Source organism: Vitis vinifera, chromosome 5, assembly GCF_030704535.1.
Source record: "Vitis vinifera cultivar Pinot Noir 40024 chromosome 5, ASM3070453v1".
Classification (NCBI taxonomy): Eukaryota; Viridiplantae; Streptophyta; class Magnoliopsida; order Vitales; family Vitaceae; genus Vitis; species Vitis vinifera.
The window spans coordinates 8,389,604-8,461,692 of record NC_081809.1 but is presented as its reverse complement, the minus strand read 5'-3'; the positions used below and the strand labels follow the sequence as shown (position 1 = coordinate 8,461,692).

Below are 72,089 nucleotides of genomic sequence, written 5' to 3'. Positions count from 1 at the left end.
AACATAGCTAAGGGTTCAGGGAAGTATAAATTAATAATTGATGAAGTATATATATTATTTTAATATTTTTTAAAGGAAGGAAATGGATATCACTAAAAAGATAAGGTCATTTTGGGGAAAAAGTATATAAACATTTCAAAATTATATTTAGTATAGATTTAAAACATAATTTAATACTATTAAAAATTAGTAATAATTTTTTAATGCTTCATCATTTTTTATTAAAATACAAAATAAAAATAAAACATAAGGAAAATAAAATATTTGTTTTCATTTTTTTTTTTAATTTACATATAATTTAATTTTAAAATAATGTGATAATTTTCAAATTTAGGAAATCGTTTAAATGATTTTTCCAAAAATATGATTTATAAAATATCAAAATGAAAAAGATAAAAACAAAAATAAAAGATTATTCTATTTATGAATTTATATGATATGTTTTTTAAAATGGTATTACTTGTAAATTATTATTTTGCCCAAAAAACTTGTAAAAATACAGATAGGGGATTATTATATTTATTTCAATTTATTTTATCTTATATATATTTTTTCTAAATTATTTCTAAATTTATCTTTTATATATATATATATACATTACCTTAAATACCCTTTATATATTAAAAGTTCCTCCAATGTTCCATTCTCTTAACTCTCTTTTATATTTCTTTAATCTTTAATATATATGACAAATAATATCTATACTAATAAATGTGTAAAGAATCCTAGGTGTTTGTAAACTCTGTCTCTTAACTGTCATTTCATATGTTGAATTCGTGATATGTCTCATTCTCTCAACCTTTTTTTTTTCCATGTCTTTATCCTTTATAATAATAATAATAAATTATTTAATATAGAAATAATTTATTATTTAAATAATTTTTTTTATAAAAATGAATAATCTATGTTAAATAAATTTAAAAAAGAGAGAGAGAGAGAGAGAGAAGGTTTAGAGAAAGATATAAATAGAAAGAAAGTAAATAAACAATTGACTTTTTCTTCCCTAAAATATACTTATTTTTTTAACCTTATTTTTCTATATTTCTTTAATCTTTAATATATTTTATAAATAATAAATTATTTAATAGAATAATAATTAAATAATTTCAAAGCTTATTTACAGCCAATTGAATAATATATTTACTAAATATTCCTATGTTCATATTTCTTTATTCTTTTTTATAATAAAAAATTAAATAATTTATCTACAAAAAAATTCCCAATATGTTCCTTACATTCTCTCAATCTTAAATTTTTCTTATATTATAAAAATATTTTCAATCAAATATTTTCTTATATTTTCATCTTCATGATATCTATGCTTTCTAACATTTTTCTATATATTATTTTCCCTTAATCAATATATCATATATAAAAAACACTGCTAGTCTTCCCTTCCTTCTACTGTATATTAAATTAAATTTTCATTATGAGATATCAAATAAGATGATTACTATTTTTTTTCACTTTATAAATTTTATTTTTAATAATAATATGTTTATATATTTTTATAATATGTTTAAAAATACTCTCAATCAATGTGACAAAAATATGATAAATTAATTTCTTATTCTTATTCCACTTTGGGGAGTTGTTTACCCAGATGGGATGGTTGTCTCCTGGGACATGCTAGGAGGATGAATACTTATGTGATATGAGTTGGGAGGACCAATTACTTCGATGGTGCGGGGTGTGACGATCAAGCTTCATGGGTACTACATTTGTCATATTCTGGATGTCCCTTCGGTTGGCTTGTCTCTTCGAGACAAAAGAATGATTTGAGTATCAACGACTTTGACATGGGGAGAATTGTCCAGAGGCTTTGTGGTTTATCTACCGACACCTCGATAGCCAAGCCATCTGCCCATGCGTTCACGGTTCAGTTAGGGCCTTCCTCCACATGATCAACTATATACTCATTCAGGACACCCGGATGATGTTTCATATTATGAGAAATTTCTGATTGATTCCATCCTGATCGGAAGGAGGATCAACTTGGTTTCATCATCCTATAACATATCATGGCTTGTTGTGAGAGCAAGCCCAAGGTTTTGCTATATGAACGTTTTCTGATGACGACGTTCAAGGAGTCTGGGATTGTATTGATAGGAGAGCGAGATATGCAACTACCTACCATCTATAATACATATAATGCCAAATCTATGGATCGGATACATTTCGAGAAGCTCTCATACAGATCATAGGTCCGGAAGAGAGCTGGACAGGCACCTCCACCCGAGTTTGAGGATGAGGATGAGGATGAGATTAGAGTTATGAAGGTTGGAGAGATTTCTCAGACTCATGAAACTGAGACTACACAAACCCTCGAGTATTGAGCATCCTAATATGCCCTTCAAGCCATCACAGATTGAGCCGACCATTCCTATTGAGGAGACTTTCTTCATCAAGTCTGCAATCTTCGAGATCCCTCCTCCTCCAATTCCTCATGAGCCCCCTAGAGCAGAGTATCCACCATGGATAGACTTTTCTACTCAATTAGCTCTCTTAGGACTTTCATTGAAGAGTTGGCTATCGTCATTTATCATTATCTCTATTCAATAAACGGTCACATAGATTAGTATCTATTACAACTTGCCCCCAACTATATAAATATTATTCATTCTATGCCTAAAGGCCCTCATGATTTTAAAACACGTCTATAAAGTTAAAAGGAACCTACACTTGTATAGTCCTAAGAACTTTTTACCCTATTCGATGTGAGACATCACAATCACCTCCTCATACAAACACAACGTTCTAATTTTGGTCCACGAAGCTAAATAAATAGACACCTTTCAAGAAGCCAAACAAACTCCTACACCAAGGTCGGAGATCGACTTTGATACTATTTATAACAATCATGTAAATATTGAATGTTTTAGGCTCAAAATGCCCTTATGACTTTAAAATGCATCTCCAAGGTTAAGAAAAATTCTTACATATATAGTTTTAAGAAATTTTTCCTCTATCTGATGTAAGATATCACAATCACCCCCCATGCAAATATAATATCCTTATTGGGTCACAAAAGATTACGGGGCCAAATAAACAAACACATATGAAATATAATGAGGACGTTGTGTTTGCATGGGGGAATGATTGTGATATCCAACATAAGAGAAAATTTTCTTGGAGCTATATGTGTATATATATTCCCCTTAACCTTGTATATGCGTTTTAAAGTCGTGAAGATCCCTTAGACTCAAAACAGATAATATCTATACGATTGAAAGTGAGTTGTTACAATACTAGACTGGTTTTACCACCTAGTATGAGAGCCTTGCAACCAAACTTAACCAATATTAGGTCACGTACGACTATTGTACAACTCAAAGAGATGATAACATACCTACACTTCGTGTTTTCACCTCCACCTTCCCTGCCTTGAGACTTTCTATTTTTCCTTTTTCTTTTGATGTTGCCAAGGGGGAAGACATACTCATATAAGTGTACGTAGAAGCTAGGAGAGATTTCATTTTGGACATATTGATGCGATGCATAGATATTATTTTGTTTTGTTGATGATTGATTTTACACTTATTTTAGAAATACTCTTATGCTTTTGATTATGACTTTTGGATATTGTGACATGATATTTTTGGATATTATGGCATGATTTTGTTTTGGATACTTAGATATGAGCTTATTACTATTGTTGGATATTTTGATTATTGGATTATCCTAACTATATTTTAATTTATTGGCTATGACAGTTTATCTTGTATGGATATAATGATCTATTTATAAGTGTTGATATTTAATGAGATCTTAATAGATGATATTGTCTACCTTGTTTTGATTATATATTCCATTTATCCACATTTGTTAAGCTTTACTCATTTAATTCCATTTATGCACATTTTAAGGGGAATATCATATTTTTCTCCTTTCTAGATAGCCTTGTTAGGAAAAGTAGGCTAATCCAACCTATGGTAATCACCCTAGGAGGAGGAGGAGGAGGAGGAGGAGGAGGGGGGAGGGGGGGGGGGTGAATAGGGTGATGGTCTCTTTTTGCAAATTTAAACTAAGTGAATGTAAGAGACAAATATATGCAAGTATATAATAAAACAATATAAAGACAATTTGCATATAAAGTAAAAGAGTAAGGAAGAGAGAATACAAATACAAGATTTTATAGTGGTTCGACGCAACCCAACCTACATCCACTCTCCTCTAGCTTCAATCCCAAACTTGAGGTTCCACTAATTCAAGGCTTCTAAACCAAACCTTTAAGCAATACAATTGGATTATGGTTCCAATCCACCATCTTGAACTTTTGGCTCCAAGCACCCTTTACAATCCTCAAGAAATACCTCACTTTTGAACAACCTTTCAAGTGATACCCCACACTTGAGAATCTTCCTCTTAAAGATATATAAATGATCTCACAAGATCCTAGTACAAAAACTTTAAACTCAAATGATACAAGAAAACTATAATTGAATGATGCACTAAAGATATGCAAGTTTTAGAATAATGGTGCACTCAAAATACTCTTCCAAGGCTCAAATATATTCAAGAAAGGTTTGGGAAGGTTGAGCTCTTCAACAATGAAAATTTAGAGCCTTTTTATAGAGGAAAAAAGTCAAACTAGCCATTGGGAGTTCGACCGAACCTTGACCAGACCTCAACCGGTGGAGGTGTGGATCGATCGGTTCCTCATCTGGTTGAACAACCATTTTGGAAGAGAGATAAGGAGCTAGCGGTCAATCGGTTACTGTTCACACCATTGACCGATTGAACTGGGGGTCGACCTACTCCTAGACCGATTGAGTTGGGGGTCGACCGATTCCTCATCCGGTTCAACTGGTTGAGCCGTTTTTGGTTCAACAACCAACTTTTTCAACTTAAAACCTTTTAAACAAGTTTGAAAAACATTTGACACAAGGTTTTGGTTGAAAACATGAAATCATCCAATTTTAAAATATTTAAAACAAAATAACTCTTGCATGATTTTGGTGCATAAGCAAAGAATGTAATGCATGAAAATCCTAGTGCACCAACAACCTTATAAAGAGATCTTATGAAGCTTGGGTCTTGAAAAACACTTTTTTTTTAGGTGGTCTTCTTCTTCATGATTTCTCCTTAGCTTGATTTGTCTTTGTGATTACCACATTGGAAATCGTATTGCCTAACCACACTTGAAATATAATTATTAGTTCTAAATCTTGTTTTGTTGTCATCAAAATCGAGATTAACCAAACCCTGGTTTCACAAGCCTAGTTTTGTCATCATTAAAAATTGAAAAGATTGTTAACCCAAATGTTCTCTTAATTATGTTTTGATGATTACAAAACAAGTTATACTTAACAATTTTAAATCAAGTGAAATTGTCAAGTTTCAATGATGATTTGTAAACAAAGCTTAAGTATTCTTGTGAGAGATTCAAAAGTCATGAAGAAATTGATCACTTGAAGACTCAAGTTACTTAGGAATCTTTGTAAGATAAATTTCATTGGTGTACTTAGGTCCAAATATTTTTATGCACTTCTAAACCATTTTTCATTCATTCTAACCTTACTTAAAAGTGACCATTTATCATTAAAGTGGATGAATATGTGGTTTATCTCCAAACTTTAGGTTCAATTCTTTCAAAAAAAAAAAACTTATAAAGGTTTTAAAAGATATATTTAAGTTACTAGAAATTTAAAACCCTAAACAGAAGCATTTTTGGCTCTTTTTAGTGCAATCAGTTAAGGGTACCTTGAATCAGTCAAATTGGTTAAGGAATTGGCTAAACTGATTGAGAACAAGTTGAACTTGCAAAAAAAATTTCTCTTCTAATAGATAGTATCTAGCCAACTAGGTTCATTTTAGGTCCAATTGAGCCTTAAAAACATCAATGGACACCTGTAAAGCGTTAAATATGTCAATGGTTAGTCAACTAGTCAAACAAAAACTTTTTATGTTGTTTCAAGTGCCTAAGGTGGTTTTCTATAAATTGAAGAGCTCATTTGCATTTATTATGTAGAGAACAATAGCTTTGATTAGTTTTACACCTACATTTTCTCTTTCAAAGCTCTTTATTTAAGTGCATTGATTCCAAACTTGCAAGTTATTTAGTACACCCCTTAAAATCCATCCTAGTCTTCTTATGTATTAAGCTATATTTATACTAGGATTGAGAGCCTTAAAAATTCCATCTACCTATTCTTTCTTGAGTGATATAAACTTCAAGTTAGTGGAAAACTTGAAGGAGTTATAATACCAATTGGAGCTTGTGAATCCAATTGTAAATATTGAAGAATTGGGTTGAAGTTTTGAATAGTAGAATTCTCACTCAGGTAGGAAATTAAGGGGAGTGGACATAGGTGGGTAGTCTGACCACTGTAAAAAAAAATTGTATTTCTTTTCTTTATTACACTTTTATAAGTGTTTTGTGGTTTTCATTAACTATTTTTTGAAAAAAAGTTAATCGCCCAATTCCCTCTCATTTTTTGGGTGATTCTCTTAAGCAAATTAGGCTTGTTTCACAATATCTTATTTTATTTTTTTATAAAATTATTGTAATAGGTAAATAAAATTCTACTAATTATAGGACATATTCATCAAATCAAACCTAGTTTTTTTTTTTAAATTCCTCATGCTCTCTAATGAAGAACTAGATTTTGAATTCACAATCACTCTTCTCATTTTTCTCTTCCACTTCCTTCACTTAATTTTTTTTTGTTTTTATTTTTTGTAATCTCCCTTTTTTAATATGTAACAACTCTTATTGCAATTTCCCTCGCATTTCCTCTTGGTAAGTGGTTTTTTATGAGACCACCTTCTCACCAATCTCTTTTTATTCCCATTTTCTTTCTATAGCATTCCTCCATCCACACCAATTTTTCACTTTATATCATTTACTTCCCTTTTGATACTGATTTATTCCCTTATTTTATGATGACTATTATATATAGATATAAAATAGAAATATTTGGTTAAAAATGATTAAATAATCCTCAAATTGTGAATCTAACTTTTCTCATATTTTTTCTTGAAAAGCAATTCAATTTTTTACACAAATGTCTTTTATCATTTCAAGTATTTACATGTACGTTTTAAATGATGATTATTTTTATAAGAAAATAATAAGGGTATTTTTTGTCCAAATGAAATAAAAAAAAGTATGGGAGGTCAAATTTTAAAAATTAGGTTTTCAAAAACCCTTTTAATCAAATAACCCTATAAAATATTTTATTCATATCAATATATATATTTATAATATTCATATTCCTCATATATTATCGGTCTTATAGGCTCTTTTATGCAAATTTATTTATTTATTTTCAATTTTTTAGAAAATAGTTTTCACTTTTCTTAAGAAAAATTTTAAAACACTAAATTTGTATTTTCATTTTTAAATTTTTTTTTCTAAACTCAGGTTTTCAAAAAATGAAATAAAAAATGCCATCCAAATAAGTTTTTAGACCTTATTTCTGTTCTCTTTGAAAATAAAAACAAAAAAATATTCTAAATAAATACACCTTAAATTTTAAATACAATAAACAACACTTCCTATTTAACATCCTCTTTTAAAGAAAAATCTTCAGAGTTTCATATTCAAATATTAAGAAATGATCTTACAAGAGATAAAACATGAGATATTGTGGAAGAAAGTTGATGAGAAATGGATTTTTTTTTTTTTGGAATAAACATACTAATGTATTTTGAATTTAGAGAAAAAAAATTGTTTAGACTATATTTGACTTAATACGAATTTATATTTTAAATTATATTAAGCTATTAAATTACTTTATCAAACCCTCCTTATTTAGTTTAGTTTTATTTTTTATTTTTTTTATGACTAATATAAATTCAATAATTAATATTGTTTTTTTTCCTTGATGTAACAGCTGAAAAGAGAAGATGTCTTTACCTTGAACTTTTGCAATCTTCAAAATGTTTTGAAGTATGAAAGATTTAAATTTTGATGAAAAGTATATTTATTTGAATATTTATTCTATTAGATTAGGACAAAGGCTTTCACAATGATGACTTAGAATTTGGCAATTTTCCATAAATCAAAGTTCACATGATGACTTTGCTGTTCAAAAAGAATGATGATAGAAATGGGGTTCCCACTCAGCAAGTTGTTGCTCAATTGTTTTTTTTCTAAGGCTGGTGAAGGGGATGACAGGTTGACTTGGTTGTAGTCTTATAGAAACACTTCTAAAAATTAATGTTATAAAAAGTTGTCTTGTGAGGCTCCAATCAAATCCAGTATAGGGCATATTTCATGTTCATCTTATTTGGGCTTGGGCTAGGATTGGGGTTTGGGCTTGGCCTAGTCAGCACTTCATATACTTTTGAATTTGTTAATGGCTCATTTTGTGATAAGGGATACATTTTTAATTTTCTATTTTTATTAAAAATAAAAAAAAATAATAGTAAGAACTCTTACTTTATGTTTAGTTTTAAAAAGTGATAATTAAGGAATGGGAAAAATAGGGAGGAAAAATTTCTTATGTTTGATTTTAGAAACAGAAAATATAATTAAAGTTTAGTTAGGAAGATGTATATGTTAAAATTATTTAATTTTTATATAGAATAATTAAAATAAATAAAATGAATTTGAAGTAATGTATACAATTAATTTATTAATTTTATATCTATTTTTTTCTGTTTTTTCTTTCTATTATTCTTCTTTGTTTGCTTTTCTTGTTTTTTTTTTTCCCTCAAAATTTTATAATTTTTCTCAAGAAATTAATTCCAACTCAAGCAAGGCTCTATATGAAATTTATTAATGAATTTAATAATTTTTAAAAATGATTTAGAACACAAAAAATAGATTTAATTACTACAAAAAAAAATAATAGACCAAAAACTAGAATATTATGAGCCATGAATGACTTAGCTTATATACACAATTATATTTTTTAAATTTTCTCCCTCAAAATATAATTCTAATTTAAATGAGACATAATTAACATTTTAGATTCATCCAATTAAATACAAACTATATCAAAAAGTATTTCAAAATGTTCTATGCGTAATTGAGTAATAAATATGTACATGTAATGCAAAATTTGACTAATTTATATGTAAAAAAGTTCAATTTTATTTATTTTAAATAAAATATATATAAAAAAAATTATTATTAAATTTATTATTTATTTTTAACAAAAAAAAAATCAATTATCTTTTTATGAAGATGTTACTATCCATATTTTTATAACATATACTAAAGTAGTATATTTGTTATAAACAACATAATTTATGATTTTTTTTACAATATTACTATTCATATTTATGAAAACTATTTATTTTTTATTTTATTTTTAATTACAAATTATTTTTATTTTTAATTAGAATTGAATTCAATTTAATTAATATTATATAAATTAAATTTATAATTTTTTTATAAAATCAAAATGCAAAAATTATTTTTCAAAAACAACTTATCCAAGCAAGCTTTTTATTTTTTATTTTTTGAAAAGTATTTTTAAAAATAACTTAGTAAACACCATTGTTTTATATATATATATATATATATATATATATATAAAATACTATAACTTTTTTTCTTTAACCTAAAAAAAATAAAAATAAAACAAGTATCATAAAACATGTCTAAGTAGACCCTAAGTCATTAAAAAAAAGTTAGTACCTCATATTTCAAAAAATTTAAAAGTAATTTTAGAAAAAACATAAGGTAAATTAATATATTTTTGTATTAGTACTCTTAAATTTTATATAGGAACTAGAATTATTTTCTATTTTTAAAAATAAAAATAAAAAGTGTATCCAAATAACATCAATAAATCACGTATTTAAAATTATTTCAATCTCAGATAGATTTCATATTATTAAACCTTATCATTGTAAAATAAAAATATTTTGCACAATTTTTTGGCTCATGTAAATCAATTTCAACTGCACTAAAAACCACTTATAGACATGATAGAAATGAATATAAGTTCAATGTGCAATACTAAATCTAAAGAAAAGAAAAGAAATGGTATCATACTTCAATCAAATGCATATTTTTTGTAATGATGTCACATACTTAGATTATATTCCTTCTTCTCTTATTATATAATCAATGGTGGTGCCAACAAATGACTTGAAGGGGCAACAACTAATTCTTTATTTCAGGAAGGGCAGAAAATGAACAAAAAAACAATTATAGTCTAATGATAACAAAGAGATTTTCCTTCTATCTATGAGAAGAGGGGTTCAAATCCCCTGGGCATGCACCAAATCCGCTTAAGACACACAACCAGGGGTTCAAATCCTCTAGGCATACACTAGATCCACTTAAGACACGCAACCACATTCATTACATTTTCTATGTTATTTAATATTTAATTAATTTTGACCGAATAATTTTCTTTCTTTGCTTATCATATAGTAACATATAATTAATAATAAATGCACCACCACATTTGTAAACAATGATAAAGTAATCTCACATAAAAAAACATGAAAAAAAATCATCTACAAAATCCCCTCGAACGGTAAACAATTATAGGTCAATTGCAAATAAATCTATTAAATATATATATAGTTTTATCAAATCCAAACACAACACCTACTCCTAAAGGTTTAATACCTCTTAGCACCTTTACATCTTTGGCACAATACCTTGTGCTTCTTGGTAGATCACCTCAATCTCATGTTGAGGTTAACGGAGCAATGCACCTACATTTTCATCGAAAAGACTTCCAACATAGTCTTCAAAGGTCTTAGAATTGGAATGTTAGGGAAAAGAGAAGTCTATCATTTTTAGTGCATAGTTTTCAATCTTAGAATGTTAGGTTTTTATAACAAAACCTTATAAGGATATTCAAAGTAGGATTCTGAAATTAAATTTACCAAAAACTCCTTAAAATATGAAAAAAAAAAAAAAGTTTTAAGAACAAAATGAACAAACTAGTGTTTAAACGCCTACTTTTGAATTATGCATGGAAATTTGAATGTCCTTATGGAGGATGTTTTAACATTACTCATTTTCACTGCGACTTCATTTTTTTATATTTTCTTCTGAATTCTAACTTTCTTACATTTAAAAACCATTTCTCATATTCTAATACATGCAATATATATGTATCTCAAATTTAAATTGACTATAGTTGGTAAGACTCTTAGAATATATGGTACATTGAATTCAATGCAATGATGGAACAAAGTTGTGAACCTAATTTACAATAAGGCCGCTTGATCAACTCTCAAGTAAAATCCCATAAAGTCCCATTGAATTTGAAACTAAAGTCATCTTAACCATCATGCACTTGATTGCATTATTCTCATCAAAAACCTATCATTTGCATGCACTCATACATCACACTCATAAAAGGTCACGTGTAGCAAAAAGAAATAAATAACAAGGAAATTACATCACCACTCCTTTTATTACAAAATTACTAAGTAGGAAGAGTGAACAAACAAGAACCATAGGATCAAGACAACGAATATAATATACATATATATATATATTAAAAAAGAATACATATGGAATTGTCAATAAAAGATAATCCATAAGAAAAATCCATAACAATTCAAAATATGCATCAACTACTTACAAAAAAAAAATGTCACCCTTTCCCAAAATCTAATATATCAAAGCCTAGTATCTTAGATTAGAAACATTCATAATGATGAAATAAAACTTCTAAACCCATTCAAACAAAAACAGAAAAATTCACAGAATGAACCCTAGTGCTACCTTAAGATATAGATGAATTATTATTTTCAATAATTCAAGTAACAACAGTCCACAAATTGATAACACCATGACTTGAAAACTCATTCATGAAGTGAATAAAGGTAATTTGATTTCTAGAAATCAATCACTTTTCAAGTTCATTAGAGAGCAACATATGTATTAGTTGTAAAGTTATATCCCAAGGTTAGAGATATTATTTGATACTTCACTATTTCAACAAATTAATTTATAGTTCTGGAATGTGAATGTAGACATAAAATATTTGGTGGAATAAATTACCACTAAATATATTAAAATTGTGACTCCTTAGTTCAACAAAATTTGGGTTTAACAAGTGATGAGTCCTATGTATTGAATACATGGCATGCAATTCAAAAGGTGACATGTGGTGAAATTTGGAAAACTATAGAATTGAGTTTTGCAAAATAAAATAAAATAAAATAATTTAAGTGAAGAGAAAATTAGAAAAAGATATTCTCATGTTGGCAATTTTACTAAACAAGGGAAACATATATTTTAATTGAAATCAAAAGAGAATTATTTTCTTATTAGGAAATTCCCAAAATGAATGAGACATATTACTAAAATCAAGGAATCAAATTCTTTAAATTAAGCAATCAAGTCTTGAGAATTCCAAATTTAATTCACTAACTTCACTTATAAATAATGGTGAATTCATTTAATAGAGAGGATTGGAAAAACAACTTCACATGGGAAAAGAGGCTTCATAAAGAGAAAAAGGCTTTTTCACAAGATATCCTTGCAAATTCGATAAATTGTAGAAATACTAAACATGTTTTCTTCACCAATTGACAAAGTTATTTAGGAACAAGCCACTTTAGGCCCTCAATTAATCTTCAAATCCAAAAAAAACATTCTCATTGTTGTCTTTCTTATTGTGATCAAAGTGACTAAATTAGAGGAAACTATTCTTTTGTAAAGAATATTATTACCAAGATTATACCGCATTAATATTTCAATATAAAGTATTTTTATATGCATATTTTTCCTATAGTTTTGCTTATTTTTGTAGGATTCTCAAAATTTGAGCATATAAATTTTTGGCACACCTAATGGGGCATCTTTGCCTCTCATTTCTTTTGCTAAAAAAATTGATCACTGTTTTGCCAATGATACCCAAAAAGAATCAATTTGTCATGTCAACAAAGGCAATGACAAGGTTGTCATTACTCAATTGACGCATAGCAGCTTTATGAGCCTTATGACTCATAACAAAACAAAAACAACCATTACAACTTTGGCAAAGCAACCAAGCAAGCATACTCATTTGCTAAAACCAATATAGACATGAGACAATTACTAGTTACTCATTACCTTGGCCTTTTTGGGGAGGAAGGGCAAAAGTCCTCATAGTAGGAAAAATGGAATTTAGCATTAAAGAACTCTAGGAATAAGTCTATTAGGATAGAGCCTTTAAAAGTATAACATGTTGTAATAGATTTGGAATTCATCATTTATTTAATGATATTCTAGTTTCACATTTATCTATCTATGTTCCATGCATTACATTTTATAAGCATTCTTGCTTAACATTTTTTTCATTATATGTAATTTGAGTGCATTAGGAGTTGTATAGAAGATCCAAGTCATGGGTTCCTAGTAAATTGATGACTTATTTACAGTCAGTTTGTGGGTTTAGGAAACCTATTAAAGTTTTAAGTTCACTACCTCCTAATTAGATAAATGACTGGTCTTGGCTATCAAGATGAGTTTCTCATGGTGAGTGTACTAGTGTGTATGGTTACACATTGGACATGACCTATGATGATTCATGACTTAAGGCTATCAATTAGTCATGAGCTCACAAAGTTGTTTCATTGTGTTGTCTTTCAATCTTGAAAGAATATTGAATTTGTGCTAAAGTTAACAGTGGCTTTAACCTACGAGTGAGATTATAAATTGATCATATATTCCCTATGGATTGGATCACTATTGATGGAAGTTAGTAGCAATAAGTATTCTCAATAGAGGCACCATAATATCTCATGGGATTAAGACGAAGTGTCCTCGTGGGTGATCCTAAAGAAGGTATTCATGTAAAGTGTGACCATAGTAGTTCCTTAAGTAAAACTTAATATAAGCTCTTTGTGAGTCAAGGTATGTCAGTTGAACACACAATAGGAGGATTTATAACTCAACAATAGTAGAGATAGTCTTGAAAGGCTTATAGTTTTCACTTTGTTAAACTATAAACACCAATTCATAGGGAGACTAAATGTAATGGATAACAGGTCACAAATCTAAGCACTTGTTATCTCATTGTTATTTACATAGGGTATTGGAGTGTAGTTGATTTTTTGTAGTGAGATATTGAATCAACTTCAAAATTAGATTCTAAGGGAGTCAATACTATCTTATGGGTCCCAGTGGTTCCTATTTGAGCTCATGTGCTTTGTTGGCATTGTTTATAAGGGTTAGGTTGGATATGTAGATAGGAAATCCGATGCCTTGTATAAATTTATTGAATTTAAGGAAGAATTGGATAGCCTATTGGGTAAACATATCAAGACGCTTCAACTAGATCAATGTGGTGTGTCTAATAGGTTTGATGTTTTCAATATAGAGCATGTGATGATATTCCAATTCTGTGCACCAAGGACTCTATTGTAAAATGAAGTAATAGACAAAAAATATTAAACTTTGATAGATATAGTGAGATCGGTAATTGGTTTCTCATTGCTTCCCATATTCTTAAGGGATATATTTTAGAGACTGTGTAATACCTTTTTTTTCTAAAGAAGTGTATCAATTTATAGGATATCTAAGAGGATTTTAGAATTATCACTTTATAATTAGGATAATCAGAAGGTATTTGTTGCTACAAATACTAGATTTCTGATAAAGACTATATGATATGTAATAAAGCAAACAATGATATAGATTGGAGAATACTAGAAAATAGTCTCACTATACACAAGATACTATGGATCTAGTACCAACCATTCCCATTTCTAGTACATTGATGCCTCATCATAGTGGGAGTGTTGTTAAACAACTAAACTGATTCATGTATTTGGGAGAGTCTTTCAAGGCCATTTTAAAGGAACATGAGATTGATCCCATACATTATGATGAAGCAATGAGAGAAGTGGATACACATCTTTAGTAAAGGCTATGGAGGCAAAGTTAGAATCTTTATTATTCTAATGTAGTCTAGGTTCCTATAGAAGCACCTAAAGGGATAAAACTCATGGGTGTAGGTTGGTCTACAAAAGGAATAAAGGAGTAGATGGAAGAGTTGAGATTTATGTGGCTAGGTTGTAGCTAAAGGTTATAGTTTGAAACATTATTTCAACTATAGGAAACCTTTTCACCAATAGCCATAATCAAATCCATTAGAGTACTCTTATCCATTGCAGAGTATCTTATTTATGACATATTGCAATAGGACATCAAGATAGTGTTCTTAAACGATTATCTTGATATTAGCATCTATATGATGTAACCCGATATTTTCATAGCAAATGGCCTTGTGTGTACAAGAAGCTATAGGAAAGCATGGTGGTGTTCTAGGATCTTGTAGGTAGATGACAATCTACTCATTGAGAATGATGTAAGGATATTTTTATAAGTCAAGATCTAGTTGTCTATTTGGTTCTAAATGGAAATCTAGAAGGGACACAATATATTATTGGGTTTAAAGTCAAATTGTGTTATGTCAAGCATATACTCAAGTATCTTTTGAGAACAAGGGATTATGTGTTTTTACTCCAAATTTTTTAGATAGTTTAGAAGGTGGCATGATGATTGACAAGATACCATGTATGGAGAACCTGGTGGATCCATTCACTAAGACATTGACAAAAAGAGTGTGTGTTGGTGATAAGGATAGCATAGGTTTAAGATGAGTATCCGACATGCTTTATAGGCATGATGCTTTGAGGACTAGTGGGAGAATGTTAGGATAGAGCCTTTAAAAGCATAACATGATGTAATAAATTTGGAATTCGTTATTTATTTAATGATGTTTCAGTTTCACTTTTATCTATCTTTATTCCATGCATTATACTTTATGAGCATTCTTGTCTACATCTTTTGCATTGTACGTCACTTAGGTGCATTAGGAGTTGCATTGAAGATCTAAGTCATAGGTTCCTTGCAAATAGATGACTTGTTCACAACTGGTTCATGGGTCTAAACAACCCATTAGAGGTTGTAGTGCACCACCTCCTAATTGGAAGGATGGTTGGTCTTGGCTATCGGGATGAGTTTCTCATGGTGAGTGCACTAGTGTGTATGGTTACACATTGGACATGACCTACAATGAGTCATGACTTAAGATTGTCAAGTAGTCATGACCTCAGCAAACTGCTTCATTATGTTGTCTCTCAACCTTGAAAGAATATTAAGTTTTTGTTAAAGTTAGCAGTGACTTTGACCTATAGGTAAGATCGTAACCTAATCATATATTCTCTATGGATTTGGTCATTATTGATGGAAGTCGGTAGAAATAGGTATTTTCAATAGAAGCACCATGATATCTCATGGGATTGAGACAGTGTGTCCTCTTGGGTGATCCCAATGAGGCATGTTCACGAAAACTATGGTCATAGTAGTTCTTTAATTGAAACTTAACATAGACTCTTTAAGAGCTAAGACATGTCAATTGAATACACAATAGGAGGACTATAACTCAATGATAGTAAAGATAGTTTTGAAAGACTGATAGATTTCACCTTGTTAGACTATGGGACACCAATTCATGGAGAGACTAAACACAATGGATAGCATGTCACAGACCCAAGCACATAGTGTCTCGTTGTTATTTACATAGGATATTGAAATTCAATTGATTCTCTATAGTGGGATATTGAATCAACTTTAGAATTGGATTCTGAGAGAGCTAATACTTCTATGGCTCTCAATGGTCCTCATTCTGAGCTCATATACCTTTCCGGCATGGATTATGAGGATCAGATCAGCTCTAGGTTCACTCTTGTGCATTAGGGCGTTTTGGTAATTATGTAATGTTGCATAGGGATAAGTGAATAAGGTCTCTGGATTGGGCTAATTGATTAATTAGTAGACCCTATTGGGTTAAATAATCAATTAGGACCCATTTTGGGCTAGATTAAGTGACCCAAGCCCATGTGGGCTCAAGTCACTTAAGCCTTATTAGGAACCCTATAAATACCCCATAGAGGTTAGCGTTTCCATAACTTTTGTCTTCCACCATCCAGAGAAAAAAAAGTCATAGTCTTCACTTTTCTTTCATCTTTATCGAAAGTGTGGCAAGAATAAGGTTGAGTTATCGGGCGAAAGATCATGGGTTTACGAGACTTCTAACAACTTGAAAGTCATCTTCAACACTTGGAATTTAAGGTTGGGGAACATCCAAGCCTAAAGGTTAGATCTTTAACCCTAAAAGATCAATTTTAAAAAATATTATTATTACTTCCATTGCTTAGATCTAAGCTGCCAAGAAAATCCTATTTGAATATCCAGGTTATCTCTATATTGTTTGGGATAAGAAAAGTGATTATAATTCACAAATATTTATTTAAATTTTTTAAATCACCCATCCTTCCTCTCCTCTCCTTCCCCCATTTCTAAGTGTTCCCTATTGGACTTTCTATTATTCAAGTGATATTTAGAGCAATACCCAAAAATTTTCAATTGGTATTAAGTGGGATAAAAATACCGATTTGTTATTTTGTTGATTAAAAATCCAATTTTTATTGTTATATTATTTAAAAATCAAATTTTTATTGATCCTGTATGTTCGATATTGAACAATCTAAAAGTGGTTCTCCTTTGAATAATTCATCTTATTTTGATGGAAATAACTATTCCCATTGGAAAGTACTAATGATGTTTTTCCTCAAAATGCAAGGCGAAAGGGTATGGAACTCAGTTGAATATGGTTTAGGACCACCATTAATCCTTTATACTCAAGAAAGATTAATAGGAAAACTTAAACCTAAACATAAATGGGATAAAGTCGATAATGAAAGTAGTGAAGCAAATGTTAAGGCTTTATTTAGTATTTTTAATGGAGTTTGTTCATATGAGTTTCGCAGAATAACAAATTGCAAACATGCAAAGGAAGCATGGGATATTCTTCAAGTCACTCATGAAGGTACGTCTACTGTAAAGATTTCTAAATTGCAAATGCTTTTTACTAAGTTTGAGATTAAGTTTGCTAGCTTATATAGAACATAGCAAGACTTGTTGTCTTGCTATTTAATTTTCCAAAAAGGAATCATAGCTTTTATCCTCACAAAGAGGATTCCACTGTCTTTATGTGCCAAGGTTCAAGAGAAAGAAACCAAATGCAAGAAAAAAAAACTAACTTTTGTAGAAAAAAAACCCTTATTTACAAAAACAATGAGAACAATTTTTGAGATTAATTGTTTCTAGAGAAACACTCTTGCATGGTTTTGTTGCTACTCATGGTTAGAGCATACTATCATAGGCAATAGGCTATTGTACTCTAGTGGTAGACTGTCATGGTTAACATTATGGTACTATATTGTTCTAAGGGCATCCCATCAAATGAGTTGTTTGATATTTACTACTCTAAAAAACATGAAAGATGGGAAAATCGAACAAAAAAATATGTACTAAAGGATGTAGAAATCCAAAAATATAATATAGGAAATTTTAGAAGTTTCCAAATGACTAAAGATACAGATATATCATCTCAAATCCATACATGTTATGCCTTGATTAGAGGCCTACATAATGAGCACATTGAGCCATTTAAACCTTTTGTTGTTGGGTATCTCATTTAGACCTTGCCTAAGTCATGGAATGACTATAAAAATGTCTCTAGAAGACATGATAATTCATACTATGATTATAGAAAAAAATGAAAATTGAGACAAGGTAGAGAAAGCTAAGGAAGTCAATTCTAAGGCCAATCTAATATAAAACAATCCTAAAAGAATAATAAAAACAATAAGCCTTGAAATTAGAAATTTAACCCTAATTCTATGAACAAATCCTAAAGTCTCAAATTTAAGAAAAGTAGAAATCATTTTATGTATGGAAAGTTTAGGCACCATACAACATAATGCAAACATAAATAGAAGAATGAGGAACCAAAATGGAAAGTAAATTTAGTATACACTAATGTAATAATCGTAATGGGTTTCTTTCAAGTGAACATGGTCACTAATGTAAAGGACTGGGTGGTGGACTCTAAGGCTATGAAGCATATATGTGGTAACAAGAGTGCATTTACCTTTCACACTACGATAGAGGATGATGAGGAACATAGATTTAAGGGTGACTTAGGGCCATTTCTTGTGATCATGAAAGGGAAATAGTTTCTTAAGCTTACTTCAAGTAAAGTACTTGCTCTTTTTTTGTGTTAGAATTCACTAGAATTTAATGTTTGACTTTTAACTTCAAAAGACATAGGTTTAGATCATATTTAAGTCTAATAAAATTGTCATCATCAAGAATGATGTATTTATGGGCAAGGACTATTGCAATAAGAAACATGTTAAACATTTTTTAAATTATTAATTAGAATGTTGCTAAGTTTTCTATTTATATTGTTGGTTCATGTGATTTATTGCAAGGTAGACTAAGACGTGTAAATTATTCTTGTATAAAGAAAATGACAAATATAAAGCCAAAGAGATTTTCATAAAATATAAAATAAAAGTTTAGAATCAATTGAACAAAAACATTAAGAAACTTAAAACAAACAAAGGAGAAGAATGTTTGTTAAATCCTTTCAACACCTTTTGTAAAGATCATGAAATCATTCATGAGATAACACTTACACACTCCCTTAAATCAAATGGTGTAGCTAAAATGAAGAATATGACCTTAAAGGATGTCATGAATGCAATGTTAGTAAGTTTAGGAGCACCCTTGAATTTGTGGAAGCTATTCTCTTTGCATATCACCTTTATAAGAAAACTAGAAGAACTTCATATAAGCTATGCAAGGGTTGTGCACCTACCTTAACATAACTCAAAGTGTTAGGATGTCTTGGGAAAGCTCTTTTACCAAAACCAACCTAAGAGAAGAAAATTGGTTCTTAAAATCTTTAATGCAATATTCATTAGATATATTCAAAACATTGTTGTATATGATTAAGTTGAAAATAATTTAATAGAAATGGACACTCTAATGGAAACAAAGAATCTTGACTTCTTTGAAACATTTTTATTTATTTATGAAAAATGATGGAAAATCATATTCAAAGAACAATTAGAGATGAGTCTAATGATAATTATGAAATTGAATTAAGGAAAAGTAAAGGAGATAAGGTAAAAACAAGCTTTGAAGGTGACTTCTATACTTTCCTGGTAGACGATACCCTAAGACTTCTCATGATGCACTATTCTAGAAAGAGATTATTAATAGAGAAATTGACTTTATAATGTCAAATCATATATGGGAGGTAGTATATTTGCTTCCATGTACAAAGACTATAGATTATAAATTGAATTAATCTATAAATTGAATTGAATTAGAGATGAGTCTAATGATAATTATGAAATTGAATTAAGGAAAAGTAAAGGAGATAAGGTAAAAACAAGCTTTGAAGGTGACTTCTATACTTTCCTAGTAGACGATACCCTAAGACTTCTCATGATGTACTATTCTAGAAAGAGATTATTAATAGAGAAATTGACTTTATAATGTCAAATCATATATGGGAGGTAGTATATTTGCTTCCATGTACAAAGACTATAGATTATAAATTGAATTAATCTATAAATTGAATTGAATTAGAGATGAGTCTAATGATAATTATGAAATTGAATTAAGGAAAAGTAAAGGAGATAAGGTAAAAACAAGCTTTGAAGGTGACTTCTATACTTTCCTAGTAGACGATACCCTAAGACTTCTCATGATGTACTATTCTAGAAAGAGATTATTAATAGAGAAATTGACTTTATAATGTCAAATCATATATGGGAGGTAGTATATTTGCTTCCATGTACAAAGACTATAGATTATAAATATATATTTTTTTTTTAACATTAAAACCAAATAGGTCTGTAGAAAAATACAAGGCAAGGTTGGTCGTCAAAGGGAATAAACAAAAGAAAAATGTAGATTATTTTGACACTTTCACCTTTGTGACTAGGATTGCCTCTATATAATGTGATAGCTCCATCTTCCAATTATAGAATGGTGGTTCACCAAATGGATGTCAAGGCTACATTCTTGAATAGGGAATTAGAAGAGAAAATCTATATGGACCAACCAAAGGGTTGTATAGTCCTTGGAGAAAAGAAAAAGGTGTGTGAGCTAGCCAAAGCCTTATATAGACTAAAATAGGCACCCTAACGGGTAAATTTGACTATGAGTTAGATTTTAATGGATTTTTCATTAATATTGTTGGTAAAAGTATTTATAACAAACTTGGGAAGAACAAATTTGTCATCATATGCCTATATATAAATTATACATTAATTTTTGGGACTAAACTAAAAGTTGATTGTGAGATTAAGAGATTCTTGGAATCTTTAACTGTAATATGAAAGTCCTAGGAGAAGCAAAGGTGATTTTAGGAATCAAAATAACTAGAATGCCTAGTAAGCTCAAATTCTCACAAGAACACTATGTCAAGAAAATCCTAAGGAAATTTAAATACTATGCTTGCTAATTGGTGTCAACTCCTTATGATTCTAACTCTCATTTGAAGAAAAATAAAGAACATGGTGTGGCTAGACCAAAGTATGCTCAAATTATAGGTAGCTTGATGTACTTAATTAAATGTACTAGAATTGACATTGTGTATGCAATTGAGAGATTGCATAAGTGGATTCCCTAATGTATTGGAAGGGTATAGTGATACTAATAGTATCTAAAATTCAAATGAGATAAAATTTATTAGTAGGTATGTTTTTACCCTTGGATCGAGGAGATGTAATTTCTTAGAAGCCTAACAAGAAAACTTGTATTACATAATTTATCATGGAGGTCGAGTTTATTGCCTTAGAGAATGCAAGTTTTGAGGTTGAGTAGCTTAAAAACCTCTTAGCAAATATCTCTTTATGAATGAGATCAATACCATATGTTCATGCACTATAATAGCCAAGCTGCAATGGCCAAGCTAAATACATATTAGAAAGCATTGGCATATATGCCCAAGGCATAATATTATGCAACAATCACTTAAAGACAAAAATCATATCTCTAGATTTTGTGAAGTTAGAGTTGAATTTGGTCAATCCTCTGACAAAACCACTTAATAGAAAGTTAGAGCAAAAAATATCAAGAGGATGAGGATTATGTTAATATAAAGTCATGAGTGATGATAAACAAGTCGATCCACAAGCCCAACGACGAATCAATCTCATGTTCCACTCATTTGTACCAAGCAAATAATGGAAGCCAATTCCCTGCATCTAAGCAATCTATTTCAAGTTCCACTACCAACCACCTAGGCACCACAAGAGAAAAAGAAGAGTTATGGTCTCATAGAGGCCAGAAGATAAAGAAGATGGCAGATACAATCCTTAAAAGTTTTCTACAATTAAGTGCTACCATGCCTCTTTGATGAACAAACTAACTACCTTGTGAAGTAACATGAAAAACACTATGCAAAGTTTGTTTGTTTGTTCACACAAGCAACGTGATTGGGGAGGCGCAATAGGCTTAGATCATATGAAAGCAATACATAAATAGAGATTTTAGAATGTAGGTTCATATAGGTAATAACAAGTTACTTATTTCTTTATATAATGCACCAAGAGTTATTTATATATGAGAAGTCATCCTTATGATGTAGGTGGGGCATATTCTACAATGGTTGAGGGTGAATATATACTTTTGATGAATATCATATCCCTTATAGATGTTGTGTTTAGTTACAACACATACTTGATAAATTCACTTATATAAAAGTGGAAGTATGGTCACTACCTATGAAAAATTAGGCATACTACTTCTTATGAAAACTTAGGCAAATTTTCTAAAGTTCTCATGAATATCTAAGTATTGCACATGTCTTATTCATATTAACTCTCTTACATAATTATGAGTAAAGAAAAAAATGTGGACGATAGTTCCCTAATCCACAATAATAATATTTAGTTCATAGAAAGATTATTTCACCAAAATTCTATAGTTCATAACACCTCATCTTAAGATTGGTCCATAGCCTAAAGGTACCAATTCTTATGCGTTGAATTCTTGCATTCTTCCAATCTTCATATTTCTTTTTGTATTAGTCAACTCATACAATTTTGTGGGGAATTAAGGGAATTCTATATAGGAAGTGAATCAGACAGAGACAGGGGAGAGAGAAATAGAGGAAATTTTGTGCAATCATTTGTTGCGAATACAATGCCTAAGTATCAATAGTTGCTTGTTCATAAGTAGCTACATTTAATAAGAACAAATAGAAGAAAAAAAAAAAAAAAAACTCTATCTAACAAAACCAAGGAGCTTATTGTCAAAATCTTGAGGCGCAATTTCACAATTTCTAAAAACAATCATTGGAGGAACATTCTCCCATATTTGTGTTATTGTGCATGGTTAGGTTCATTATGACATATATATATATATATATATATATATATGGAAAACAAATAGGAAAAAAAAACTCTATCTAAAAAAACCAAAGAGCATATTGTCAAAATCTTGAGGCAAAATTTCACAATTTCTAAAACCAATCATTGGAAGAATATTCTCCCATAGTTGTGTTATTGTGCATAGTGAAGTTCATTATATATATAGGCTATTATACCTTGAGGATATACCATCATTGTTAACCCTATTACATTAAAATACAATGTGGGATAAGGCGAGAATTATTCAAAAGGTGATGATTACACACCTCAATTGATCTCAATAAGTTTTTTTTCTTCAAATTTAATTTTGGTTTCCTTTACTATTCAAACTTTGGTTTTTTGCATTTTTTTTATTCATGTTCATTAGAATAGCCCTTTCAAATATAATTTTTAACAGCATTCTAACATTATTTTATACTTTAGAGTTGATTATAAATATTTATACCTTTATCTTATGTATTTATATTGTTATTTAACGGTTTAAGAGCAAAAAAGTGGAGAGAGAGAGAGAGGCAAGGAGGGGTCGTATGGTCCACATCAAAGAGACTATGACTCCAGGGGTCCAGATTCGGCCACGTGGAAGGCGTGATATAAGAGAGGGCAAGCATTGAACCGGGTAGAGCGGTGATTGTAGCGGTCACGACAGGCCTGAGCCGACATGAACCGCATCTAACCACGTGCGATTGGCAGGCCCCCACTGGCGCAGGCCCCACAATGAAGGCCCACCCCAAAGGGCCACCTTTGCGACCTTCAATGCGCAGAAAAATAATAATTGAGAAATCTCGTACACCAAAAAGAGTGTTGAGACTTGAGAGCTGAGATTCTTTACTGGCCATGGAAAAAAAAAGTTACTGAAAGTGACTCCCACTCCCCACTCCCCACTCCCCACTCTGCACTCTGCACTGCACCCGTAAATTGTAATCTCTAAGTTAAAGTTCCTCACCATCCAACACTCACCTTCGTCCATACATGCTACAAAATGGAAATGTTCCATTTTCCATTTTCCATTTTCTTACCATTTGATCATACACTCCCTGATTTTTTTTTCTATTTAACATTACAAATATACATTTGATTTCTTTCTTGAAACAAATCCTCATTATCTAATAATTAATACTACAAACCATGCATTATCATCTTTATTGTTTATTGAGAATCAACAAAGTGTTACTAAATTGTCATGCATGGGGATCTTGTCGTGTCAAAATTCAGACATTCTATTATATGTTTCACCCTAAACCCAACATAAACAATAACCATATTGAAAACATAAATTCAAATATTATTTAACTATTAACCCATTTAATATTCAATATCCCTCATTTACTAATCAAGTTGAATTAGATTTTATATATATTTATAATTAATTCGAATCAAATTCATGTTATACAAATTCACTTAAAAATTATCTATTTATTAAATAGATTATGTAGGTCGACACAAATTTAACTTAAATTCTTTTATTTTCAACCTAAACCTATGAAAAACATATTACATTCATGTTGTATTCAAGAATCGTATCAAATTTTGTTAGTCTTAGTCCACTCTTTTGTGATTTGAAAGGAAAATTTTAAAATATTTCATTATTGGTTTCAAAATATTATTAAGATTTTCTAACATGAGAAAAATATGAAAGGAGGGAAAAAATGGTCATTTTTTTTAGTTTGTATTTATGGGATCTTTATAAAACTTCTTACCATTTAAAAGCATAGCTGTTTAAACAATGTTTGCTAATTACCAAGCAATAAAGAAAATTTTCATTTAAAAAATAAATAAAAATTTAGTTCATGTGCAGATTAAATGGTGGCAGTCTAGTATTTTCCACAATGTTGCTTTGTAATAAAAGGTAAAGTCTGACTTTAAAACTATTCAGAATAGTTGTAAAGAAGTACTTAACCAAAATTTCAAGAAGGCAAAAGAGACATAAACCAATAGTGGAAAGTGGTACAAATGAATAGTTGAGAGTTATTGAAGCAAGGGAGTAAAATATCACCAACCATAGAGGTGGGTGGGGAGATTTTTGAAATCTATTCTTAATTTTAACTCACCTACCATTTAGATTATTTTTTTAATACTAGAAAAAAAAAATGGAAAGAAAATTATGCTTTAATTGCAATGAAGAGTATGATAAAATTGATAGAATTTACTTGAGAAGGTGAAATAAAATTTTATCCCACAATGGAAGTTGTATTTTTCTTTTTGTCTCTATCTCTCTCTCTTTTTTTTTTTTTTCCTTTTTGTTTTATCTTGTTATTATTTCCTCAAATTATTTAACAACAAAGCAGCTTTGAAATTCAAAAATAAAATAAAAGGAAAAAGAAAAACTGGTGGAAAATAAGTCAATGCTACATGTGATGGAGGATTACATTCAACATGATTTCACGAGACCTTTTAGACTTTTAAATACATATATGATTAGGGCTAGAAAAGTTTGTCAAAGTTTGATAACATTTGTTTGCATCCCACGTGATCCCGACTAGCATAAATGAGTTTAGCTGTTTAGGATCAAATTCATGCATATAACCCATGTAATAAATAAATAATTGTTTATCAACTTACATAATACAAATTTAATTCGAATAGATTCATTTAATAATTTTTTTTATTAACCTAATTGTATTTTTAAATCATTTAACTCATTTTAAATAAATAAGTTAATTTGATTAAAATATTAATCAAATAGATATAAACAAGATTTAACTCAACTTAATTATTAAATAAAATAATCTAATTATTAAATTGATTAAATAGATTATACGATGTGTTTCTTGTATAATAATTAAATAGACTTTAGACTTATGTTTTTTACACGCTTATTATTCGTATCAAATTTGAGTTGAATTATGTAGTAGAACAACTAGGTTTTTACACAACACGAGCACAAATTGCTAACCTATATGAGATGTTGTGGGGTCATGAAAAAAAATGATGGGATGAATTTCCATCATTGATATGAACCATTTAGTTTCAACTAGATTATACAAATTGTTTTAAATTTTATTGGAAAAAAACCTATAACAAAAATTATTTTAAAAGTATTATAAAAAAATTGAAAAAAGATTTAAAAAATTTATGACCCATATATCTATATCATATACATCAACTTAGAAATATATATATATATGCATAGAGAGAGAAATCATCATCATAAGAAAATTAATATATATTATCCCATATTTTCTGTCATATATTAGAGACTGTCACTCCAATAGACCTTAATGAATTAATTAAAGATGACATTTATTATGCATATCTGCAACAATCATCATCAACTTCATATTTTCGGTGAGACTATGGCCTAAAATATTAATGGTAGAGTACATAATTGTATAAATAAATAAATAAAATATTATAAATGCCAATTCTCCTTTAAACTAGAGTCTACATTCAATGGACACTTACAATGGAAATTATTTCCTCAAAGAAAATGACACATATCTAGCTAGCAATAGTTTCAAAGTTCAAAAAGCATCAACGACAATGGAACATGCACAATTGCTTTTTTCAAAAAGGATTAAACATGTGAAAATAACGGCCAAAATTATATATCAAGAGAACTTTTTCCCAAGCTTAGCATGAAACATGCCATAATCTGGAAAACATTTTCATATGAATCAAGTCTTATGGCTAGCTTGCTAGGTAAGACCTTTGAAGAGGTAGAGCAGTTACCAAAACATGAGTTTTCTTGTTCTCTTCAGACAAACAAGGCAAATGAATTAGAACCAGTAACAAAAATGAAAGAATTAAAATCATCATAGCTTTGAAAAGTAAATTTTTTTCCCCTCCTTGCATGAGGAAAAGTGCTTTCTTGTTTTCCTGGCATCCCAATTCTCATTTGAAGTGGAGCAAAGTCAAAGAAAAATGAATTATGGGGTGTTTTTGCCCGACACACAATGGTGGCAGTCTCCACAGTACACTTGCAGTGAGGGAAATATATATATATATATGAATCTACATAAAGTAGAGACATCAGTGCAACACTTGAAAGAAACACTAAACAGGCAGCATTCAAACCCTACCTGAACTAAATTGAAACCATTAGTCAGAGAGCCATATGACCCGGATTTGTCAAGTTTGGAGTGAAGTCAAGTACCAGATTCATTCAGAATCAACTACCTGATCATGCATTCAATCAACATAATTGAGAAAATCAGGGACAACATCAAAAATCTGATCGCTATCAAGTTTTCCTTGCGTGTGTTGATATCAATATTGGAGTTCAACTCAAGAGCTTTTAAATGAATCAAAGAGGAACCAAATGCATTCTCTAGTATGAACCACCAATATGTTCCATAGTCCTCACAGACACCTAGAGATGGCAATACTAGTACTGCTATCACATAAGATATGGAATAAATAGGTATACATGACATAATATATAATTTCAACAGCAGCCCACATGCCTCACTACTATGGTTGTTAATTACAATTAGACACTTCAAGGCCATTACATTAAGATATATATCATCTTTGAACATGAATGTTTACTAAAATCAATCACGTAAGAGAAGCAATTTGAAGTAAAAGCCAAGTCCCCAGGCTTGAAATTTGCCATTCTCATAAAGAATAGGCAATAATTCTTTTCAGAATTACTTGAATATATAGTGAAATCACTTCTAGGTTTGTAAGCTAGATGATCATGATCCAAACATGCCTCAGTAAGTTGTGTCTACCAGAAGTGATTGTACATTGGAGTTTCTTTTACAAACATTTTAAAGGATCCACATAGTAAGAAATTGAAGAGGATAAAGAAGACTTATTGAAAGAGAGAAGGATCATATTATAAGAATAAGGCCAGATGCATTAATTTTCTCAAATTGAATTATACATGATCCAGGAATAGATAATGCAATTAATTCGAAAGAAGAGTGCATTGATTCATCTATTTTTGTAAGCCTAGCTAGTCCAATGCAAAGCAATGTTATGGTAGCTTAGGTCATAAACTATACCCTCTAATTATTAAGTAGCTCCTAGAACATAGCTTCATGGGTTTCCTCATCCCACGAAAAATCAAAACAAGACGGTTTAATTTAATCAGACTCAGAGGTATGTCATAAACTTATTCAAGCACTCAAAACCCTATACAAGACTATGTCCCTATTACAACAGCAACTTTCACAATGTATTTCTTTTGTTTAGATCCTCAGTGCACTGCTATCTCCCATTCTAGACCAGTGCTTTATGAGGGAGGAAATAAGAAATTAAGACACAAAAGATTATGCTTGTATTTTATGTGATTTTGTGAAGAAGTGCGTCAGCACATGTACTGCTTTTGCCATTCCGATGGAAGATCAGGGAACAGAACCATCTTTCTTTAGAAGGCAAATAATCCATAAGAATCATACTCTCACAAGGCTATGGAATACATCAAACATCACTACACCACAAAGAATTTAGTTGCTTTATGACTCAGAGTGATACTTTTTCTGCATTCACCTTCATTTTTATCTTAGTATTGTTCTCCGTAACAAAATAACATCAGTCCAAAAAGATGATTGAGACTAATCATTAGATCAACTTCAGTTTTCTATGAATCTAAGAATATCAATGATTTCATTCATCACACACAACTCTATTTTATTGCAGTTAAGATGGAGAAGGGAACCTAATTAAAGAATCGACTGCATCTTCTTCAGCCACCAATATTGGAGTAGCAAAGAAAGTCAAAATCAGAAGAAAGCTATGCTTTAAGGTAGTTATCTATAAAATGTCTAAAGGAAAGCTTCAGTAGCAATATGGACTAAACCAACCTTAAAACGTGATATGTCATGATAATTAACCATATTTGATTGCATCTAATATAAAGATTAAAATATACAAACAGATAGGTTCAGTAGGCCCACTGCCAGCAGGAAGTATTTCATGCAACAAAAAGAAAGTGCTTTGATGAATTCAATTTGTTCATTTCCCTATTTATTATTTTTTATATATGGGTCCCTTAATTCAATATGAAACATCTTGGCAGGATTCTAAACAAAATATAAATGATTACTAGTAGTGGGAACTAGATCTTTGTTTGACATGTAGTGGGGCAGTTTTCAAATCCAATGGCATCACTTGGAAAAGATTATTAGAAAAGCCCTATAGATTCTGTGCTTTATGCGATTGGCTAATTTTCTTTAATAATCACATGGACACAATTAATGGAGACATTTGAGAGAGGTTTGAGACATGTAGCTTCCCTATAGAATCTTGCACAAAGCTGAAGATAACAAAATTTAAGGCCTGTATAAAGTTGTTGACATCAAGTTTCAAGGAAAAAGATAGATCAGGTGGTCTAAAAGGTATAATCCAACATCAGCCAACCATGGAAAGCAATAGCTCATGATGGTCGATTGGTTGTCAGGCTGAGCCATTAATAAATGCTTCTTGAATCACAATGCATAAACTTTTAGCATTGCTCCATCTTGGCTAGTTATTTAACCCAGCTGAGTATCAGCTTAAGTAAATGGACAAATTTGGAGGTAGGGTTTGTTTCAGGTTCTCCCCTAAATATGAAAAATTGAATGGCCTTTAAATGAAGACCTAATTGCACTTCACACTATATATAAGGGTTCATGTGAATGTACTTCACTTATTTAATGCTACCTCCTATGTGGGGAACATCTAAGACTGATATGACGCAATAGAGAAGTAGGGGATGAGTTTGCATAATAAATGAGGCTATAGTGAACAGACTATTCAACTCATGACTCAGCCTTTATTTACTGAGAGATATGACGGAGTAAGGAGGAGCTTCAGTCCTGCAATTTCAGTCACTTCTCTTTGCACTGAAATAACTGCACTACTGAATTGATGTGAGTTTCTAGTTTTCCAGAAACTCCATTTTTATTAACCTAAGATTCTAACTTTAGAGATCATACTTTGAGGGGTTCCATGGATTCTTCTGAATCAAAAATACAAGGTGATCAAGAAAAGCAATAGGGCGAAGCAAAAGGGAAAAAAAGTAAATCTGACCAACACTTACAACATATACCAAAAATAAACAAGTCTAGTGCTAGACAAATCTGACACATGATCCTTGCAAGGTTCTCTCCATCCCCCCTTTTTTATATCTAAATGATTTGCCAATACACATTAAAAAATTAGAAAATAGAGGAAAAAAAGACATGGAACATGATCTCCAAATCTATTACTTGTCATATGTAGGCTTTTCTAGTACATATCTATGACAAATTGGATGTTAAAGTCACATAGATATCTTAAGTCTTAACTACAACAAGTACATACACTACTACTACTACTTCTACCATTACTTCTGCTACTACCACTACTGTTTGCATTATAGAAAATAATTGAAGGGCACCCAACAGTCCAGCACCCACCAATCTGAGCCAGTTTCTGTAAAAGAAAAGAAAAGGGGAAAAAAAAAAAGGGGGGAAAAAAGGCAATAAAGAAAGACTTACACAATTGATCATAGGGAGTGGCAAATACCCATATAGCTAATGCAAATAAGAGTGGTTGGAAGATTATGTAGATTTTATGAGATTGTTCTTCCAACAAACCTCTCATGCAAATAGTTTGGATCATCCATGGCAGAAGTCTGAACAGAACCAGACTGCTTGATGGTCACACATGGCTAACTCGTGGTTGGAGGTGGCAATGCTGGAGGCTGCTGAGGAGGGCGCTTGCGCTTCTTCTTCTCATAGCTGATTCCCCTTGCTTTGGCCTGAGAGTCTCTGACCTCACGTAAGTACAGTCTCACAGCACGAGCTCCAAAGGGGTTGGCCTCAGGCTTGCCGCCGTGCTCTTCGAAGGCGGCTCGAAGGCGGCCGATGAGGGCGTCGAGGCTGCCCCAGGCTTGGCGGAGAGGGCATGGACAAGGAGCAGGTGGGTTTGGGTGGCCGAAGAAGGGGCACATTTGGGTGTGGACTTTGGTCTTCCCGAATTGGTCCAGGTAGCGAAGAAATTCCAAGACGTGGGCGCCACTGCAGCGAGAGAGGGACAATGGGGGCCTGTGATTTCTCAGGTACTGCCCAAAGGTGTTCCAGTCCCGGCGCTTCTGGTTCTCGTATCGGCTGGGAGTGGAGGAGGATGGTGATGAAGATGAGGAAGCTGCTGCTGCCGCAGCTGCTATGCTGTTGTTGAGGTTGTTGGTGGTGGTGCTGACCGCCATGGTGTTGATGTTGATGTTGATGCTTGTGCTGTCCGCGTTGGAAGTGTCCATTTCCGGAACTGAATCCATGGATAAATGTTTGATCTTTGGGCGGGCGCAGGCGTGGAGGAGGGGGGTTTCTCCTTATTGATTTGAACTGTTTCAGAGATACAACAACTCAACGACTAAAAAAGACCACACTCAGAGAGATGGAGATAAAAGGATGAGTGACAAAATTAAGCATAAGCACAAGGGAGATATGTACTGCACTTGAAAAGAAACAGTAAGGATATCTCCAAAAATCAGAGATGTGGGTGAAACGAGTAGCAGATGCCAGTAACGGAAGATCGAAACACCCTAAAAGTGTTGGATTTCACCTGCCCAGAGAAATAGGTTGCTAGGTAGGTAGACAGAAAAGCTTGATGATGATGATGATGATGCAATATAGCAAAAGAAGAACAGGAGGAGGAAGAAGAAGAGGAGGAGGAGGCTTCTCTTTCACTTTCTTTGAATTACCCTCTGTTTGATCAATCCTAGAAACCTTGAAAGTCAGGTATTGGTGGCTTTTAAAGCTTTGTTTTATGAAAAACGTTGAACCAAAGAGATGGATTGGCAGAAATAGTTTTCCCGAGAAAAGGGGGAGCAGCAACTGGCAAGGCTACCTAGCCAGTCCTAGCTCTTACGCACCACACACTGAGAAACTAAGAAGGGTGGGGGGGGAAGAAAAGAAGAGAGAGAAAGAGAAAAAGGGATGGTAAATTGGTAAGTGGAAGAAACTTGTTTAGGGCTTTTGTGGAAATGGGAAGAGGTTGACAGTGAGATGGAGATGATAGATGGAGACAGCATAAAGCTATGGGGTTAAAAAACTATGAGGGAATAACATGATTTTGTTTCTTCACCCTTTTCTCTTGATTGACAATACCTTTTCTTTATTCTCCAAATTACCCTCCTTCTTCATTATTTTCTATTTTCCCATTGTGGTTTTTCCTTTCTCATGAATTTTTTTTTTTATCTCTCTAACCTGGGTCTGGTCTACCCTCTTCACAGTTCATTACACATATATAATCACAGATGATGATGATGATGATGATGGCACATAACTGCATAGTGACATGGAAACAAATGAAAAAACTAAGAAAAAGTTTATACATCCAATAAAATAAATGCAGTCTCCGTTTGGTCTGTCAAGGGCTGCAGCCCTTTTCAATTCAACTCAGACTTGAATCATTGATTTGTCAGTGAAATTAATGGATGTAATAGAAAAGTGTATAGAATGCTAACTAAATTTTAATGCAATTACTTCACAAATAAATACAAAATTTAACAACTCTATCATAAATAACAGGTTGTTATTCTATAAATTTAGTGTCCTTGTATTCCAAAAATATTGTTTTCAGTAATATTAATTGAGTGTATACAACACTTAGAATTATTCTTAACTTTCTTGTTTAAAAATATTGTAAATACTTCAAAAACATCTAAAAATTCAACCTCTTTTATATGCATATAATTTCCAAGATTTGTTATTCAAACTATAAAGTTATGTTTGGTTTCGAAAAGTATCAAAAAAAGAAAAATTATTAAAAAAATATTTAAAAATAAATTATTTCTTATTTTCGTTTATATTATAAAAAAATACCAATAAAAAATTAATATAATTAAAATTAATTAAAAATTTATATATTTTAAAATATTTAAATTTTATATTAAAAAATTAAAAATAAATTTGAAGCAACATATAAAAATAATTTATTCAATTTAAATTTATTTTTATTTTCTTTTTCTTATATTTTCCCCCCAAAATTTTTTTAAATCAGGCAAGTTTTGAGAAATCTTATTACATTTAAATATTTTGATTTAAAATAAATTTTCATTTTGATTTACTTCTAACAAAGTCAATTTTCATTCATTATTACATTTTGATTACTATTAAATTTGAAAATAAAAAATAATAAAAAAATTGGGTTTGTTTGGAATTGTTTTTTTAGAATAATTTTCTAAATTTTAAAATAAAAAATATAAAAAATACATTTGATAAAAAATATTTTCTATTTTTTATTATTAAAATATAAAACAGAGTGTTTTTAGAAAATATCTTTTAATTGTTTTATATTGTTTTGACTTATTTTTTTAATGTTGTTTTAAAAATAGTTATATAAATATGTAAAATAATTAAAAATTAAAAAATTTTGATATAAAAATTATTTTTAAAAATGTTTATAAATATTGAAAAATGTTAGCTTTCCAAATAAGCTTTTATTCTATAAAAATCAAACAACAATTTTTAAAAACTATTTTTTAAAATTATTTTTAAAAATAATTACCAAACATGCCCTTTATTTTTGTGAAATCAAAACCATTTTTATGAAAATTTTAATTCCTCTGTCATTTTAATTCTTTTATCATACGTAGTACAATATATTTACCCTACACGCCTTGCACAGGATCAAGGTTGCCTTCATTCGTAAAGCTTTCACAATACTGTGGTAACAACCCTTTCTCTCTCTCTCTCTCTCTCTCTCTCTCTCTCTCTCTCTCCTTCTGGGTTCAGAAAACTTTTTGTTGCAGTAAAAATAACTCCATTTGAGATAAAGATAGAAGTAAAAGAAAAAGTTAGGGTGGCAGGCTGGCTTATTGCGATGTCAAGGTAACAAATAGTAAACATTTTATTGGATGTGACATTATCAATAATCATCTCATCATGATCATGATATGATATTTATATACTATGAGAAATCATTAACAAGGTATAAATCATTTAGCTTATTTAATTTTTTTAATTGCTTTAATTTGTAATTTTTAAAATTTTTTAATTGTTTTAATTATTTAATTTTGATTATAATATAAAAAGTAAATAAAATTCTTAATATTACACTTTTTTATTATTTTATTTGATATTTGATGAAAAATATTTTTTTATTTAAAATACATAAAATTTACTTAGTTAATTATTTAATTATTTAATTATTTAAGAATTAAAAAATTATCTAATTTTAAAAAAATTAAATATATAAAATTAATAAGTTAATATGGCCTGAATGAGTCATGAACGAATTAGATTTTTTTTTTCTTAAATCAGTTTCTTTTTGAAAAAACTGATACCACCTTTCACTTGAATCCTTCAAAAATATTATTATTATTTTTTTTACCTTTAAATATTCAATTAACTAAAATCCAAATAATGTAATTTAAATGGAAGGGGATGTCATGTCGGTAGGACGACGTGGTGCAATGGAGACATTGAATAATTTTTTTTATATTAAAATATTCCAATTTGGTGGAATGAAGATAGAGAATAGTTTTTCATTTCTTTTAAAATATTCCAATCTTGAAAATTCTTACTTTAATGGAATTGTTTGTATCGACAAGCATGCATCACGTTCAATACTTAAAGAATTTCAATACTTAAAGAGATAGGTTTTAATTGATTTTTTTTATAAAAAAATTATCATAGGTTTAAAAATAATTGTAAAATTAAAAAGATTTTTAAAAAAAATACAGAAAAGGAATATATAATAATTGCTTAAAATATCTCAAATTCCTAATTAGAATTTATTTTTTTAGAAGGAATATTATATATAATATTTTTTGAGTTATTGCAATCATATTCAAATAAGAAAACTAGTAGAAATATATTTATAAAATGAGGGGAAAAGTTATGAGATAGAAACAAACTTGTGAAGACTATATCTATAGGATAACGATGTGAGGTAGAAAAAGAGACATCCAATGAAGCAAGAAAACTCATAGTTTGAAGTGTAGATGTGAAGAAGAGTGAGAGACACTTATTAGAGCACAGAGCTCATGATTTAGAGTAGATATGCAAAAAATGAAGAAACGTATGATGTTTTGGGATTCAATTGTTATATTTATTTCTATCATTTATATATTTATTATCGTACAGTAGAATGTTATTTATCATCAATGGAATTAAGCATAATTGGTGAAACCATATCAAAACTTTATGTACTTTTGTATGTGGATATTTTTATTTTACATTCTTTCACTAATATGTTTGTATTAAAACCTCTGCTAACTAACAAGTGGTATTAGAGTCTCCGCATTCACAATAAGTGATAAGTGGTATCAAAGCCTTAATTGAATATATCTAAAAAAAGTCTTGGTTGAAGATATTTAGAAGAGTTTCGATTGAAGATTTCTAGAAATGTTTTGTTTGAAGATTTCAAAAAGAGTAAAGAAAAGCAAAGCACAAAAGCGGTGGAGTCAGGTATTCTCTCATCATAATGTAATACAAAAAATAAAAGGATCTTATGATCGTGATAATAATAAGATTGTGATGCATGAAGGAATTGAAGGAAATTATATCATGAGGAGAACAATACACACAAGGAAATCATATATCATGGAGAGATAAATATTGACTTAATAGAATTTGATTCAATATGAGATTATTAAGAATTGTCTCAAATTCCTAATTAGGATATATTTCTTTTTATAAAAGAAATATTTATAATATTTATTAAATTCATATATGATTGTAATTAGATTTCTTATAAAATAAGAATAGTTAATAAAAATATCTCTATAAATATTTTAGGACATAAGAGGAAAAAGTTATGAGAAAGATATGGATTTGTGAAGGCTATACCTATAGGATAACAATGTTAGTTAAAATAAAGGACATTTGATAGTTCAAGGTGTAAATGTGAGGAAGAGTGACATCCATTGGAATAAAAAGATTTGTGTTTCAAGGTAGAAATACAAAAGATAGGGAACCATTAGATGTTTTGGGACCTATTTATTATATTTGTTTATATCATTTGTAATATATATATATATATATATATATATATATATATATATATATATATTATCGTATAAGGAAATGTTATTTCTCATTCATGAAGATAAGCATAATTGACGAAACTACATTAAAACTTAATGTACATTTTATATGTAAATGTTTTCATTTTCTATTCTTCCAATAATATGTTTGCATTAAAGTTTATGCTAACCAGAGCTTCTACATTTATAACAAGTGTACCAAAGTCTTGGTTGAATATATTTAAAAGAGTTTTGATGTTTAAAAATGCCTTGAACAATGGAGCATGAAAAAGGATTGCAAAAATGAATTTTTATTAAAGTGAATACAAAAAACAAGAGGATTATGATGCTTAAAGGGACTTGTGGCACTCTAGAGAACGAGACACATAAGGAAACCCATATATCATGGAGAGATAAAAGATTGACTTAATATAATATGATTTTGATAAAAATTATTAAAAATTGTATCTAATTTTTAATTAAAAATATATATATATTTTTATAAAAAATATTGTATAAAATATTTCTTAAATTCATATATAATTGTAATTAAATTTCTTATAAAATAAAAAAAGTTAATAAAAATATTACTATAAATACTTTAGATGATAAGGGAAAAAAGTTACTAGATACATATGAATTTGTGAAGATTATATGAAAGATAAACAAATCTTTTTCCAAGTTCCCATAGTAGTGTAAGAGCTTCCACATTCCCAACACTAATTTCACTCATGCATTTTGATTTTTCAAAATGGAGTAAGTGTTTGTGAAGATCATGTTACTAGAAATGGCTCTAATATTTTGCTTTTTATTCTAGAAAATTAGCAATGATTTCTTTGGGGGATTCCCGAATGTCCATCTTATTAAATAAAGTCTATAATTTTCTTTAAAAAAATAAATAAATATTAAAAATCCAATTTAAATAATAAAATAATGGATTCTATGTATTCAAAGCGGAAAGAAGGAAAGTTACACCAATCGAGAAGGCAGCCCTTGTGGAATAGATATAATAAAATAAAAAGATCCAAACATTTAGCACTTGAGAAGTTGGCTCTCAACTTACGCCAAACAAAGTGGAAGTGGAACGGACTACATTCAAGGAATCAATGCGTAGGATGTAGTGTACCGTTTCGTACTAATAGCCGCCAAAAAAATACTATATTAAGCCATGGGTCTCTACATTCAAGGTTTCACATTTATCTTCTCAATTTTTGGATATTTTCTAACAAGTATAAGAGGGGAGAAATGTGGAGGAAGAGGAAAAATAGTTCAAGTTCAAAATACTTATGATTGTTGATTGAGACTGGTAATGTTACTTCACACTAGAGGACAATCATCTGGAGATGAAATGGTCAAGCATATCATGCACACATGTTGGGTATGAAGGAAAATTTGTCTCCACAAACAGCTCACGCCTCTCTGAAATTATGCACATTGTTTTGATCATATGATTTGCCTACCAAACCCAGGAAAGAAAGAGGGGGGCTAGAATGCTAGTGTTTTTTTTCTCAATGAAAAGGACTGCTGCTGAATGAAACACTGGGGTTTTGTTTTTTGTGTTTCACACCAGCCGATTCACTTTCACTTGGGAGGAAGTGAACAAGTGGCTAACAGGGTTCAATCGGAACAAAGTTGTTGGCTCGAGAAGTGAGTAGTACTTTGTTGCCGCCTTTTACGTTTACTTAACCATGCTAGTAATTGGTCAAGAGCCCCCTTTTTTTATTTCTATTATTATTATTATTATTATTATTATTATTATTATTATTATTACTACGATGAAGGGATGACGATATTGTTCTTAGAAAAATAATATAATGTGTTTTGTTCGTATAACAATTGGTATGTTTTTAAATGCTATTGTACATTTTGTATTAAAAACTCAAAATTATTTATATGTATCATCCCAACAATAACTCGATAACTCGGTGTTTTTGGTTTGAGTCAGAACGAACAATTATTATTATTATTATTATTATTATTATTACTACGATGAAGGGATGACGATATTGTTCTTAGAAAAATAATATAATGTGTTTTGTTCGTATAACAATTGGTATATTTTTAAATGTTATTGTACATTTTGTATTAAAAACTCAAAATTATTTATACGTATCATCCCAACAATAACTCGATAACTCGGTGTTTTTGGTTTGAGTCAGAACGAACAATATCTACAATGGAAATCGAACTTTACGAACCAATGGGTAAATTCCAATTCATGACTCTATCTTATATATATATATATATATATATATATATATATATATATATTCGCGTTCACGTGGCAATCCGAACAAGAACAATTCATCCTTTCTTTTTGTCCCTCATCGATATATCAGCTAATTATCCGCATAGCTGTATCTGTTCTGTTCTGTGAATAACAACATTATCTATCAATTTCTGGAGCAGAAAAGATGGAAATGGAGATCCGGGTAACGGGCAAAGAGGCAAAACCTACCCGGATTTTGTTTTCCATTTCTCCTTTTCCTCTTTGATTGGGAAAAAGCAAAGTAGAATTGAGATTTCGTGTCCCAAACTTTTCAAAATGCAGAGATATTATGTGTACCAGAGAAAAAAAAAAAAAGATTTGCTTTAGATGGAACTAAGGCATAGTTTTTTTCAAAATTTAAACATGGAATTTTCCTGATTCGGTGCTGGATTTAAATTTTCTAAAGTATATGGAGGAAAAGTTACATTGAACAACTCAATGGTACGGATTTATTGATTTTTACCGTTTTAGTGGAATCTTGGGCACTTCAGTCTACCCATTTTTTCAACCACCATAGGTTAAATATCTTTTTTTTTGCCTTTTTTACTGTAGTGAGGGGGAAAAGTTAGGATTGGCTGCAATGGTACAAATGCAGTGAAAATATATGCTTAGCTGCTTCTGCTTTGAATCAACAGTTGATAGGGCACATTGCTGCCTGTTTTTAGGTTTCTTGTCATGCAATTAGCAAACCAGATATTCATTTGATTCACAAGCTGATGAGCCCAATCATGTCTTGTAACTTCAGTTGAATTAATGTGGTACGCCACCTTCTCCATTTCAGTCTCGAAAATTGTAAAGCCAACATGATTAAGATCACCTACGAAAATACCAATTTCCATTTTGGTATTTTCCATCAAGTCATTTTTCCTGTGTCTTTTCCATGGGCAAGTTTTGGAAGTTATTATTAAAAATAAAAATTTTAAAAATTAAAAAATTACAAGGATTGATCTGTTCTTGTTGTCAGACAGGTTTTCTTATAGAGCCTCAGTGTGCAAAATGGAGAACTTTGATGCTAACAAACCCTTTAGTAGAGACTTGAAAATCACTGGTTTTATGCCCCAATACTATTTTTTTAATGAAACCCATGTTATTTTCAAGATTTTTGTAAGGAAGGTTTCCTAGAAAAAGCGATGAACTGAATAATATTCTGAATTTCTTTCAAATTTCAAGTCTTCAAGGGTGTCATCCTCGGTTCCCAGAGTGTTTTATTTCCGAAAAAATCACTATATTATTTGTAGGAAAGGGGGAAAAAATGATATATCACATCATCCTTTCTCCCTCTCCCAAATTTTCTCTATTCATAGTCAGTAATATCATGCAAGACAAGAAGATAAAGAAAAAAGAAGAATCAGGCAAAGTTGTTTCAGGGTGTTTTAAGAGAATAGAGTGTTACTTTCTACAGAATGTTCAGACCCACTATTTGCTAATTCCAAGCCAGTGTGTCCTACAAGTTGACTTCAAATTTGCTTCCATTCCAATATATGCTTTATTCCATGCCCGGTGCTACCTTTGTTATCAAGGAAAGGAGGGTGACTATAGCTGACAAGTATTTATATTTCTACACCAAAAAATTTTCAATCCGAAAACTAACCAGATGGGGAAAATAAATCATAGACCACTGGGGTCCAAACATAATCATACCAGAAAACTCAATTATTTTGAAAATTATTTTTTAGATACATCTGAAACACCTAGACACTGATAAGAAATGTTGGGGGGGATCATTTCTTATCCAAAGCCAAACTGCCAGTTATCAGATGGGTCGATTCAAATTGATTTAGGGGTATAGGGTATTTTGAAAGGATTTAGGGTTAGAATTGCTGATATTTCTCCCATTTACAAAAGGCAATTTTTGAACTCACTAAATCATTTTTATCTTGAACAAGTAGTTCTACTTAAATGACAAATTGTTTTATGATTCAACCTCTGATGTTGGGACAAGGACCTGCTGCTGTTTTCTTTCACCCCACAACATATATTTTATGTAATAGTTGTTCCACAAGTGTAGTAAGGCCTATACATTCGAAAGCTTTTGCAATACTCAATTCACACAATAACTCACATACTAGTAGAATGTACAAAACATACACTGAATTTGCTTCAGTTGTAAGCGATGATAGAATGATTGCATAAAAGATTCAAAGTTGAATAATTACCGAGCAGTTCCACGGATGGTGCCTCTCCTTTGTCAGCCACAGAATAGACAAAGCAACTTTGCAAACACTGAACCATTGCTGAAGTTGTCTCTTCCACTGTAGCCCATTTCCACCTGCAAAATTGATTACTGAGTACTCTTTTTTGTTCTGTTTTTTTCTCCTTTTGTTTGAGAAACCTCCAGGAAAGTTTCTTAATATGCCCATAAGCTCCTCTATAATTTCTGAAGGATCACAAACCTCTCCAAACTCCCTCAAGAACTGTCATACCACTCAAGTAGTTTAAATTTTTTTACCTAATTTAATAACAATAAAAAAACAAGACGACAAAAAAAAAAAAAAGGCCTGCCCCTCAGATGTCAAAAGTGGTGATGTTGTAAATAATCCAACCTCAATGATGGAGGAGATGACAGTGATCTTTCAGAAAGCATGGGGAGATTTCTGATTTTCTGCTTCTACCTTCTTTACAGGAGATTAATAAAATCCAGGGTGGAAAAAGCTCACTAACCATATAAGGCTGCACCATATTCTGTTCCAATAGTTAAACAGAATACAGCTTTACAACCTGGTCGATCTTGGCACGACACACAGGGCAACCCCACTTCTTGGCTTTGATTTCATTCAAACAAGACATGCATCCAGCCATATGGCCACATGGTATGCAAGCCCCCTCAATTGGAGCATCCAAACATATGACACACGATGAGGCAGCACCACCTTCTTTGCTCTGCTCTGATGCAGCAGCCGATGTCTCAAAAGCTGGGGAAGTCAAATCAACAGGGCTGGAATCAATTGATGGATACTGAACCGGACCATCATCTACAACCTCATCAGCAATTGGTGGAGCTGATGCAGTTGAGGCTTGGACAGGTATATCAGGAATGTGAGTCTCAATCTGGATATGCTGAGTGGAATTGGTGCTTGGGCCAGCTTCATGAACTACACATTCACTGCTACTGGCTTTTGAAGAAGCAGGTGCTACTGGTGCTACTAAAGCATCTGGGCAATTGTGATTAGTGATATTCACTGAATTATTCCAACTGGTGGATGCACCATTTTCAAAACTTGAAGGTGAATCAAGAAGAGGTGGCCCCTCCTGCATAGCAGACTGAATGGAGGCATTAATTGCCATTGCTAATTCTAAATCTTCTGCAGTTGGTGGTGCAGTGGGTGGAACAGCTGGAGTCTGGGCATTATGTAAAAATGCAGGAGGATGCATTGCCTGAAACATTTCAAAAGGCCTGTGTTAGAAGTAAATTTTGTAGCGAGCAAGGCAGTTATAACCTAAATTATTAACTCACATGTCTTAGGAACAACGTTTTGACATGAATATTTCCAGTGTAAAGTTCATTTAGTGATTAATGTACAAAGCAGTTTTATTTTATGGGTAATTTATTTTTTTATTTTAATCAGTAGTAAGATTGAATCACAAATCACATCCCCCCAGATCCCTCTACTATGGTTTGCAACATGGTGCAGTAATGTGCAACAAAGCCCAAAAGTACCGAGGAGAGTTTTAGCCAAGTTAGTGGCACCAAAAAGATGAGACAAAAAAAAAAGGCAATGATAAAAGTAGTGAGAAATGGTATGGTTGCCAAGAACCTAATAGAGGACATACCTCAAGGTAGAGCAAAATAATGATAAAGAATTTATGTAGTTAACCTCAAGTAGTTGGGATAAGCCTTCGTTAATTCAAGTTGGGGAAGTCCAATGAAGAAGATGCAAGCCAGAGGCTCAGACCCAACCCATCCAACCAAAAGAGATGATGTATCTCTGTTGGGGCTCTTCAAAATAATAGAAGAATGGAAGAATTCCAAATAGGAAATTTGATATTGTACTCAATGCACAGAATTTGATGAGAGAATAAAAGAGGAATCCCACAAATGAATTCAGATCAGGTGCTCAATGTGTATCAAATAAAAGGGATAAGAAGACAGAAGGACAAGAAAATAATTCTTCAGGAATTTAGATTTGGTGCCTCAAGCACATTAAGAATCAAGTTTTGGAATGTTTGGTTTGTTGATTCTCCTTTCAAGGACTCTTTTCCATCTCTTCTCTTGCATGTTGTAAGGGGGCTTCGTTAGCCGATTTTCAGGTGGCAGAGTGTGGGAAGGTCATTTGGGATCTCCATGTTTCCCAAGACATTTCCTAGATTGAGGTGGACAACATTGAGGGGTTGCTCTAGAAGCCTCCTTAAGTGCCCAGGATGTGCAATGGGGAGGAGGATTGTTTAGTGCTTCAAGTGTCTTTCCCCTCAAAGAGTGTGGAGCTCTTGAGCTCCTACAAAAAGGATTTCTTTGCATAAGAGACTGCAAGGGGAAACACCCTAACCTTGGATCAACTCAAAAGAACAAGGTGGTTTTTGGAGAGTTGTTGTTATGTGTTAAAATGCAGAAAAATGAGTTGACCATCTCCTCATCCATTATAGGAATGCTGGGGGCCAGTGGCATTTGTACTCTCTTGGGCACCTTTGGGTCCTCCCTTCTTGGGTGAAAAAGTGACTAAAGGGTTGACATGGGTGTTTTGTGGGCAAGAAGGGAAAGAAGGGTTGAAGAACAACTCTTCCTCGTACTAATTTCTCAAGGATTCCTTTATTTTTAACATTTACCGTGTTGGTCTCATCAAGACAGTTTTCAAACTGATTTCCATCCCTTTTAGACTTCATTGAGTGGTTGCATTCTAAGTAGTGAGAGGTTGATGTGGATTTTGCTTGTGCATCTTTTAGCCCTTCAGCCCCTTTTCACACTTCCTCTGTGCTAAAGAAATGCCCTCCAATTTTATATTGTTTTTTATTTTTTCATTTTTTTTACATTAGCACTATTAATATTCTTATTTGCCTATGAAAAAAGTTAAAGAGGGAGAAAGAGGAGTGGGAAAAGAGACAAAGGAAGCAAGAGCAAAGTTCTTCCAAGTATTCAATTTTTTTCATCTTCAATCTTCACCATGAATATGCCCAATAAAAGGCCAACAATTAGTGACAAGCAAGACCTCTTCCCAATCAATATATTAAAGTTTAGGACTTAATTTTACTCCTAAAAGCACTAAAAGTAGTCAAATCTGCACGCATCAAACATATCATGGATGCACAAATTCTAGAAATGCTCTATGGAAACATGTGAGATGAGAAACATTGGTACACTGAGTGTGTATTTTACCTGTGGAATTCCCTTGCATGCATTACAAAACCACTGCAGTTGCTGACTGTCGCTTTTTTTCTCAGGTGCAAGTTTAATCTGGGTCTCTGTAAAGAAAAACAATTTCAAGAGCATTACAACATGTAGAACTTACATTTCCATTTGAGAATAAAAATAAAAATATAAAGATTGTCAACCAAAGCACAAAATTAAGATCATAGAAATTTTTTCCTAGACATAAAGAAATAAAAGAAATGTTTAAAGAAAAAAAAATGGTAAGCCTATTCCAAATGGAATTAGGGGCAAATGTTTAATATAAGTCCAATTCCTCTATGTTTCATTGCTAACTTTCACAGGTTTTATACATGACTGTATCATTTAGAACGTACACAGGTTTTCTGCCTCGGGACATCTCAAAGCAATGCCAAAGGAAACATTTGAAAGCAGCCATCAATGCTCCAATTCTAAATATTGTGGATGACAGAGTGAGGCAGCCATAAGGCATATACCTCATGCCTAGAGTTTCATCTTATGTTTTGTGTATGAATCATGATAAGAGTTTTTATTCCTTAACACAAACTAACAACAAAAATTTCATCTTCACACCATTTAAATACGCTTCAAAGATTTGCAGATCTATCCACATGAAAGGATTTCACAGCATATGTTGATGGAATCACAAGTAAATGGCAGAGTGTAGTTTTTAACAGTAATGAAAATGTGGTCAAAAGTCTGCAAAACATCAACACTATATCAGGTGTCAATGGAACTTGATACAACATATGACTAGGGAATATCCAAAGGTCGAAACATAGTTTTAAAAGGTGCAAGGCGCAAAAGTCTCCTATAGCTTAGGCACAAGTTGTAGCACAAGGCACACTTGAGTGAAGTGAAATGTGACATAGGATGCATATCAATTTTATAAAATATGATTCAAAATCTAATCCAATCAATAAAAAATTAAAGATTCCAAATATTTAAAAGAAGCATTCAATAAAAAAGTAATGAAATTATATAAATTTCAATATACAATTAAAAATTTCAAGAATAAAAATGTTTATAAAGGAAGAGTAAAGATGCGCCTCTTCAATAAGGAGCATGTCTTGGCTAGCAAGGAGCTATAACTAGGGAGTGGTTGCGCCTTGAGCCAAGGCACATTTAAAGCATGCCTTTTAAAACTATGGGTCGAAATTTACTCATTTTTACCCATTTATCAGCATTTTTTCGGGATTTTCTTAATGCCTCACAGCGGTCAACATGGTTGGGTGCAGTTAATGTGGTTGGTCAAAGCCCATTGCGCGGTCAAAGCCCAAAAATAAGGATATTGTGGGGGCATGGGGGGGTGGCACTTAAACCTGGTTCCTCCAGGTGCAAAATTGAGCCTGCTCCACTTGGGCAACTATGCCCTTTGTTTTATATATGTGACTACATATTATATATACTATGTTTGCTCTTACCTATCAAAAATAATATACCATATTTACTCTTAAATCTTTAATATATTTACAGAATATAAAATAAATAAAATGAAATTTTAATAAATAATAAATTTTAATTATCTTATTTTCAAATTTCATTTAATTTATTATTGAAAATACAAAAATCATGAGTCTTGTACAAGTTATTAAATACAAAATATATAAATTTGTAATGAAATTATAAATATTTTTAAACAGAAAAAATAGTTATGTATATATCATCATTCAATACAAAGTAAATAAATCGTCATTTTAATATTAAGTGTATTTTCAAATTCTATAAATTTTTGTTGAATATTACAAATTATATCATACATATATTAATTTCTTCAACATGCGTATTATTGTTTCATCTTATCATTTTTGGAGTTTTCCCTAATATTTCTATAAGTTTTGATTAATTTTCACCCCATTGATATTTTTTGTCAAAACTTCTATTAATATTTCCCGATATATCCTGATATATCCATAAAATCTAATCACGGGCATTTTTATGAAAACCAATATTTTTATCCTTAGTTTTTATATGGTACTTACCCATTCTTGTTAGAATTTAGATTATATTATTATAATGTAGTCAAATTTAGATGACAAACCATGTTTTAGAAGGCTAAAGGTAAGTCTTGAGACATTTTGCCGAAATGAGGCAAAGCCTCAAGGCAAAATGAGGTGTAAGCCTCAACTTAAATAACTAAATAATAATAAATCTCAAAAAATCATTAAAATACTAATAAAGTCACAAGAAAATTGAACAAAAAAAGGCATAAACTTCATAATAATAATTATTTATCATTAGTTTCTAATTTAGTTCCTTTTTCTCTGTACGAAAATTTAGCTCTCTCTCATGGCTTCATCAAATAATTTTTAATGCTAATGTCACTAATAGGGACCTCCAAGGAATATAATCATATCTAATTGCTATATCAACCTTCCCATCAATGTTTTTTTTTTTTTTTGATAGGTAAAGAAATGTATATAAAAATTTAAAAAAGAAGCCAAGTACACCAACGTGCACAGGACGTATACAAGGAGCACCTAAAGCAAGCCCTCCAAAAAGAGCACAAAAAACACCCAAGCCCACCCCACACACTCTACAACATCAAACAAGGGCATTGAGTCTTCCCTTATGTACATGCTAACCCAAGAAGAGAGATTACAAAGAAACAAAAGTTTTAATCATTGGTCATTCTATTCCTTATTTTCTAAAGCTATTTGATCCTGTTTCCTCTACATTGTCCAAAAAATGCAAAGTGGAGCAACGTTCCACACCTTTTTCCTTTTCTTCCCAACAAAAGAGCCTTGCTAACTTAAGAGCATACCCTCACTGAAGAAGAGATCGCCTAGGCCACCCTAAATAAGGAAAACAATATGTGCTATAGAAGCCTTGCTTTAGATGAATGAAGAAGCAAATGATCAATAGACTCCCCCTCTTGCTTACATAGATAACATCTATTTTCCAAAGGTCGCCCTCTCTTCTGAAGATTATCTAAAGTTAGAACTCTTCCCCAACTACCTTCTCATGCAAAAAAAGTTGGCTTTGGATGGTAACCATGGATTCCAAATAATGTTCTTTGGAAATATGATCACCCTCCTCACATCCAAAACCTCAATGAAAGATTTGACAGAAAACAATTCCTTCTTATTGTCTTTCCAAACCACCTTGTCATTATTGTCTTTCCTATCAATATTAACATCCACCTATTCTTCTCCATCATCCACCAATTGCAATCTATTTTTCCTTATCTATCAATAATAAGATAATGATTATATATGAGATTAGTAGCTAGGATAGCCAACAATTCCCCTGTTCTTCCTTCTCAATCTCTCTTTTTCCCTTCCATTTAAAGGGTTAACTAGAAGTCAACAAAACTCTTATTTCTTAACAGATTTAACTTAAGTTAGGACCCAATACAAAACTTCTAAAATCTCTAGCAAAAGCCCACAAAAGCATAGAATCCACTAAAACTCATTGAATATTGAGGCTTAAGCCTTTATAAAATATATACCAAAAAAACAAAGCAAGAAACCCATTAAAACCCTTTGGATATTTGAGGCTTAAACCTTAATAGCCTTGACAATATATCGTCAAAGTTGTAAGCCTCAACAAGGTGAGGCTTAAGCCTCAATTACCCTAATTGAGGCTTTAGCTTCAAGGCTAATTTGCAAAGTCTTGCCTTGAGTCAAGCCTCAATCATAGTTTTAAAAAGCACAAGGCACACCTAAAGCGCAAAAATCTCCCATAGCTTAGGTGCAAGGCGCAACACAAGGCACACACGCCTTAGCAAAGTGAAACGTTACCTAGGATGCATATCAATTTTATAAAATATGATCCAAAATCTAATCCAACTAATAAAAATTTAAGATTCCAAACATTTAAAATAAACATTCAACGTAAAATTATACAAATTTCAATATACAATTAGAAATTATAAGGATAAAAGTATTGAAAAAAGAAAAGTCAAGTAGATGAGGCACACTGCTCTCCTCTTCAACAAGGCACATGCCTTAGCAAGTGAGGTGTTGTAACTAGGGAGTGGTTGCATCTTAGGCCTAGACACGCTTTAAGTGCACCTTTTAAAAACTATAGCCTCAATAGCCTTTCGTAACATTGATGACAGATTTTAACTTTGAATATGCAGCCATAAAGACTCAAATCCTATTTTAGATGAAATGCACGAACATTAATTAGAATAGATGGCATTTACTTGTTAACATAAATTGAAAACTAATATTTCATGGTTTACACTATGTTTAAAACCTTGGGGGATCTATTCTAGAATAATAGATTCAATAACAAATATTTGAGGGGTTTACAAGTCAATGGAACATCCATCTATCTATCTACCTATCTATCTAAAGTTTTCCTTAAATGAGTTATCTCCTTTGTGATGCTTATTCCCTTTCCCTACCCAAAATGTTTTTTGTTAAATGAGTTATCTATCTATTTATTTGCCTAACTACCTAAAGTTTTTCTTAATGAGTAATCTACTTTGTTATGTTTCTTCACTTTTCCTACCACCATCTCTCCCTATCCAAAAAGTTTTTGCTAAATCAGTTATCTAAATATCTATCGATCCATCCATCCATCAATCTAAAGTTTTTCTTAAATCAATTATCTACATTGTCATGCTTCTTCAATTTTCCTGCGCCCATCACCCTATCTATCTAAAATTTTTCTTAAATGAGTTATCTACTTTTCCATGCTTCAATTTTCTTGCCTCCATCTCTCCCTACCCAAAAGTTTATGCTAAATGAGTTATCCAATTTGTTATGCTTCTTTAATTTTCAACACTCCCTCCCTCCCTCCCTCTTCCAAAGGTTTTTATTAAATGAGTTATCCATTTTTTCATGCTTCTTTAATTTTCTTCACTCCCCTTCCTCCCACCCATTTATCATGCTTCTGCAACTTTCTTCACTTTTATGATTCTATTTTTAGTTAAACCAATTTGCTTCTGTTTCTGAGCTTTACTATATGAGAAAAACAAAGGTATCAATGTTTTTCTTCAATAAGTTATCCAATTTGTCATGCTTCAGTAATTCTCTTAATTTTTATAATTCTATTTTTACTTTAAACAATTCAACAGTCATCGTACTTACGCCTAAGCGCTCGAGGCTTACACCTCGCCTCTCGGGAGGTGTAGCATCGTCTCCTCCTCCTGCCCCTTGAGACTATGCATGGATATAAAAGAAAAACAATCAAACTATGCACAGCATGAAAACAGTATTAGGTCAACTTCCAAATATGACAAGGAAATCCCAGAAACATATTTCAGCATTAAGATATTACTGGTGGAGTTATCAAGAATTATCACTGCAGGATCAGGATCTTCAAACTTTGCTTCATCCATATTGGCTTTCCACAGTGCAATAGTAGTACGTGGTTGGGCATCCTGCTCATGCATCAATATCACCATCACCATATAAGATAACTTACCAAGTTATAACATCACAGCTTCATGAATTTAACAGAAACAAAATATCACCATTACCATGAAACAAAGAGTACGGAATTTTATATGTGCAGAGAAGTACTAGTAATACCAAGCCAGTGCAGAATGTGTGAAATAAAATAGACCCTCCTAACCATGAATATAAGAAAAAACAGTACCCATTTATAAGATGAAGATCGATATTTGTTCAAAAATTACACTTTTTTTTCCTCATTGACCAATAAAACTGCTCTATCACTGACATTTTAGAAGCTGCAGGCACCACAAGGTGCAAGCTGAAATTGAAGATATTAGATAACCAATACTAATTAAACGTGATTTTGATACTGAACCAGCAGCTAAATAATTATGAACTGTCAGAAAGCAATAACTTCTTGGTGGAATGGCACTTGGTGACTTTACGGAAGATTTATCTCAGCATGTGAAAACCATCACAAATGGCCATAAGGTACAGATGGAAGTTGCAACAATCAAATAGATGTTATAATTAAGGCATGACAGACCAATGATTCATCCTGTAATTAGGTTCATCAAAGAGTTCAAAAGGTCCTGAGGAAGCAGTAAGCACAATCAGCAAGACTGGAATGCTATACTAGACCCAAAGGAAAGCCAATATGAGAACAAGGCAGGGGTGACAACAACTCCCTTTCTGGAGAGAAATGCCCACAAAATGGAAAACTAGATTCGAAACTTCCATTTCCAACAAGTAGACTGCCTTCAAAGAAGATGCAGAATAAGGTGCACCAAACATATACGTCCTTTGTCTTTTTTGCACTGAGGATTGACCCTATGAAACTGCATGATACTCTATCCAGCATGTCAAGAGAAGGGCAAAATTGATACAAAATATAACAACTCTAATCAACTCAAACACACAGGATTCATAAATGAAAAGTTGTTATTCAACGCAACAACATCATAAGCAATTTAAAACATCCGAAAGATGTGGGGATAAAAGGAGAAACTATATATTTAAGGCATTAAAATGAACATGAAAATTATTGTTAACAAAGCAGAAAACCAAGTAGAACTACTTATTTTAGTAAAGAAGTAGACATGAGCTAAATCACTGAACTAAAGATAATTAATATATGAATCCCAACATTTATTATTGTATTTTAAAAATCTAAAAACATCAAAATCAAATCAAACCTGAGCTCAAGAATTCTTTTACAATCATCCATATATAAAGTCTAAACCAAACAACTACTATTCATTTCAGACAAAAAGCAGATGAATAAAACATTAAATCCTAACAATTCAAACCAAATAACTAGCAAGGTGAGAACACTCGGTAATACCTGCAAGCTAGAATATATAGCAAGCTCCAATTTGAAAGGCTTTGTAGGCTTACGTGATCCACATGGTAAAATAACAACCCAACTAAAAATAATAAAAACTTAATTAGCAAAAATACCAACTGCTGTAGAAGAATAGTTCCATCACTACAAACTGAGAAAGAAAATCAAGTGATTAAAAATTCCGCAAAAAGTCAGATGACTTTGTACTCACACTTTTCTTGAAACCCATTGAGGAGCTAGTACTTCCAGAAAGCCTGGCCCATAGAACTCACGCAGCCAACCGGAGAACAAGCAAATATGGCTCTAAAAAAGCACCAAATGAAAACATAGTTTTCAGTCATCATCTTCGATTAAAATGGAAAAAGAAAGTGAATCATGCCACAGTGCACATTGGGACAAGGGTAAACTAGAATTACATTATGCTACAAACATTAACAAGTACCTCAATCACACGGACCACTCTGCTGTGCCCTTTTGCTCTAGCAACATCAAGTGCAGTTTGACAATCATCATTCATCACTAACGCATTTGCTGAAAATTTAGAGAGCAAACCATTTATTAACTTATTGTAGCAGTGAAGAGGGTTTATCGTTCACTGCTGAAAAAAAAATCAGTCAATAGCAGTAGTGCAAGTTTTATCCATGATTTCATGACATTACAACGCACCTCCATGTGAAAGAAGCAAGTTCACAGTTTCCTCAAGCCCCTTTTTTGCCGCATGATGTAAAGGAGTTCCAGCATGACGTCCTTTGATCATTTAACAGGAAATAAAAAATAAAAAAATCAGATTGAACCTCCCTTATCATAGCAATCCAGATATCTAATAAACGTTTAAACATTGGAGATGAGTTCTGTAACATAAATTAAGCATAAAAAAGTATCAATTCGAGTTAAGAATCATTGTTTACAGACATCCTAACATATGCTAACAAATTCATGAATCAAATTTCATTCCACGGGTAAGTCCTGTATGCATCAGGGGTAACACGAATGCAAATCAAATTTCACCTGGCTGCTGATATCATCATTCCAGCTCTTTGGCTTTTTGATAAATTGTTCAAGATTATTCTACATGTATAATCATCAATACAAATTTGGGAGAAAAAAATACAAAAATACAAAATAAAAAAGAGTCTAAGCAAAAGCTAATCCCACGAAAATTTGCTAATATGAGACCCACAGTCACTTACCAGGACGGTAAGCGTTCACATTGGCACCCAATTCAATCAAAGTTTTTGCAACATTGAAAAGTTCAGAAAACATGCACGCCACAATCAATGGAGTCTTTCCTTCTCTGTCGGTCCACTGCACCAAAACCATCATAGTTAGAAACCCATGAACTGTTTTCTTTGGTTTCCCAAAAGCGCGTTTTTCAGAAGTCATTTTACGTTTCTAGAACAGAAAATGGGAAACGGAAAACGGAAAACATCTTTATATAATCCTGGAACCGGAACCAGTCTGGTCGCTGAGAAAAAACCCAAACAGGCCCTTAACCCCATCGAAATAGACACAACCCCAACTCAATCAACCACAATGGTTGCCGAGAAGCAAACCAAAAACTAGCGGGGAAAACACCCTACAATCAACTGGGCTTAAAACACAACATAAAAGATTTTCCATCATTTTCCAAAGCCATCTCAGTGACCAAACAAAGAGGCAATAATTTCAGCAATACCTCAAGGCCTGCACCTTCTCTGGAAAGTGCTTTGATCCCTTCAACGTTGCCATAAACGACTTGCTGATGAAGCAACTCGTCCTTGGATTGCTGTTGTCCCATTGAATCCAACCAAACCCTAAATCAATGATTAAAATTAGGGCATAGACGAAGAGCTTCTTGTCTTGGTGAAATGATGAGAGAGAATGATCCACCTTCTGAAGAACTTTATGAGATATGGGGATAATTATTATAGAAATAATAATATTAAAAAAATGACGTAATTTGCTTAGCAGGGAAGACAAAGAGAGAGGTTGGAGAGTTTTGTAATTTCATAGAAGTTTCCATGAATTTTCTTCTTTCCCATCATCATTAATTGGACGCGTTCCAAGTCAATGCTTCACAACCATACACACATATTAATAATGGATTTCCATCACTAATTATTATTATTGTTGGCTGTGTCTTTCAAAGATGCGAGGGATAGCTTTCTGTAAGCTGTTTGGTCGATTGAATTTACAAATCTATCCTTAATTAGTTAGATAGCATATGAATGCCAAATAAAAAGAGTTAAACATAATTATGAGAAATTTGGATGGATGAATCTATTGTTGTCTAATTGACAAGAAGGATAAATGATCTCCTTAAAAAAAAAACAGACAAAATAATTTCATTTCGAAAAAAATAATTGGCACTTTCAATTTTTGTTAAAAGTAATTTCTTTTAAGATTTTAGGTTATTTGTTTTTCTACTTTTCCATAACTTATTATATATTTTTTGCTTGATAAAAAAGTCAAAATATTTGACTTTTTCTAAATAAAAAAAATAATATATTGATTTTTTTTTCTTTTTAATGTTTAATTAAAATTAAATATTACAAAAATAAACAAACTAATACTTAATCCTATTAAACATTATTTAGTTTTAAGTTCTGTTTAAAATTAAGTAAGAAAACAAACACCACCTATAAAATTATATATATAATCTTCATTGATTTTATTTACATAAAAATATCTAATAATTTTTAGGTTATGTTTGGTTTTTGAAAAATGTAAGGAAAAAAAGTAGAGAGAGAAAGTAGAAGAAAAAAAAAGTGAAGAAAAAAAAATAGAGTTAAAATTGATAAATTATTTTCACTTGTTATTTGAAACTCATTTTATTTATTTTAACTCACCAATATAAAAATTCAATAATTTAAAAATACACAAGTTTATAAGGAAAAGTGGGTTTTGAGACACTAATATGTAAATATATGGATAAAAGAACTCCAAAAATTTTAAATCAATATTATCTTCATTTATTTAAAAAAGGAAAATTGAAATACATACCCTTTTTAATGAATAAATATGATTATTTCCTAAAATACCAATTTTATTTGTCATGTCATCTAAACTAATTGGCAACTAGATTCTTCCAAATAAATATTTTATCAATACCAATTGATAATTAGACTCCGCATAAATATTTTTCTTTCTTTTAGATATGTTTATTATTATTATTATTATTATTATTATTATTATTATTCTTATTATTATTATTATATCTAAGATAATTTTTTTAATACAACAATATATTACATTTTATCTGTATCTCTATTTCTTGAATGGAAGGTGAAGATAAAATCAAGAAAAATGTTTGAGTCCTTGAAATTAACCTTAACTTGCCTTAATAAAAAAAATCCTAAAGAGATTATGGAAAAAAACCATAAATCCCATTCCTAGCAAAACTTAACATCTATAGTCCACCATGATAGAATAAATGTGGACCGACAATATATTAAACATTGTCCAGGATTAATCTATCTTTTCGCATGCAATGTATGATTTAATCTTGAGTATGGGCCACCTAATGTGTAGAGCCCAATACCATCACGGACTTTAGATGATGGGCCTAAGGCCCGTGAGGCCCAATAACCAATGGGTATGGTCCCTAAGGCAGGAGGGTATAAAAAGGATTTGGCTTGTGTCTTTTGAGAGAATCACATCCTTTTGAAAGAACAAAACCGCTCTCTCTCCCGCTCCCATTGCCTGAGAGAATTCAGAGAAAGGTGGTGCCCTCCATCAGCCTTAGAAGATCCATACCGTCTTCATCAAAAGCGTCAAAATGGATTCAGGTTTGTTCATTCCCTATCTAGAGATCATAGCATGCTTTTAGAATTGATATATGCGTATATATCCTGCATGTGTTTTGGGTGATAATGGATTATGAAATCTAACAATTGGTATCAGAGCACAGGTTCCATTTTCCCCAAAACCATATTCAAGTTTTCAAAACGGGAATCAAACAGATCCAGGACCCTTTAATGGATCCTAAATAATAATAATAATTTGAACATTGAAGGCGCTGTTCATGCACCTTGGAGGCACGCTGCAGGCACCGTTCAGGGCGCTACTTCGGTGTCATTCCTGACGCCGTTCAGGCGCCATTAGGAGCGCCCTTCAGGCACTCTTTGATGCAGCGTTCAAGCGCTATCTGCAGCGCTGTTGGAGGCGTCGCCAGATCCGCTGCAACGCTGGTGGCACGCTGGAGGCGCACCTTCAGGCGCTGTCTCCGGCAAAGGGCGCCGTTGGGAGCCATTGTGCGCGCTGGGTGCGCGCTGGGTGCGCGCTGCAGGCGCGGCCTCCGACTCCGTTTCGGGGGGGGGGGGCGCTTCAGGCGCTGGTGGTGCGCCATTCAGGCGCGCTGCAGGGGTGGCCTCTGACGCCGTTCCGGGGTCGTACTCTGAGGCTCCACTTCCGGCATCGTCTCCACCGCCATTTAGGGCGCACTGCTGTTGGAGGCCAACGCCATGAATGGCGTTTTTTGTAAAAAAAAAAAAAAAAAAAAAAAAAAAAAAAAAAAAAAAAAAAAAAAAAAAAAAAAAAGGACACCAGTGGGTCTCGAACCCACAGCCACAAGGTTTTCAACCTTGTGCTTGACCAACTAGGCTATGAGACCTTTTATGTTCTTTTTGAATTTTGTACTATTATATAACTATAGTTTTGATGAATTTTTTGTATTCTTTTTCTAGAATTTATTATTTCTTGTTGCGTTTATGTTTAATGCTTCAAATTGAATAGATTATCTATATATTTGTTGCCAAAGTGACTTATATTACACAATTTTATTCATTTTGAAATATGAAACATGGTATTATTGTATAAAATAATTGGCCCAAAGGAAGATTATTTTTTATATGATAATAAATTAAGAAATCATAAATATATGACATATAATGTTTATCTTGCATTCGATATGTTAGTCCAAAGACAAACATATTGTTTTTCAGTTTTATTGTCAATATTTATGAATTAATTTTGTATGAGGATATCAATTACAAGTTAATATTTTTGTCCAAAGACTGAATATTAATGTTTGTGCTAGGTATCTTGTATGATGTATATTTATTCATGTATGTATGATGCTTATGTGACTAATTGTGAGCTTTATTATTATGAATTCAGCATCTTCTATATCTGCAAATGTTAATAACATTCCTGTGCTTAATGGCACAAACTTCAAGAAATGGAAAGAGCAAGAATGTTCCTGGCGCTATATATGTAGAGACTCCTCTTAACCAAGTAGACGCGTTTTAAAGCCGTGAGGGCCCCTTTGGGCCCAAAGCGGATAATATCTACATGGTTGGGTACGGGTCGTTACAAATGGTATCAGAGCCGATCCCCGACCCCGGTGTGGGGGTTTGTTTGGCTCCGTAAGGGGTGTCTGTTTGTTCTGGCCCCGTAATCCCATGGGACACAACGAGGACGTTGTGTCTGCATGGGGGGGGTATTTGTGATGTCCCACATCGGATAGGGGAGAATGTTCCTGGCGCTATATATGTAGAGACTCCTCTTAACCAAGTAGACGCGTTTTAAAGCCGTGAGGGCCCCTTTGGGCCCAAAGCGGATAATATCTACATGGTTGGGTACGGGTCGTTACAAATTATGTATGATGCTTATGTGACTAATTGTGAGCTTTATTATTATGAATTCAGCATCTTCTATATCTGCAAATGTTAATAACATTCCTGTGCTTAATGGCACAAACTTCAAGAAATGGAAAGAGCACGTTATAATTGTGCTCGGGTGCATGGATTTAGACTTTGCATTAAGGGAGGATCGCCCTTCAGATCTTACTAGTGCCAGCACTGCTGAGCAAAGGTCTACTATGGAAAAATGGGAGCGATCCAATCGCATGAGTCTAATGATGATGAAGCACTCAATTCCAGAAGCAATAAGGGGTGCAATACCTGAGGAAACACAAGCCAAGGCATTCTTGGACCAAATAGCAAACCGATTCGCTGCAAACGAAAAGGTTGAGACAAGCACTATTCTTAGTAAGCTTGTCTCTATGCGGTATAAAGGGAAAGAGAATATCAGGGAGTACATTATGGAAATGTCTAATCTTGTGACGAGACTCAAGGCACTAAAGTTAGAGTTGTCGGAAGACATACTCGTGCACTTGGTCTTGATCTCTCTGCCTACACAATTCAGTCCATTCAAAATCAGTTATAATACACAAAAAGAAAAATGGACTTTGAATGAGCTTATTGCTCAATGTGTGCAAGAGGAAGAGAGATTGAAGCAAGAAAAGATAGAAAGTGCTCACTTGGCTTCCACATCTCAGGGATTTGGTACCAACAAGAAAAGAAAGAGGGACAATAAAGGAAAACAAACTGCAGTTTCTGGGACATCAAAGCAAAAGGAGCAAAAGAAACAAGATAAGGAGATCACTTGTTTCTTTTGCAAGAAGGCTGGTCATATGAAGAAGACATGTACCAAATACGCTGCTTGGCGTGAAAAGAAAGGTACACTTCTCAACTTTGTTTGTTCAGAAATTAATTTAGCTGTAGTGCCTACTGACACTTGGTGGATAGATACGGGTGCAACTACTCACATAAGTGTCACTATGCAGGGTTGCCTAAGGAGCCGAATGCCAACTGATGGTGAAAGATACATCTATGTGGGAAATGGCAACAAGGCTGCAGTCAAGGCTATTGGTCTTTTCAGATTACAGTTAGACTCTGGATGTACATTGGATTTGGAAGAGACTTTTGTAGTACCGTCGTTTAGACGAAATTTAATTTCTGTTTCATGTTTGGACAAATTTGGATATTGTTGTTCATTTGGAAATGGAATGGTTAGTCTTTATCTAAATTCAAATATTATTGGTACAGGTAGTCTAACAGACAAACTATATAAATTGAACATAAAGGCCACTAATGGAAATGAAACCTTGCATTCAAGTAATTATGGCATTAAGCGAAAATTAATGAATGAGAATTCATCAATGTTATGGCACAAGCGTTTGGGTCATATTTCAAATCAACGAATTCAAAGGCTTGTGTCAGAAGGAATTCTTGATCCACTTGATTTCTCAGACTTTCAAGTCTGTATAGAGTGCATTAAGGGAAAACAAACAAATATGAGGAAAAAGAATGCCAATAGGTGCAATGACGTCTTGGAATTGATACATACAGACATTTGTGGTCCATTTCCTACCCCTTCATGGAATGAACAACAATATTTTATCACTTTCATTGACGATTACTCGCGTTATGGCTATCTTTATTTGATTCATGAAAAGTCTCAGTCATTGGATGTGTTCAAGAATTTCAAAGCTGAAGTTGAGAACCAACTAAGCAAGAAAATAAAAGCCGTCAGATCTGACCGTGGAGGTGAATATTATGGTAGATATGACGGATCCGGAGAACAACGTCCAGGGCCATTCGCCAAATATTTAATGGAGTGTGGTATCGTTCCTCAATACACCATGCCAGGGACTCCGAGCCAAAATGGTGTAGCAGAGAGGCGAAACCGTACTCTTAAGGATATGGTAAGAAGTATGATTAGTCATTCCACCTTACCAGAATCACTTTGGGGCGAAGCCATAAAAACTGCAGTTTATATTTTGAATAGAGTACCAAGCAAAGCAGTAGCCAAAACCCCATATGAGTTATGGACTAGCAAGAAACCTAGTATTAGGCACTTGCATGTCTGGGGTTGTCCAGCTGAAGCTAGGCCTTACAAGCCAAATGAAAAGAAATTGGACTCCAGAACAGTGAGCTGCTACTTTGTAGGGTATTCTGAAAGGTCAAGAGGTTTCAAATTTTATGATCCCTCAACTAGATCCTTCTTTGAAACGGGCAATGCTAAGTTCATTGAGGATGTTGAGTTAAGTGGGAGAGAGCCATTAAGAAAGGTGGTCTTTGAAGAGGAATTTGTTAATATTCCTATTATTACGACTGGACATGGTCATATTATGTTTAATGACACTATTCAGAATGTACAGTCGATAACAGGGATTCAAGACACACCTGAGATTCCTCCTACTCAAGTTATAGAACCGATTCAAGTTCATCAAGAGGTAACTCAACAACCTCAAGAACCTCATGTACAAGTGCCACTAAGGAGATCCACTAGAGAAAGGAGAAGTACAATTTCAGATGATTATGTTGTATATCTCCAAGAACATGAGTTTGACATGGGTCTGGAAGACGATCCAATTTTAGTAAGTCAAGTCAAACAAAGTTCTAATTCTGAAAAGTGGATAGAAGCCATGAAGGATGAGATGAAATCAATGAAAGACAATGGTGTTTGGGACCTAGTAGAGTTGCCTAAAGGTGTAAAACCGATTGGTTGTAAATGGATTTTTAAAACCAAGCGGGATTCAAAAGGCAATATTGTTAGGTATAAGGCACGCCTAGTTGCAAAAGGTTTCACTCAAAAGGAAGGCATTGATTATAAGGAGACATTTTCACCAGTTTCATCAAAGGACTCCTTTAGAATCATCATGGCACTTGTAGCTCATTATGATTTAGAGCTACATCAAATGGACGTTAAAACTGCGTTTCTTAATGGCAACATTGATGAGACAATATACATGGTGCAACCGGAGAACTTTGAGTCTAAAGATTCAAAGCAACTTGTATGCAGATTAAAAAGGTCCATATATGGTTTAAAGCAAGCATCCCGACAATGGTACCGAAAGTTTGATCAAGTGATTACTTCATTTGGTTTTAAAGAGAACACTGTTGATCAATGCATATACCTTAAGTTCAGTGGGAGCAAATTCATTATCTTGGTGTTATATGTTGATGATATTCTACTTGCAAGCAGTGATGTGGGACTTTTGCATGAAACCAAGCGATTTCTGTCTAGTAAATTTGACATGAAGGATCTTGGTAATGCATCTTTTGTGCTGGGTATACAGATCCATAGGGATCGTTCAAGAGGTATACTTGGGTTATCACAAAAGGCCTACATCGATAAAGTGTTGAGTAGATTTGGCATGAGCAATTGTGCACCAGGAGACACGCCTGTAGCAAAAGGCGATAAGTTTAGTTTGCACCAATGTCCGAAAAATGAACTTGAGAAGAAAGATATGGAGAGATTTCCCTATGCCTCGGCAGTAGGAAGTCTCATGTATGCACAAGTTTGTACGCGTCCGGATATTGCGTACATTGTTGGAATGTTAGGTAGATATTTAAGTAACCCAGGTATGGATCATTGGAAAAAGGCAAAACGGGTTATGCGGTATTTACAAAGAACTAAAGATTACATGCTCACATACCGTAGATCAAGTCACTTAGAGATCGTGGGATATTCGGATTCCGATTTCGCGGGATGTCTTGATAGTAGGAGATCCACTTCAGGCTACATCTTCATGTTAGCTGGAGGAGCAGTTTCATGGAAAAGTGTTAAACAAACACTTGTTGCTTCTTCTACCATGGAGGCAGAATTCATAGCCTGTTACGAAGCATCAAACCATGGGATATGGCTGCGAAATTTTGTCACTCAGTTACGAATAGTTGATGGGATTGAGAAACCATTGAGAATCAACTGTGATAATAAGGCCGCAGAATTATATTCTAAGAACAACCGAAGTTCGTCAAAGTCCAAACACATTGACATCAAGTTCTTGGTTGTGAAAGAGAGAGTTCAGAGTCTTCAAGTATCGATTGAACACATAAGTACAAACTCCATGATTGCTGATCCACTCACTAAGGGTTTGCCACCCAAAGTATATCATGAGCACGTCACACATATGGGTGTTGTACACATTGATGATGTGTCAGAATAGTGGGAGTTTGTATTTAGATTTTGTGTTTATTCTCTTGATGTGATATTATGTTGTGTTATCTGTACAGACCTTGATTTTAAAGACTATTGTATTTGAACACTCTGAATTGAAATGATGACTTTCAGAAGCAGTTTAGCATCAAGTGTTGAAAGTGTTATTTGACTATCTTTTAGTCATAAAATAGGACCAATTGGAAATAGACATATTAAAGATCATATTCTATGTAATTTCCATGCTACACATCCATACTTGATCCATGTTGCTAATTTGGTTAATGTTGTGATTGATGATAGGTCAAGTTATAATTATGATTAACGAAGGCCGCTTTAATCCTATGTTAGCATAATTAGTAGACCGGATTGTTTAAGGATATTTTGAATAAGATAGCAAAGATGAGCTCAATAAAGTACTATCATGAACATTGTTTGTAATATATATGTGGTCCAAGTGGGAGATTGATAGAATAAATGTGGACCGACAATATATTAAACATTGTCCAGGATTAATCTATCTTTTCGCATGCAATGTATGATTTAATCTTGAGTATGGGCCACCTAATGTGTAGAGCCCAATACCATCACGGACTTTAGATGATGGGCCTAAGGCCCGTGAGGCCCAATAACCAATGGGTATGGTCCCTAAGGCAGGAGGGTATAAAAAGGATTTGGCTTGTGTCTTTTGAGAGAATCACATCCTTTTGAAAGAACAAAACCGCTCTCTCTCCCGCTCCCATTGCCTGAGAGAATTCAGAGAAAGGTGGTGCCCTCCATCAGCCTTAGAAGATCCATACCGTCTTCATCAAAAGCGTCAAAATGGATTCAGGTTTGTTCATTCCCTATCTAGAGATCATAGCATGCTTTTAGAATTGATATATGCGTATATATCCTGCATGTGTTTTGGGTGATAATGGATTATGAAATCTAACACACCAAAGTTTTACTACTACTTCTAATGTCCACACTCTTTGAATTCTTAACTTTTCTTACGAGGTACTTGTTTTTGGAGAAAAAGATCCCAAATAATAATAATAATAAAAGAATATATCTAAAAAAACGGAAAACATTAACGTGGAGGAGTCTAATTGTCAATTGTTGTTGATGATATGACAAGTAAAATTAATATTTTAGAAAATAATTATATGACTTATTAAAAGTGCATGTATTTTAAATTATTTTTAAATAGATGAAAATAATACACATTTAAAAATTTTGGGATTTTTTTCCATATATTTTCATATTAGTGAGTTAAAACTCACGTTTCTCAAGTTTCTAACTAATTTTAATTATATTTAATTTTTTTAAAAAAAAATTATACGACAATCAACTCATTTTCCTTTAACTTTTTTTTTTTCCTTAATATTTTTCAAAAACAAACATAACCTTTGGGAGAGTCATGATTTAGGATAGATGCGCTTGTTTGCATACTAGGTTGAAAGGGTAAAGGAAAATATTAATTGTCGTGAGAGCAAATTTTACATGTCAAAGTTCGAAAATCTCTTAAATACCCTTTACTTGTTTCTTTCTAAATACCCATGTGAAACCTTTTGTTACAAGCTTTAAAATGTTGAGGTGACCATTGATGAGATAATAACAATTTTAAATATTTTAATATCTTAATTGAATTAAAAAAAAAGTTTAAAATATTTTAAATGAATTTTAAGATAACATTTTACTATCTCAAAATTTTAAAAATTTTAAAATATGGCATGGTAAAAATGTTTTAATAGCTCATTTTTTTAAAAATAAATATTTTTAGCCTTTAGAAGTTTTTGTATTTTATATCAAAGTTATTATTTTTTTTCTATTTTTAAATTTTATCTTAAAATTAAATTAAAATAAATATTTTCATTTTTCTATTTATTTACGAATCAACTTAAAGATAAAAAATAAAATTTTAATTCAAAGGATTTTCTTCCATTTTTTAATGCTATCTTAAAAAAATAAAAATTTATTTTTCTATTTATTAGATTTTTTAAAATTTGAAAAAAAAAAAAAATTAACAATAGTTTTTTTTTTTAATTACCATCTATTAAAACTTTTCAAGTGCTTTGATGAGGAAAATAAGCAAGAAAGTTGTAGAAAAATACTTAAATTTCTTTGCAATAGGATGTCTTATACACTTGTGTATAAGTTTATTGACCTTGTTCAACTAATGCAACCACCTTATATAGTTGTTCAAAATCCATGCTTCTATTCATAGACGTGTACAAATATGTTAACCATATTTCAAATGTTTTGTATAGTGAAATTGAAACTTTATAAATAAATAATAAATTTTAAATCTTGTTACATCTAATGTTTTTAAGAGTTTTATCCTAACAACTGCTAGATATCTCTTAACTTAGTTCCATCTAAGTCAGTACATTTGACTTCTATAGAGATGTGAATAGGTCGTAAACCTAGTTTACATCACATTCGCATATGGAGATGTCCAACAAAAGATGGACAAATTTGAACTAAGATTAGAAATTTGCTAATTTATTGGTATCCAAAAGAAACTGGGGGTTATTACTTTTATAGTTAGGTTGCGCAGAAAGTATTTGTCAGTACAAATGCCAAATTTCTAGAAGATGATTATATGATGAGTAATAAGACTAGGAGTGAGGTCGATTTAAAAATACTAGATGAGATTCACACAACATAGAAAACCATGATTCCAATATCAACCATTCTTATTTCTTGTACACTGGTGACTTGTCGTAATATGAGGATTGTTATACAACAAAATTGATTCATGATTTGGGAGAGTCTTTCAAGGCCACCCAAAGAAACATGATATCAATCCCATAGATTATGATGAAACAATGAGTGATGTGGATGCACATCTTTGGCAAAGAGTTATGAAAGTAGAACTAGAATTTATGTATTCTAAATAAGTCTGTGAGCTTGTTGAAGCACTTGAAGGGATAAAACTTAGGGTGAAAGTGGGTCTACAAGAGAAAAAATGGAGTAGATAGAAAAGTTGAGGCATATAAGGCTAAGATTATAACAAATGGTGTAATCAGAAACCTGGTTTCGATTATAAGGAGACCTTCTCATCGGTAGCAATGCTCAAGTCCATCAAAATGCTCTTATCCATTGCAGCACATGTCAACTATGAGATATGACAAATGGATGTCAAGACTACATTCTTGAAATGTAATTTTGATGAGGGTAGCTATATGGTGCAACTAAATGATTCAATAGAAAAGGGCTAAGAGCATATGGTATGTAAGTTGTATAAATCCATTTATGGTTTAAAGCAAACATCTCACTCATGAAACAAATGTTTCGAGAAGGCAATCAAGACCTTTAACTTTGATCTAAACGAGGATGTACTTTATGTGTACAAGAAGGTGCAAAGAAACGTGGTGGTGTTTATGATATTGTAGGTAGATGACATTCTACTTATTGGTAATGATGTAGGATTATTGTCATCAATCAAGATCTAATTGTCTACTCAGTTTTAGATGAAGGATCTAGGACATGTGCACTATATTATTGGGATCAAGGTTCTAAGAAAACAAAAGAATAGGAAATTGACATTATCTCAAGCTACCTACATTGACAAACTTTTGATCAAATATGTGATGCAGGATTCTAAGAAAGGTGTGCTAACCTTCAAGCATGGAATTCTTTTTTCCCAATATTAGTGTCTTAAGACACTTGAGAAAAAAGGGCACATGCAGGTAGTACCTTATGCCTCAACAGTAAGTGCCCTTATGTATGTGATGTTTTATACTAAATTGGATATTTGCTTTTGTAGTTGGTATGAATAAATGAAAATATCGGTAAACACGAATATATTGGTACTTGAATTTTATGAATATATATATTGGAAATATTGGTAAAATATTAATAGATATTTTGATAAAAATATTAGTGAAGCGAAAATTATTTAAAATTCATGGAAATACTTGGAAAAAAACTATAAAAAAAATGATAAAATAAGTAAGAATACACATATTAAAGTTATTTTGTAAGTGTAATTGACATAGATATGGTCAAAAGGAAAAATATTGGTAAATAAGGCTATATCAGTTGATTTGATACTTGAATTTTAAGGTTAGAAAATATGAATTTTGGAAGTGTACACTTAGCAAGCTAGAATTAAGATAAAAAATAATTTATATTATTGAATGAGAATAATTAATACATAATACATATTACGTTGCAATAGTCCTTAGTACCAAAATAATGATCGATGTAGTTTCATCACATTGTTAGATGAAAAGATTTCATCTTATTGAATACAATATTCATACCAAGACATAGAGTTTCGATAATACTGATTGTAAGTACGAATATGTCATGCAAAAATTTCTTGACTCCTACCTACAACCTCTCCATGGATGGGAAACTCAGGGTTATCCATGTGCTTGTTTGAAATCCTTCTTGTTGCATCTGATATGAAATATGGTATGATATTTGTGTAGAAGAAGGATTGTTAAACATTTCATACTCTTCATTAGTGGAACTTGAAGGATTTGGAAAAGGCTGACCATAACCTATTGACATCATTATGTAACAAAAAAAAATGTTGGCTTTATTTGACGAGTCATTGAATTGAGTCTTTAGACTCATTGACTCAAAATTAGTTGAAAATGAGTCATTGTTATATGGAATCATCATTCATTGTTTTTCTTTAAAACAATGGGAACATTAGGGAATGGAAATGAGAGTGGAAGTGTAAATGAAAGTAGGGAACCTATACCTAGGGGACTCATGGATAAATTCACCACTTCATAACCTAGACAAAGTACTTTGAATTCCAAGTGGAAGTAAGAAGAAATGAAGGAAGTGCGTAAAATAATTGGTTGGTTTATGTATTCAAAAGGCTTCTCATTCAATATGGTGAATGATCCTTATTGGGTTCCTATGATTGCTGCTATTATAAATTTCAGGCCCGGGATTAAGCCTTCATTTATGCATGAATTAAGGACATTAATTTTTAAAAAAGAAGTGAATGACATAAATATCATGATAGGAGAGCACAAAAAAGCTTGGAAGCAATTTGGATGTTCAATTATGTCAAATAGTTGATTTTCCACCTTCATCCACCAACACTGCTTTCAACTTAGTGCTGAACTCGTTAGTTGACTCGATGATACCAGGCGACTCGCGGGCAACTAGTCGCCTTTGGCGCTGAGGCGTTCGCTTCTACTCAGTTCTTTGTCGTTTGCGTCGGTGTCGTAAGAGGCTTGTCAGACTAAACAAGACTTGGGCGGCGCCCTGAGCTCCGACCACATGGCTAAGAGCCTTGTTGGAACCGTGGTGTACACGATTAGCAACTCTAACAACGAGTTTGTGCTGATTTTCGATCCTGACGGGATCAAGTCCATTGGTTTGCTCTACTTTCGCCAGGAAGATGTAGAAACGTTTCTCTCTCAAGTTCAGTTGCAAACAAGGGAACTACGAAGTCAGACTAGGGTTTGTTGTAAACAAGAGAACAAAGGTTTGGGAAAACTACTCAATTATGCCCTTTTTAGACTATTTGCAATGAGAGAGATAGAAGAACTTCAATAATATTGAAAATGTTGGCTAAGATTGTTCTGGTGGGTGCACGTTTGAAATTTTACTTGATATGAACTAGAATTATCAGTGACTTTAAGGCCTGAAGATATGGAGAGAAGGTGAGGTGATAGGCATTAGTTCGTTGTGGATTCGAAGTCTTTTGAGATTTCAATCAACTTTATTAGGGGGAAGCTTCGTGGTATCATCTTGGAGAGAAGTAGAGGTTTCTCCTCTTAGATAAGGTTTGGTGATTCTAGTTTGAGGTGCTTGCTAGAATGATGGAAGTTTGATGTAGGGAGGAGAAACTTGGGAAAATTGGGAAGAGGAGGGAAGAAGATTTAGACTGGAAAGACTTGCTAACGAGGCGGGAGGTACATTTTTTTCTCTGTTCATGATCTGGAAGCGAAGAGGTTATGTTTGGTGTTTCCGGAGCGCAGATGGATTCTAGGGAGGTGGGTTTTGCTAGCTGACAAGCTTCGTTCTCTTAGTATAGTTTTCTCTACTGAAGACAAGGTGGGATCAGACATTGCAAGTGTCAAAGAAGGAAGAAGAAATAAAGTCCAGGTTGAGGAAGAAGAGAAAAAACAATTTTTCATTGAGGTTGCGAAGGCAAAGACGGGAATAATAAGAAATACAGTGTGACTTCAACTTGGGGGCAAAGCCTTGAGAAGTAAGGAGAAGCAATTGAGGTGATGTCTGGTGGGATGATGGGGAGAAGAGATAGCTCAATGTCCGAATTTAGCTTGGTTAAGGAAATGAAAGATGCGTCTTTGGAATTTGAAAGGGGAAGTGAGTTTTTTTTTTTTAATTTGGGAGATGGCTTCTTTCTTATAGAATTTAAGGTTGCAGAGGAAGGTGAAAAAGTGATACGAATGGGGATTCGACGTTTTAAGGACAAGACGATTCATTTAGAGAGGTGGGGACCCGAGGTAGGTTGTCTTCGACTTGGAGTTCATGCGAATCACTGCTAGGTGAAGGCGGTGGGGCTACCTTTAAATTTCTGGAACCAAGATGTGTTCAAGAAGTTGAGGGATACCTGCAGAGGGTTGGTTGTTGTGGATGATGACACAACTAAGTTCGTGTAGTTTTAGTGGGCTAGGCTTTTAGTAAGGATGGAAGGGAAAGATTTACCCGGGTCGTTACAGTTGGTGGTGGATTCCTTATGTTTTGCAATCCAACTATGGTGGGAAGTGCCACCTTAGGTGACAGCGGTGGTGTCGTCGCAAGGGAAGGAATGGTTGAATGTTAGATATGAGGAAGGTTTGGATTCACACGTGGGGAGTAGCGTGGGGCCATCACGGGAGCAAGTGAAGATGCTAGGGAATGGAGCAGTGGGACCAGTTGGTGAAGGTAGAGCTGAGCAGGTGGGAGTTGTTTCTAATCTGTATGGCATGGGTATGGTCGGGGGTGCTGAGGCAGGTGTAGGAAAATATGGGAAGGGGAAGTGAGTAGTTGAGGATACAAGTGTTTGTTCAGATGTTGGGAGTGGGACTGAGGAAAGGAAATGAACCTAAAGTGTTTTAGGCCAAGTCGGACAAGGTGAGAAACAACGAGCAATTGGGAGCCTAGGTTTCTTGTCAATGAGCTATTGTAAAGATTTGGCCCGTGACCCAAGAGAGACTTAGGAAGGGCCATTTTTTGGGGGTTTTAGGGGTCGATGGGCCTGGGGGCTCGAGCCAGGCCAACTCTCCAACTGTTAGTAATGTGGGCTTGGCCTAGATGTTTGTTGCGGGAGGCTTGAATGGGGTTAGGGCTCCCGTTGTTAAGACTTCATGTTTGGAGAGGAGACTCGTTGAAGAAATTCTCGGTGTTGCGGTGTTGGCTAAAGCAAGAAGGAAGTTTGGAGTAGATGAGTCCTTGTCGGATGAAGTTTCCGTGTACTCCCATTCTGAGTCTTGCTATTTTCTTAGCCTTGGGGGTCGGGGGGTTTTTTTTTTTCTTTCTATGGGGAAAAAAATGTGGTGATTGTTGATCGGGACATTGTGGAGTTCGAGGGGTCATCCTTTCTGAATAGAGAAGGGTCGGTAGACCCGTTGAGGGTAATCTGGGCAGATGAGAATGAGAGGGAAGTTTCGATCGATCTGAAAGAAGGAGCCAAGGAGTATGATGGGAGAGTGTTGCCGAAAAAAGACGTGGAAAGAGTTTTAGAGGAGGAAGAATGGAGTGTTTTGGGTTTGTGGATGAATGATAGTTTTGTGAAACTCTACTATTGTTTAAGTATGCCTACTGAGGGGTTTGAGGGGGAAATTTTGTTGTTTTGGAGAAGAATGGAAGAGACAAAAAATATTAAGGGTAATTCACCCGAAAAAAAAAGAAAAATCCAAAAAGTTTCTAGATTAGAGAGAAAATTGAAAAAACTCGAGTGCTCAATGAATTATAGTGGTGTTGGAAGGAATGTGATGGTACTTCAGCTTGCTAACTGAAGTTGGTGTTTTGTTTGGTGCTGAGAAGTGAGCGAAGTTTTTCTATGCTTGTGTAATGAAGTTAGGAATATTATCGTGGAATGTAAGAGGGGCTAATGATTGTGAGAAAAGAAATGTGATTAAGACGTTGATTAATGATCAAAATGTGGATTTGTTATGCTTGCAGGAGACTAAGATGCAGGAGATGCCAAAAAAGATTGTTAGGAGCCTCGGAGTGGGAAGATGTTTAGAATGGGGGATCGTCAACTTGAGGGGAGCCTTTGGAGGAGTGTTGGTGTTCTGGGATAATAGGGTGTTACTGTTATTGGAGGAGAAAGTGGGGACTTTCTCAGTGTCTTGCCAGTTTAAAAGTTGTGAGGATGATTTTTGTTGGAACTTCACTAGGGTCTCTGGTTCTACGTTGAAGAAAGAGAGAGAAGATTTATGGGATGAATTAGGTGTAGTGAGAAGGTTATAGGTTGGCCCTTGGTGTGTGACAGGTGATTTTAATGTGGTTAGGTTTCCTATGGAAAGCAGTAGGAGAGACAGACTAACCTTTTAAATGAGGAGATTCTTAGAGATTATTGAGAATTTAGAGTTGAGGAACCTGCTTTTGTAGGGAGGCTCTTTCACTTGGAAGGGTGGGTTGAATAATTAGTCTCATTCTAGGCTTGATTGGTTTTTGGTCTCGAATGAGTGAGAATGTCATTTTACAGGGGTTGTGCAATGTGTTCTTCCTAAACTGGTTTCAGATCATTTTCCAATTCTTTTAGATGAAGGAGAAGTGAGGAGAGGCCCGATGCCTTTTAGATTTGAAAATATGTGGTTGAAGAAGGAGAACTTCAAGGATAAGGTGCAGACATGGTGGGAAGTTCTCAGTTTTAAAGGGTCTTCTAGCTTTATGTTGACAGCTAAGTTGAAAGCTTTGAATATATTATTGAAAGGCTGGAATAGGTTGGATTTCAGTAAAGTGGAAGTCAATAAGGCTTTGGCTTTGAATCAGGTGAACTTCTAGGATAAAATAGAGTTAACCTGGCCTCTTTACCGTTCATGAATTGGAAGCAAGGAGATGAGCAAATGAGGACTTTAAAAAGTGGGTTTTTTTGGAAGAAATTTCGTGGAGGCATAAATCAAGGGAAGTTTGGTTGAAAGAGAGGGATATGAACACTAGTTTTTTCCATAAGATGGCTAATGCTCATAGGAGGAGGAACATGATGTCTTAGGTTAAAATAAATGGTTCTTGGTTAACAGAGGAGAATGAGGTTAGAGATAGGGTGGTGAATGAGTTTAAGTTGTTGTTGTCCGCTGCAGGAGGATGGAGACCCAACATAAGTGGGATGTCTTTTGAGAGGTTGGATGCTGTGGAAACAACTATACTGGAGGAGCCGTTTTCAGAGCAAAATGTGCTGAAAGCTCTTAAAGGCTTTTGTGGGGGCAAAACGCCTGAGCTTGATGGTTTTATTATGGCTTTTTGACAATTTTCTTGGGATTTTGTGAATGAGGAGGTTATGAGGTTTTTTAGGGAGTTTCAAGACCATGGTCGGTTTGTTAAAAGTCTGAAAGTAACTTTTCTTGTTTTGATCCCAAAAAAAAGGGAGAGCAGAAGACTTAAGGGACTTCAGGCCTATTAGTTTGGTGGGAGAGCTGTATAAGTGGCTGACTAAAGTTCTAGCCAATAGGCTAAAGCTCTAGCCAATAGGCTACAGCTGGTGGTGGGCAAGGTGGTCTCTAAGCCTCAAAATGCCTTTGTGAAAAGAAGACAAATTCTGGATGTTGTTTTTGTTGCTAATGATGTTATAGACTTGATTTTGAAGAGCAATGAAGAGACAGTGATGTGTAAGCTGGATATAGAAAATGCGTATGATTATGTGAACTGGTTTTTCTTATTTTTAGTCATGAGTATGATGGGTTTTGGGAAGAAATGGATCCGGTGGATGTAGTGGTGTATTTCCACAACCAACTTTTCTGTTATGATTAATGAGTCTTCTTCAGGTTTCTTTCAAAGTTCTAGGGGATTAAGGCAAGACGACCCTCTCTCCCCCTACCTTTTTGTGTTGACTATGGAGGCTCTTAGTTGTCTCTTAAGGAGTGCAGTAAATGAGGGTTTTTTGTTAGCCTGCAAGGCGAGGAGTAGAGGTGGTGAGGGGGTTCAGGTGTCTCACTTACTTTTCATTGATGATACTTTGGTTTTTTATGGGGCTTCTAAGAAGCAATTGTTGTATTTAAGTTGGATACTAATGTGGTTTGAGGTTATGTCGAGATTGAGAATTAATTTGGACAAAAGTGAGCTAATCCCGGTTGGTGGTGTGGAAAACGCAGAGGCCTTGGCTGTAGATCTTGGGTATAAGGTTGGAAGTCTTCCGTCCACTTATTTGGGATTGCCTTTAGGTGCGCCTCATAGATCTGTGGCTGTATGGGATGGAGTGAAGGAGAGAATGTAGAAGAAATTGGCTAGGTGGAAGAGCCAATACATTTCCAAATGAGGAAGAATCACCTTGATTCAGAGCACTTTGGCGAGTATGTCCATTTACTTCATGTCTATGCTTTCTATGCCCAGAAATGTCAAATTGAGGATAAAGAAGATGTAGAGGGATTTTTTGTGAGGAGGTGGGGCCCTTGAGCGGAAACCTCATCTTGTTATGTGGGGTTTGGTTTGTCTAGATAAAAGCAAATGGGGATTGGGGGTGAAGTGTCTTTCTACCATAAATAAAGCTCTTTTGTGTAAATGAAGCTAGAGATTTGAAAATGAGAGAGAGACCTTTTGGAATCGAGTGATTAGGGGAAAGTGTGGGAAATATCAAGGGAGTTGGTGTTCTAAGGAAGTGAATGATGGGTATGGTGTGGGGTTGTGGAAAACATTTAGGAAAGAGTGGACTATTGTAAGCAAAAAACTCTATTTTGTGGTAGGGAATAGGCAAAGGGTGAAATTTTGGAAAGATAGATGGTGTGGGGATGAACCTCTATGTGTCTCTTTTCCCTCTTTATTTGTTTTAGTTGTCTTTAAGGATGCTTGGGTAAAAGATGTGTGGTGTCCTAATGAGAGTGGGGGGAGTTGGAGCCTGCACTTCTCCAAACCGTTTAATGATTAAGAGATGGATGAGGTGTGTAAGTTCTTTTTGAGCCTTAATGGGAAGCGAGTTCAACAAGCAGTGGAAGATAGGGTGATTTGGAGAGAGATTAACTGTGGAAGGTTTTCTGTTTAGTTTGTTTACAAATCATTAGTCTATAGCCTTTTAACCTTTTTCTTTTCGTCGGCCATTTGGAAAGTTAACATGCAACCTAGGGTAAGTTTTTTTGGGTGGGAAGCAACGTGGGGAAAGGCTTTTACCTTGGATCAACTTCAGAAGAGAGGATGACCTTTAGCGAATAGATGCTACCTTTGTCAAAGGCACGAAGAATCAATAGATCACATTCTTTTCCACTACGCCAAGGCAAGAACTCTTTTGGTGTTGCTTTGCTCTCTTTTTAGGGTGTAGTGGGTGCTGTCAGCCATAGTTAAGACGACACTTTTGGGATGAGACGGATCTTTTGTGAGAAAAAAAGAAGAAGAGAGTTTGGAGAGCAAGCCCTTTATATTTTTTTTGGACGATTTGGAAGGCAAGGAACAAAGTTGTTTTGAGGAAGAAGAGCTGTCAATCCAAAGATTTAAGAATTCTTCTGTATATTTCCTATGGTCGGAGACGAAACTGTTTATAAAAGATGATCATTCGACTTTAGTTGATTTTATGAATTGGGTGGGAACCCGTTGAGGGTGGGGTTCGGGCTACACCTCCGTCTTTCCATCTAGGGAGTGAGGAGTGTTATCTTCTTTGTAATCTTTTAGTCGTTGCTTTAGCGGTTTTTTAATACATTTTTTTTCCTTTACTTATATAAAAAAAATTATATAAAATAGTTGGACATATGGAAAGAGTAGGTGTCTTATAAATTTTTGGGTTAATAGTCTTGTTGACACATGATTAATGAAATCAATTGATGCATCTGATATAATAAAAAATAGGGAATTAATTTTCAAATATCTTGATGAGGTGGTTGAAGAAATTTGAGAGGAAAATGTTGTGCAAGTTATCACTAATAATGCCTCTAATTATGTGAATGCTGGAATGAGACTTATAGAAAAGATGAGAAGATTGTGGTGGACTCCTTGTGCTACATATT

General features: G+C 32.9%; 2 protein-coding genes across 3 annotated transcripts; both read right to left on the bottom strand.

Moving 5' to 3' along the window:
* Positions 1-30,259: 30,259 nt before the first annotated feature.
* LOC104879291 (protein LIGHT-DEPENDENT SHORT HYPOCOTYLS 4) lies at positions 30,260-32,045 on the bottom strand. Its single transcript, XM_010651795.3, has one exon. The coding sequence runs from the start codon at positions 31,343-31,345 to the stop codon at positions 30,740-30,742; it is 606 nt and encodes a 201-aa protein (XP_010650097.1). The 5' UTR covers positions 31,346-32,045; the 3' UTR covers positions 30,260-30,739.
* Positions 32,046-40,263: 8,218 nt separating this feature from the next.
* On the bottom strand, positions 40,264-52,421 carry LOC104879290 (putative E3 ubiquitin-protein ligase XBAT35). Of its 2 annotated transcripts, XM_010651793.3 has the most exons (11): positions 52,001-52,421; positions 51,516-51,630; positions 50,992-51,072; positions 50,768-50,856; positions 50,537-50,628; positions 50,326-50,407; positions 48,862-48,964; positions 48,672-48,743; positions 43,618-43,703; positions 40,971-41,684; positions 40,264-40,578 (listed from the first exon to the last, which is right to left on the bottom strand). In XM_010651793.3, exons 1-10 carry the CDS (start codon positions 52,100-52,102, stop codon positions 41,004-41,006), a joined length of 1,503 nt encoding a protein of 500 aa, XP_010650095.1. In that variant the 5' UTR covers positions 52,103-52,421; the 3' UTR covers positions 40,264-40,578; positions 40,971-41,003. The 2 variants fall into 2 exon arrangements, with proteins under 2 accessions (XP_010650095.1, XP_010650096.1); XM_010651794.3 differs by lacking the exon at positions 48,672-48,743 and having other exon boundaries at positions 52,001-52,368.
* Positions 52,422-72,089: the final 19,668 nt, after the last annotated feature.

Coding starts and splice junctions, on each gene's coding strand:
- LOC104879291 (XM_010651795.3), bottom strand. CDS start 31,345: ATGGATTCAGTTCCGGAAATGGACACTTCCAACGCGGACAGCACAAGC.
- LOC104879290 (XM_010651793.3), bottom strand. CDS start 52,102: ATGGGACAACAGCAATCCAAGGACGAGTTGCTTCATCAGCAAGTCGTT. Junction 50,408..50,536: donor CAATGGGTTTCAAGAAAAGT/GTGAGTACAAAG, acceptor TATTATTTTTAG/TTGGGTTGTTATTTTACCAT. Junction 48,965..50,325: donor CTATATATTCTAGCTTGCAG/GTATTACCGAGT, acceptor ATGCATGAGCAG/GATGCCCAACCACGTACTAC.